At 39.1% G+C, this 72,089-nt stretch overlaps 1 protein-coding gene across 2 annotated transcripts; it reads left to right on the top strand.

The window, feature by feature from the left end:
- The first annotated feature begins 17,053 nt into the window (after nucleotides 1-17,053).
- Nucleotides 17,054-53,079, top strand: LOC124254316 (homeobox protein caupolican-like). Of its 2 annotated transcripts, none has more exons than XM_046688237.1 (5): nucleotides 17,054-17,935; nucleotides 28,858-29,094; nucleotides 38,954-39,063; nucleotides 41,407-41,753; nucleotides 51,122-53,079. In XM_046688237.1, the coding sequence occupies exons 1-5, from the start codon at nucleotides 17,873-17,875 to the stop codon at nucleotides 51,718-51,720; spliced, it is 1,356 nt and encodes a 451-aa protein (XP_046544193.1). In that variant the 5' UTR covers nucleotides 17,054-17,872; the 3' UTR covers nucleotides 51,721-53,079. The 2 variants fall into 2 exon arrangements, with proteins under 2 accessions (XP_046544193.1, XP_046544192.1); XM_046688236.1 differs by having other exon boundaries at nucleotides 28,855-29,094.
- The last annotated feature ends 19,010 nt before the right edge of the window (nucleotides 53,080-72,089 follow it).

Genomic DNA, 72,089 nt, shown 5'->3' with positions numbered 1-72,089 from the left:
AGTCTGTGACCCTATACAGATTCTCTCAAGCATGGACGCTGCAAAGACAATGGCACGTCAACCATGACGTGAGGAAGGCGCGGCCCTTAAAACGTGGCAGTGCTGAAACGTGGTTGTCATATAAACACGAAGAGCGAGTCGAAGCGTGACGCTTTCTAATTCCGCCCACTGCTGCTTGTCTTTAAAATTCATGAAAATATTTAACATTTAGGCACAATGAACGATATCTAAACCCACGCAATGTGCCGTCATGGTTACTTTGACGGCCGACGTCAAACAGGGTGACACACGTCAATCACTTAATGAACAGTTAAAAATGCTGTATGAAGCTCTGATTTTTAACGCTTGCGAAATGACAGTTATTGTTATTGTTACGAGAATGTCATAAGTATCATACGCATGTCCAAATATGGGCCTAGGTGAAACTAAATGACGTAAACTGAAGCCGACGCTACATAAGGTCACAGTATTCAATAAATTGTCGTTACGATTGATTATATCCATTTGTTAAACTTCATAGATCAACTGGGAGTCTGTTATAAACTGTCGCAACATATACTACCAATCAAACGTTTAGACTCACTTAAAGCATTCACTATATGTCGTGGATATATATGTGGTTACATCCCCTAACTTCGGGGAACCAACTGCAAACCTAATGCAGATGAATTGCACGAGGATCATGCATCAAATTGCTGAAAAAGCATGTGCAAATATCGTGCATGTGAACAGCTGCGTTTTGGTGTAAAGTTTTGTTAAGAATTAAGAATTGATGAGTTTCATCATTTATTGAACTCATCACAATAATCTTTTCAATGTTATGAATTTGTTTTACAATACATCAGTTCATGTGTAAACAGTACCTTTAAACAGTATGGAATATTTTGCAAAATCTAGTTGAGAACAGTTGACTGAAGTAAGTGGCTACATTTACACTAGTGAGTCTAAACTTTTGATGGGTAGTATAATAATGCTTGAACTTGAACACTGGATGTGACTGACGTTACTCGGCTGAATGGTCGTCACAACACTGTAAGTGTAAGCCTGGAACACAACTATGATACGTATGAAATACGCCAACCTCTCAGAAAGTTTCTTGTTGGTTTCAGGTTTAGCCCCAACCCCCACCCCCACCCCAAAAAACAAAACAAAACAAAACAAAAACAACAACAAACAAACAAACAAAATAACATGGTGTAAAGTGTCTTTTGTCCAGCAGTGTAGTTCTATACAATGACCGTGGAATACTGCACTTAAGTTTATCCCAACTATTGTGAATGAAAATGTCGTTGTTAGATGGGTGTAAAAAAGGTCAGCATGAGACAATGATATTTTAGAAGAATGAAATGTGTTGCGCAATAAATGATTTAATTGACTAGATATGTTTTTAAAAATACTTTCCTTTAATAATTTATCATTTTGTCATTGTGCAGTATACCACCATGCCACGACAGATTTACTATAATCATCAGACAGAAGTCGGTTGGTCCTTAGCTTCTACTGAATAGTATCCAGGACACACGCAATAATATGACACGTGGTGAAAATGATGTTACCATGGTGACATAAGGAGACAAATTGTAAGGGGCAGAAAAGTTTTTTCACATGGCTTACAGGGAAAACTAGAACTATCTCTTCCTTGGATGCATTTTCTATGACGATCTTATTCATAGACGAATCATGTTCCTTCAATGAGAAAATAAGATCGACTATAGCAGAATATACAACACCGCGGATATACGGATCTAATCAGTGAGGCAATTAGACAAAATTGGATTAAATATCATAGTGATCAAATGTGCTTGTAATTCGTTCTCTGGTCCGGCAACGTCGGCATCAAATTGAAATATGCCACGCCAATATTTCAGTTATCCGGACATCGATAGTATGGGCGAATTCACTACCAACCGTAGAGTACGGATTAACGGGGTTTCATTCTATACCTGAAAGGTATTAGACTGAAAGGCGAGGATTCCGAACTACGAGGGTTGTATTTGTATGGATATGCTCTTTTCGCAGTCTCCATCTCCTCCTCCACAACCACAACCACCACCACCACCATCACCATCATCAACCTCATCATATAAAGATGTTAAAATCAAAACATGCAGGATGAAAAGCTGAAACGCATCATGTCCGATCTCCAAAATCAATACAATCTATTGATTACGGCAGTGGCGTTGTACATTCAACAACGATCGATCCCTGGTAACGGTGGCGGATTATTCCTTACATTTCACTTCCGTGCTTGTATATTCTAATGGACACACCTTTCCATGTGAATGAATTTTCCTTTCTCTGCGCCAGGTACAAACCAATTAGTTTTTTGCTATGCACAAGTGCACCACTGTCGGAGGGCGTCTTGCGCTCTTTGTCTATTGCACTGGCAACTTGTCCAAACTATTTTAAAATCTTACGACGTCTCTTATGTGATAATGAAGAGGTCGCGATGCCGGCGTGGGTGAAGTCACTTCAGAAGTCATTCACTGATTATTGTGACAGGCAGATTTCATATTCAGTAATACACGGTAACCGGCCCTTAATACATTTCAAAAGATTTTTATGCCATGCTTCCAGAAAGCAGCAGATACGCTATTCTTGCAAATGATCTGCAATATTGTGCTCAAAATGATGAACATATTATGTTTTGCACTTCTATAGCACCTGAGACACAATTTATGTCGTCACAAACCATTAATCTAATTAACAGATCGAACGGTTTGAAGAAATAGAAGAAAACAGGTAAGACATCACAAACTTAGTTTAACTGTACGCGTGATGTTTGTAGTTCGTACCGTTGTTTCTCTCCTACTGAAACCATTTCCAAATTGAAACAATACGTTAATCTAGAAACCAATACGCAAAACAATCTAGTGTGAAACTAACAATCAACACATAAATGCATAATTAATATTTTTATGATTAACTTATCTAAGTACAATAGTCAGAGGCAGTAAAATTGCAATGGAAAGGAACATGGTATCTCGTCATCTCATTGTGACTTGTTAAGGACAAAAGAAAGATGACGGATGTTTAAGTAATTTCATATTGTACACTGGTTTCAAAACAGTGAATATATGACAATCACAATACATGAAATCTGGAAACAGATAACCTCGGGTACGTATACTGTACAAAAGAAGTTACGAAGATCACACATGACAGATTAACTATACTCATGTGAAAATCATGTGTGTTTTTTCTTCTTGAGCAGTGCAAATTGTTTCGTTTTTAACTGCTACATTAAGTTAACTAGTAATGTGTTCGTGAGTATTCTTATCCCTGGATGATTGTATCAGTCAGATCAGAGCCTGGCCGCGAATAATGAAGGAAGGCCCGAGATAGACATTTACCTCGCTGGTGAAACTCACCGGCAGGGTAACGGTGTTCTTCTGTTCTCTAACAGATCTGAGAACATCAGAGGATATCGCCCGGCATGGCAGATACATTCGCGTGGTATGTTAGACACTGGAATCTAAACATTCGAATTCACAAAAAAATGAGTGAGTGAGTTTCAGCAACATTCCAGCTATATGGTGGCGGTCTGTAAATAATCGAGTCTGAACCAGACAATCCAGTGATCAACAGCAAGAGCATCGATCTAGGCAACTGGGATATGATGACATGTGTCAACCAAGTCAGCGAGCCGAGCCTGACCACCCGATCCCGTTAGTCGCCTCTTACGATAAACATGGGTTACTGAAGATCAATTCTAACCCGGATCTTCACTTGTCCGGGGAACAAAAGAAAGTATACTCTTGAAAATTCGATTTGACCGAACAATGACGTAACTAGCGTGATAATCACGGCACAAACTACAAACATTGTATTAGATATTTGCGATTGACTTTGACCATTTATCAAATTGTATGGGTTTGAGAGGGAGGGGTTAGTGTTTGTTTTGTTTTTGTATGTTTTTATGTGAGCACTAGTTGGTTGTGTGCTATTATAAGCGACCTAAAAGGCCAAGTTCCATACGAAATGTACCTAAGGCTCTGACGTTTGGGTAAAATTTGGTTTAGGAGTGTTTGTAGAGCTAGGTGTGTGTTCGTGGCCAGGGAACTGGTGTTCCAGTTAACAATGCTTCAATTCATTTAGTGTTGGGTATTGTCTTTGACTCTTAAAGATGATAAGATGTCAATTTCAATTTGACATTTGACAAACTGAGTTCACACCAAAGCAGTGGTCTGTCATGTTGGTGTTTTGATATGATCGCGTTGTCGGTGAAGATGTTTTGGATGACCCCCATGACGTCCACTGGTGACCGATCCGTGTCAGTTTTTCACCTTGACCACCACCACGCTACGTTACGCACTGGCCATCTCAGAACAGTGGACATCGCTATTAGTGTCCGAGGGGCCCATGTTCTCTCACGTAACGTTTCCAGTGCATCCACGCACCTGGTCAACTGACCACCTGACCTCTCGTGATACTGACATGCACTTCGGGCACCTGCAGTGGACACGGGTCAGTAGCAGCCTTGAACGTGAGCGGGAGACGTGGACGAGAATACCAATAAGGAACTTAACACTTGTGACAGGAACCATTGCTGACAATATCGCGATTATAATACCAGGGTATAAATGGTGATGCATTTCAATTGAAATTGACAATATCTGTATCAACATAATGACAGCTGTCAACAAGACTTTGAATGACAATACTCAAATCAACACTTTTGACCCTTAATTGACGAGATAACACAGGATAGGGTTACCAGGAAGACTAGGGGGACGAACTTACACTGACATTGTGTCTGTTGACAAGATCATATAGACCGGTGACTATTTATATGAATAGAATCAACAGATATTTACATATTCGCCCGATTAGATCGTGCGTACGTGATGTTATAACAAGAGGAATGATTTATGCCGTGAAATCAGTATCATCGTTTATTTCACACCGGACATCTCATTTCAATACCGAATGTTTAACCAGCAACGGATGGTCCGACTGTTGACACACGAGTGTTCCTTTGTTGGGCTGTTGTCAGTATCAGTGTTGGAAATAACATTACACAGTCAACAACGTGTCCACTAAACTTTATAACAGGAAAGTGTTTTCATGAACTGTGTTTATCAGTCATTTAGCTAAGCATACAGATGAGCTGATTTGAAATGTCACCATCGAATGGCACATACACTCATATTGCCTCCTTGGATGCCCTGGTGAGTGAGTGAGTGAGTGAGCGAGCTAGTTTAGCGTCGCTTTGAACGACATTTTGATAAGATTACGGAGTGTCAGAGAATAACTAGTCTCGATTGTCCAATACTACCCTCCAATCGCAAAACCGTATAAATTTGTTTTTGCTGCCCTAAGGTTCCAGCTTCAGTGACACGTTGGGACACCAGAGGAAATAACCTGTATTTCATATTTGTGACGTAGAACTCCTGAATCCCCCAGCCTTTCTTTGTATTAATACAGTCCTGTCCTCTTGGATCCTCTAACACGACTGCTCCAAAGCCTCTCCCATCATCTTAAAAGAGCGTTTCTTCTTATCATATTGCGTTGAAATCTGTTGTTTCAATGTCGTCCACGTGGGTATTTCTTTTACAGAAATACAAATATATAGATCAGTGATCAATCTTGGGTTGGTATCAACACCAGTATAAACAAGGCGTTTCTGCTTAACCTAGAAAAAGCAACAGAAAATTGAAATTTACACGTTTCATCACTATTCCAGAGAAACCGCCATATAAAAAGGTAAAAATCGTTTTAGGGTGAATGTTTTGGGCAATTATTAATAAAGAAATGTGAATGTACTGTGTTACAGTAACCCTTGACACCAACGCACTTGATTTCGGTTAAAGAAAAGCATTCTTGCATTCTCAAACACGACTGCACCGAATCCACCAGTCATCACCTTAAAAAGGCCTTTCTTTAACGGCTTGCTTCCACTCATATTGTGCCAATAAAATCTGTCGTTTCAATGCTGTCAGTTTCAAACATCACTTAATACAAACATTACACATGAGCATATTACAATTAACGTAATCAGTTATAAACAATAAAACATCGACCGTTACGTTGGGAAGCGAAATGGTCTTCGGGTTTCAGGCTGTGCTAATTACACTGAAGCAAAGGCCAACGAGGGAATGTAGCATTTAACTATTTGTCACAAAATCTTAAAATCTTTAATAGGTTACGTTTTGGTGAATGATGACACGCGACCCAAGACTGCTTCATACAATCGACCCGAGATAGCCAATATATTTCACGATTTGCACGTGAATAACGAAAACGTTCAACCGTATAGTGAAACTAACCAATCGGGTGCAATTTTGGGGTACAAAAAAATTATTTCGATTACTTCGAAAGAAGTGTCAATGTTAGTTATAACGATATCGTCTTTGTGCCATAAAATAGAGTGAACAATATTTTACACCGCAGTCGCAAATTGCTATTGCCTGAAAAAATCCCAGTCTTGCCAAATCAAACCAGAGGATAATAGCATGAGCATCAGCCCATGCAATGACATGCACTCAAGCAGATCACACATTGTAACGTCTCGATCATCATAAATCGGCTTATGCACCAAGGTTTTTGGGATAGTTCTCCCGTTCCGGATCCTCCACTAACATAAGTCTTCTTATACAAATATTTTAAAATCGGGATCTAAATTAAACTAGATGACACATTGTTAAACGCCTAACAATCAATCATTGATACCGGAAACAAACATCGCTTTCATTTCCTCCATGAGAACATTTACAGCAACCAACACTCTCCGCATCCATCTTGGGAAACTACCCCTCACATCGTCACCCCGCACAATTACGACCTCCCCACACAGACCCAGCATTATGTTCACCTACAGTAAGGTGCCCCACTTAACCCATTAATTACCACACACCGAGACGCGCCACTGTGAGAAACCCATGACGTCATCCTTACGCCACATTGTCTTAAGCGTGAGAACCAATGGTCACCGTGTCCGTGACGCAACGATGACCGTAGGCGAGATGTTGTTGCATTGTTCGGAAGGAGCTTCTTGACCACTAGCTATGGTTCAGTATGAGGCCAACATGTTGTTGTCGTCAATATGTCAGCTTATGTCAACATAATACGATAATCCCCTTCACTAATATGCGCTCGTACATAACTCGTGAGAAATGATGACGTTCCTTAATAATGGCGTACTGATGACTGGGAAGTGATGGATCTATGAAGTACGACCGTTGTAATAGTATGTATGTAAGCGGTATACATGTTGACGGTTGATGCCAAGCAACGGTAAAATACATGAAACGTATGTTTTACATCTACAGAGATTAGCTACACACGGGCATTAATCTTGTGGATTAACTAGTACATGTTAATTGGTTTTATTGGTAGCGATTTATTTCGATAGCGATGCACATTTATCGAGTCAGCCCCATCTGAACGTCTTGTAGGTGTAAGATCTACACATTGTCTCCCCCTCTATGTTTCGTTCCAGTTACACGTGTGTATACTTGAGATCGTGTGTCCGACCATTTGCGTCTTTGACAATACAACGTGTTCAAACCAATCAAAGGTTTTAGTCGATGTTTTGGTCTGTTCATGTTGGTGTTGTCTGGCTCCCTTCCGCTCAGCCCTTTCTGGAATGTAATGTTTCCTAAATGAAGTAATTCCAGATTTCCTCGGGTTCTGAATCTCCTATCTCAATGGGACTCCTTTTTAATTTATAAGGAATTATTTGCTTTTATAAAAATTATATGTATTCAGAAACCAAGCTTAGGTCGCATGTTGGTGGACCCGTGAAGATCCGGGGTAGAATAGGTCTTCCGCAACCCATGCTTGCCACAAAAGGCGACTATGCTTGTCGTAAGAGGCGACTAACGGGATCGGGTGGTCAGGCTCGCTGACTTGGTTGACACATGTCATCGGTTCCCAATTGCGCAGATCGATGCTCATGCTGTTGATCACTGGATCGTCTGGTCCAGACTCGATTATTTACAGACCGCCGCCATATAGCTGGAATATTGCTGAGTGCGGCGTAAAACTAAACTCACTCACTCGCACGTTGGTGTGATTTCGGAGACAGAGGTTTGTTCTGAGGCCTGGTTGAATGTTAAACTGAGAGGAAGTAAACTGGTTTTGGACTGATTGTGTTGGTGTGATTTCGGAGTCCGGGAATTGGTCTGAAAGGTGGGTCGTGTGTTTGACGGAGAGGGGGAAGACACTTTAGGCTGGTTGTGGTGTGATTTCGGAAATCGAGAATGATTCTAATGTTCTGGTCAGGGCTTTGATGGATAAAACCTTTAACTGCATCTGCTGCTTGTTTCGTAGTCAGCTTTTACTGAAGTCAGAATCTGGCCATTCTAGAGTCAGCTAATCAGCCCAATGTCACTGATAAAGAGTCAGAAAAGCTTCCAGAGATTGGGTGTTCCGGGATAGGGTGGGGTGTTCCGGGATAGGGTTGGGTGTTCCGGGATAGGTGGGGTGTTCCGGGATAGGGTGGGGTGTTCCGGGATAGGGTGGGGTGTTCCGGGATAGGGTGGGGTGTTCTGAGATAGGGTGGGGTGTTCCGGGATAGGGTGGGTGTTCCGGGACAGGGTGGGGTGTTTTCTGAGATAGGGTGGGGTGTTCCGGGATAGGGTGGGGTGTTCCGAGATAGGGTGGGGTGTTCCGGGATAGGGTGGGGTGTTCCGGGATAGGGTGATGTGTTCCGGGGTGTTCCGGGACAGGGTGGGGTATTCAGTTTAAAATGGCTACCCCACCCAGGCACCTTTTATTCACTTCACAGTGGAGTCTGTGGGTCCTTGATTTACTTTCGTCTTATTGCCGAGCGACAGCCTGGGTAACATCTTCTAATGTTTTGTTTCATTGATGAAGAGACAGCTAATTAATATGGGTTAACTGGTGAAGATGGAGATAATCAGTTGAGTGTACATGACGAAGTTGAGATAATCAGTCTGATGGAATTGATGAAGAGTGAGATGATGGGTCCAGTGTTAATGATGAAAAGTGAAGAAATCCCTTCAATGTAGCCGATGAACTGTGAGATAATCAGTTCAGTCTAACCGATGAAGCTTGAGATAAACAGTCTAGTGTAACCAATGAACTGTGAGATATTCAGTCTATTCTAACCATTGAACTGTGAGACAATCAGTCCAATTAGGACTGATTATCTCACAGTTCACTGGTTAAAATAGAGATGAACTGTTATATAATCATTCCAGTGTTACCGATGAAGTATGAAATAATCAATCTATTCTAACTGATGAACTGTGAGATATGCAGTCTATTCTAACTGATGAACTATGAGATATTTAGTCTCTTCTAACTGATGAACTGTGATATATGCAGTCTATTCTAACTGATGAACTATGAGATATGCAGTCTCTTCTAACTGATGAACTGTGAGATATGCAGTCTCTTCTAACCGATGAACTGTGAGATATTCAGTCTCTTCTAACTGATGAACTGTGAGATATTCAGTCTATTCTAACCGATGAACTGTGAGATATTCAGTCTATTCTAACTGATGAACTGAGAGATATGCAGTCTAATCTAACCTATGAAGAACGGCACAACCAATCCTAATACAGAAGTCCCACGGCCGTGGTTCTATGTTCAACTGGCCATCACACGAACAATGTCTTCGTAATGACCACTAATGAAGAGTTATCAGTACCGTCATCATCTATCATCATATCGTGGACATCATAACGAAGCCAATAATAATTCCGATGTCCAATGCAACTGTTCTTTGTGTTCGTCTAAATAGAGATGTTTTAACGGTCTTGTCAACGTCGGCCAAAATGTAGTCTCACCAATTCTTGAACCATTATGCTAACCTCATTATTAATAATTCATAATCATAATCATGGTGAGTCATAGTCAAGAGGACACGATCTACCTGAAGAGAACCTGGCTCTTTGGCAACTTTTCAAGACAGAAAAATTAACATGGCTGCAAGAAAAAAACATAATTTAATTAGCTGGCAATTTTAGTTGCTTAGTCTCGTTTTCGACATTTTGATAGTAGGGTAAACATGCCAGGCCTACGTAATATACATAAAAGTGACTTTGCCAATTTCTTCCAGTATCTTGGTCGGAAGTAACTTTTTTCCCCCTGTAATATTTTTCTTTTGCGTTTATTAATCTGATGACTGATGTGCTTGGCATAAACTACAGTGTGATTTAGATTATACAGGTCTTTGAAACTTTGGTTCTGTGTAATTGGAATTGGGAACTTACGATCATGTAATATCGAGCTAATTGTCCAACGAAGTGATATTCCCAGGAAAAAGCAAGGCGTTGCCAAGAATGGAAATGAGATAATTAATGACCAAGATCTTGCTAATTTGTCAACGTTCTCCGAGTTTAACCGAACGTACCCGATGTGTCCCGAGATGTTGACGGAGTTAACTCGACTATTCCCAAACTTGAGTAACGAAGGATAGGCAGTTTGAACAATGACCCGAATAATCCCGAAACATGTGCCGGAAATGGGCGAATGCGCTTCGGCTGTTTCCGACATTGTCTCACGACAGGTCTCCGTCTCGGCATTCCCAAGGTGTCCTCGTTAATGTAATTGATCGCCGCTAGAGGGCTCTGTTGGCACCTGCCATTGCTATGTCATATCAACCGGTATGCAGGTAACATGGAACCTGACGATGATGTATGGGTACCCCCTGAAGGGGAGGGGTTGAGAGGTAGGGGGAGGGGGGGAGACAGCGAGGGGATCGTACCTAGATCCCTGTAACTTTGTTCTACAAATGAGGGCGTCAGGTGGCAGATATGAATATTCATTTTTCGTCACAGTTTGTAATGAACATGCAATGTGATTTAAAGCGGTGTCCATATACCTGGATAAAGAAATGAGCACTTAAGCCAGTTATGAAATTCAAAAATTGAAAAATAATCGTGCAAAATACATAGAATATGACTAGATTTTATATAATATATTTCACAAGCTTCACAAAGACATCTTTCACTCACAGTACTTTCCATGAATTTCGATTCATGCGAATTTTAAAAAAAATAATTATCACTTGGAAATTATCAAATTCATTACAGTTCTATTATGTTCATCAACAGAGTCATTTACTCGCGGGAAAGACTGAATATCAAATGATTAAATGTGATCTACTGATTTCGATGGATCAATAATTCCATAAATGATCACAATAACAACAAACTTCAAAATCGACTGTGTAACTGGAATGAAATTTGACAAATAAGAGTCAAAATGTAATTATTGTTTTAAACGCTTACAGCGAAGACGCTGAAAGTAATCATCACAGCTTAAAGGATTTTCAGCTTTATCTGAATGTCCCTTTATCCATATGCGTAGAAGTATTTCTTTATTGAAAGGAATCAACTCCATATCAAATTTCAACAAGGACATGTGTCATGCATGTTTACAAGGCTGGGATACCACCGTCGTCTGAACGCCAGCTTTTTAATTTGTAAGACACCTGCATAAATAATCTTTTCATCGGAAATGTTACGTTTTAAAAAATGACTTTCTATTGAATACATTCAGCTATTTAAGAAGCACAGAAGCAGCAGCAATCTAGTGCGTTGTATTTGAAACAAATACTGTACAAATAACACGTTCTTTACAAAGTCTAAAATATCCAGTTTTGAAACAGAATTTGTCAGAAAAAATGACACAAATATCGGATATATAATTGATCAACATGAATTTGTAACTGGGCAGGATTTGAATTTGCGGTATTTTATATTGATCCGACTGAGAGTGTGTACGGGTTTTACGCATGTACACGAATACCCTTGTTGTATATACTCTATGATTTCATCGACCAATCGTTTTGTTCACAGATCGATATATCCTACTCAAAAGAAATTAAACCACGTTCCATTGTTTTCATAAGACTATAGATAACCTTTCCTGGCATGGTGGATTAGCTGTAGTCACATGTAAAAATCTCGTGTTATTTTCCTTCTTTTTCGGAGTATATTCAATGTTTCGTTGTATGATTCGTTGTGGTGAAGTGGGTGGTGTGGGTTTATCATCGCTTGCACAGATATTCCAACAATAACGTTGAGAAAACACCATAGGAATCAATGTATGCTGAGGTTTTAAGCTGAATGTATGTTGAGGTTGTAAGCTGCAACTTATCGATCGGACAAACCCAATTCACAAAACGTTGTTCGTTCTATTTTTATATTGTTTGCATATATTTTTTCACATCATTCAAAAATTAAAGACAAGGAATAAATGTTATTCTCTGATTGCACAGTCAGGAAAACTGCCGACCAGAATCAGATATACACTCAGCATGCATTATAAACGACAATGCAACGTTACTTTATTGAAAACAGCCGCCGCGACACTGCAATCTGGAGACCCCAAACACATCAATGATAACAATACCAAATCCATCAACATTGAATAACCATGTCTTGTTTGTTTCATGTATGTCTCCATCATACAGGAGTGTATACTTCCGTTTTTGTTCAGCTTTTAAAGTGAAGTTGATCGATCGGACAAACGCTTGTTCATAACATGTTGTGCATTATATTAAGGTATTTATTCAGGTTTGCATATATTTCGCGTAATATTTGAGACAAAATTGTAGATTAAAATGAATGGCATTATTCTCTGAATGCGACATTTATGTACAATAAAGACTGAAATAAAACAAAATCCTGAACTTTTTCATGTATGTTTTCTTGATCAAGATGTGAATTTACCGTAAACGGGTTTAGTATTTCTAATTTACTATGCACCTCTACTAAACAGCTGTACGGATACTGTTAGTCTGTCGTACAGACCCTGAAGCAAATATATCCGAGAAAGCCCATGCAAGTCTAGAAAATGTGGCAAGTCTAGATTTCCTCAGTTTCTGAAAATGAAGAAAGTCTTAGGGCTCCTTTTCATTATATATTTTTTTTTTTACTATGAACTTTTTTCAGTAAGATATGTTCATTTCACAGACTAGTTGTTAGTCTAGGATAATATATGATGTCATTGACATGTACTTGTGTTTGACTTGAAATTATTGAGGAATAAGACAACAATCAATTTCTCAATTTCCTTCTAGGAAATGATTCATTACACTGAACGTGGATTGCTTGTACATTTCAATGTTGATGTACATTTCTCTTGTGTATATCATTAATGAATCTATGGCCTCACGATGTGAACTCCGGTTAATGTAGCGTATGTACACGACCATCGGTCATTTCAATGAAACTTGACTACGTTTCTCGACATGCCGTGAATATTTCTTCAAAATAAATGTCATTGAACAGTTGAAATTGCATCCTTCATATTTACAAATACAACACTATGGCATATTTTGAGAGGAATTCTGTGAGAATTGACATGGAGTTTGGTGTTAAATAATCAAGAACATGTCCACAGCACGGTAGGTACGTCATTATCTTGATGTGAAATGTACAATAGGTAAACTGAAATTGACACCACAATTAATCAAGAGGTAATTATCGGGGAGTTATCAACAACTCACTACATTTAAACAATAATACACACCTGTAATGATTTGAGAATATCAAAAGTTTAATATTTTATGTGGATAAGGCACTGATAATGACAACCCTGAGAGTTTTCAATTTCTCTCAACACGTGTATTCCCTACATATCTATTGTAGTAATAAGTACATCAGTGTATGCTACAATATTTATGCCATCACAGTAGTGTGAAATGTGTAATTGACCAGGTTCTGTGTAATATGTATGATAGAAATTTAATGTCAGCACTCACAAACTTAAACTAAAACTCGAAGAACCAACAGTGGACTAAACAGACAAGGAACGTGCACCCAGTCTGTTGTGGAACATGAACACGATAATATATGACATGTAACGACATACAACAATGAGTATTTAACGCGTTATTTGGTATTAGGCTGCTTCGTTTTGTTGATTTAAAAAACATTAACAGCAAACCATCATTTAACACATTCAAGTAGTTGCTTGTCGGTGTCTTATCACCGTGGACTTCCCATGATATGCTTGATTGTGGATAATGCACGTGTTATCCCTTATAAAAGCATGTAGCAAATGTGGTATGTTGGAATGATTCGTCGTCTCTCAAATTTTCAAATATTTCTGATATCCCGTGTCTGTTGTCATATATACTCCATCCATGTTAGTTCGGTATTATATACATCAAGTCCATGTTAGTTCGGTATTATATACATCAAGTCCATGTTAGTTCGGTATTATATACATCAAGTCCATGTTAGTTCGGTATTATATATATCAAGTCCATGTTAGTTCGGTATTATATATATCAAGTCCATGTTAGTTCGGTATTATATACATCAAGTCTATGTTAGTTCGGTATTATATACATCAAGTCCATGTTAGTTCGGTATTTTATACATCAAGTCCATGTTAGTTTGGTATTATATATATCAAGTCCATGTAGTTTGGTACTATATACATCAAGTCCATGTTAGTTTGGTATTATATACATCAAGTCCATGTTAGTTCGGTATTATATACATCAAGTCCATGTTAGTTCGGTATTTTATACATCAAGTCCATGTTAGTTTGGTATTATATATATCAAGTCTATGTTAGTTCGGTACTATATACATCAAGTCCATGTTAGTTCGGTATTATATATATCAAGTCCATATTAGTTCGGTATTATATACATCAAGTCCATGTTAGTTCGGTATTATATACATCAAGTCCATGTTAGTTCGGTATTATATATATCAAGTCCATGTTAGTTCGGTATTATATACATCAAGTCCATGTTAGTTCGGTATTATATATATCAAGTACATGTTAGTTCGGTATTATATGCACCCAGTCCATGTTAGTTCGGTATTATATATAGCAAGTCCATGTTAGTTCGGTAGTATATACATCAAGTCCATGTTAGGTCGGTATATATATATCAAGTCCATGTTAGTTCGGTATTATATACATCAAGTCCATGTTAGGTCGGTATTATATATATCAAGTCCATGTAAGTTCGGTATTATATATATCAAGTCCATGTTAGTTCGGTATTATATACATCAAGTACATGTTAGTTCGGTATTATATGCACCCAGTCCATGTTAGTTCGGTATTATATATATCAAGTCCATGTTAGTTCGGTAGTATATACATCAAGTCCATGTTAGGTCGGTATTATGTACATCCAGTCCATGTTAGTTCGGTATTGTATATATCAAGTCCATGTTAGTTCGGTATTATATACATCAAGTCCATGTTAGTTCGGTATTGTATATATCCAGTCCATGTTGGTTCGGTATAATATACATTAAGTCCATGTTAGTTCGGTAGTATATACATCAAGTCCATGTTAGTTCGGTATTATATGCATCAAGTCCATGTTAGTTTGGTATTATGCATATCTAGTCCATGTTAGTTCGGTATCATAAACATCCAGGGGATGAACATTTCATTCTTTATCGCATCCAACAGTCAAAGAAATCTTTATTACTTGCGCACGATAACTGCCGAATAGGTCAACCGGTACAGTGTGACTTTTAAACAACAAATGATATATATCCACCACGAGTTTGTGAATGTTCCACGTCATATATGCATTGTGATCATACACTGTTATTTCTACTACAACATCGACCAATGGGTGTGACGCTTTGGTGTCGTGACGTCATAACTCTACATGGAAACTATAATACTGAAATTTCAGGTGTCATTTTAAGATAAATTGAATGGAATCTGTTCATATATGATTCATGGTATGGTTAGGTATAAAGAAGTGTCGCCACTAAACAAAATCCTCATAAATATCCAAAATATGTATATACTTTTAACTTTGAGTATACATCGAATCATTGTGTTTTGCACGTGAATATTTCAGATCAGAATAATATAGATTAGTTAATTAAACTACCAATCACCATTATCGATTTTCCAAAACCATTCTCATCGATTTGTTAAGTAAATATTAACTAAGACATTTCATGCTCATTCGTTTAAAACAGTGAAATGAAGTCAAACATCAAACATAAAAGATTAGAGTATTGAAATGTTTGCAATAATTACACAACCAATTCGTTTTCAGAAATGTTTTGTTTGAATAAGAAAAACACTCAAATAAAATGCATTTGACTATTTGTTCCAGAACGGTATGCAATTGTTATTAACATCGTATTAAAATCGTCCACTGTTTCAGAACTGAAAATGCACTGCTTACTACAAGCTACGAACAATAAACACGCTGGTTCAACAACAATATAATTGTGAGTACTTGACTGTCGTATATTGAAATAGGCATGCGACTTACAACTGTTTAATTAAAAGTAAATCTTCCATGTTGTCACATATAATTCGTGGCTATGTTTACGCTGTGTGTACTGTTTGCTTTGATTTCCAGTCAAGAGCGTCACAAAGCCTTTCTATGTCTATAGTTTCGTTGATACCCGAAAATAATGAAATTCGCTGATAAAAGGCTTTATTTTCTGCGATCACTACCATTGTGAGTGCTATTCACGACAAATGTTCCTACCAAATTGAACACAGGGGCATTGCTTGATCACTGGAAGAGCAAAGTCGTTTTATAACAATTGAATCGTGGTGATAAAAAAGTCGATCCCAATTATTTTCGACAATACCCAGGAGACTTGTAATATTTAACAATAACTCGTTTCTACTTTGCCATGCGAATGTAACTCAGTTGGGTGCTGTCTATGCATTAAACAACCTCGCTGAAAATATGACGCTAGTGCTCATATTTCATTTCTCTGTATCTAAATATTATTGAAAATGACCACTATTGTTTGGACACTGTTATGCTGCAATGACAATGCCTTTGTGAAATGGATTAGGCTTGAATTGCAATCCCTACACACCTAGAGAACGATTAAGTTAGCTAAAACGAGTGTTACACACCTTCTGTTTACTGAATCCGCGCATTACATTCACACACGGGCCAGAAATACAAAGTCAATACTAAAAATCGATTGAAGGCACTTAACCGAGCGACAATGCAATATTTTTACAGGTAATTTCATCAGCGACGGCTAGTTTGTTCAAATGAGCGTGGGCATTGCGTGAAACGATGGGTTTTCTTTTGCAGAGAGTCAGTTGGATGATGAAAGTCAACACGGACGCCGCACTGCAATGATTTTCTAGTCTGCATTCTTGCTCAGCGGACGGTTAATTTTTCGTGTGGAGAGAAAAATCTATTCGCATGTTTGATAACTACTTGAGAGAAATGAGACCGAAGGGTTTGTCTACTTAGACGAGATAATGAAACAATGGGCGATTCGGCGCAGATGAATATTTATCCTCAAAATGCCCTGAAAATTCAATTTACTTTTCCAAACGCGAGTGAATTACCTGTACCCAACGCACAAAATAAATGTGTAAAAATTGCCGTTCCTAAGTACTCTCCGTTTTAGCTGTAAAACGCAAAGGAAATTATTTCATCAAGTAATGAGTTGGAAGATCGGACGGGAGATGAGATGAAATGACTATCGCGGCTGTCAATCAAACGTAAGGGGCGGAGCTTGGTCTCCCTACGCGTAGAGCTATTCTCGTCGAACTTAGACGCTCGTTTTCGCCCAAAGCTTCGGGGGATTCTGAGTGTAGCCAATCCGTGGGCTTGTACTATCCGCTGCTTAGACAAGCAAGAGACATGATGACAGCCAAGCTGGTCACTAAACGCACGGGAAACGGTTATGTCTTGTCCTAGCGTATAGAGAACGCATGATAAGAATTATCCGCTCTTGGCCTCTAAACCAAAGGTCTCAAACTGGACAGTGAACGGACGGAGTGACCATAGGGGTCCACCCCGAGATAGCCAGTGGTCAGCTGATGAGCACGACAGGTGGTAAATGACTTACCTGAGGTTCTAAGACAATCACACACCTGTGATTCAAGAGCGGCTTGGAAAGGATTGTTTATTTATGCGGACTGTTTATCAGTAAACTACGTACCTCGTTGACTGTTGACAATGTCCTTACCTCAGTTCGGTTATAGCTACCCATCGACAGCTTCATCGCTATCATCATCACAGGTAAATATGCGTGCATATATCCAGTAGATATCCGTGCATTCCTACAGAGTAACTGGTGTTTATTTCAGAACATGCCATGTCAATTTCATGCACAGCATGTTGATAGCAACATGGAGTTTTTTACTGTGTAATTCAGCCATTATATCATGTTTATGATTCTCCCTCACGTTTAATATGTATATTCATTTATGTATGCAATATGAAATTATATGAAACATAAATTAATGTCATTACGCATTGTAATGTAGACCAACCTTTTGCTCTTCAGTGGGTATTCATTGTTTTCAAATAAGTACTGATAAAACTGGAGATATTTGCTTCTGGACGTGTGTATATTGGTATCAGGGTAATGCATTATGTCAAGGTATGCAGTCATTGTTTGTCTAGCCCTGAAAGCATATGACGAGAATGATACACGTGTTTTTTCTGTATCCATGAGTGCCTATGAAATATGATTAACCGCTTCTGTTGTGACACATGGACACCTCGAAATAATTCTTTAAAAGCTGTCTGGGGCTGACAAACACTGGTCTGAAATATAGTTCATTAAAACGGCTGCCTACGACGTTTTGATTGCTAATAATTCTTCTCAGGTTTCATACGCGACATAATTATTATACTGATTTATGTAATCCGATTTGTTTTTAATATTTTACATCTTTTGTTACATTAAATCTTAAAACAATTATCAGGTGGGTGTTTCTTTTGTTACATTAAATCTTAAAACAATTATCAGGTGGGTGTTTCATTTTAATGTTATGTTAAAGTTTAGTCAAAACTAATTCATACATTTTCAAACTGTTTGTTTAGAAACGATATTTGGGTCTAAAGTACTTTTCATTTTGTAAATTTCGTGTTTATATTTGTGCTTACTTGGCAACGATATTATTATTGATTATTGCATTCACGCTGTACTTCTAATTACATTAATCAATCTCATTCAGCATGAAAACGACAACATGTAGCGGTACATACACACAATTGTAACTACATCAAAAAGTTATATTTACCTTGTCAATTGCATAATAAACATTGGACAGAGCATGTGTTTACCCATCTGATAATTAAGTCAGAAATGAGCTGCAGAAGCTTTGATGAGGCAAGCACCTGCTCGATATACTCAATCACATCACTGATTAATAACTGTAACAATTAAGCATTTAATTTGCTCATAGCATGCTGATTTCCTTTAGATTTCAGCTGAAATCGACAAGCTTTGTTTGCTTTATTTATTATGGCGCTATCGGAATGACATCTGAATAAACATGAGTCGATTTCATGATTGGTGAAACCTACACGTGTCTTTACATGACCAGCGAGTAGATAGCATCAATAGCAAATAAATACGTCAGGATGCTGAACATAGAAACAACTGACACGTGATGTACATTTCAACAGATATGGTGTGCATTTCATGTACTACACATAGTCGTTGTATCTGTTGATTGCTGAAGTTGATGTATAGGAACGCGGATCTAAAATGCAAATCAGAAACAATGAAATTAATCTAAACTAATGATAATTTCCCTGTCGATTGCATATGAAATGGACATTTTGCAACCCACACGTGTAACGCGCATGTGGTCGTAATAAAAAGCATGTGTATACATAAATATGATCCATTAACACGCACATTAACATTAAACAGTGTATAAGGATGCCGAGACAACACGTGTGTGTATGAAAACACAAACATAAGTGTATTTTTGTAACTGGATAGACAGAAGAACTGCTGAACGAATGAATAACCAGTTTGAGATACAGTTTGTTGAACAGCTGGTTTTCTCGTTAGCATGTCTTAATATACACACACTGCATTATATACACGATGTCTGTATACACAATGGTTTGGCAGCTTGTGTATAAACGACACTGTGTATGAGTTAAAACAGTTACGTAAATAGATCCGAAAAAGGAAGGAAGGTAGAAGAAATGAACTGAATCAAAGATGGAGGGATAACTAGATATGTAGATACAGTGAAATACAAAGGTAGATATGTAGGTACATACATAGGTACATGGACAAGTGAAATATCCTTTCATTAAACCGCGATGCGAATGAGCATAATCTCGGAATGCATAAGACAGAAGCATTTTTGAAAGAACGTAATAACCAGAACGAAACAAAAGCAGATTGATAAACCATTCATAGTTTGAGCTAGAATTACCATGCAGCGCCATGTCGCTATTTAGGGAAGTATCCTAGGAATGGGGAAACTCGGATCAAGTGATATCAGCCCTGGACCGCTTCTGCTGGTAATAATCTCCCTACTGGAAACAACAACCTCGCCTCCCTGTACTGCCGTACAGATGTAAAGTATCGTCAGAGTGTCAAAATCGTTCTTCTGACATTGACATATCACTAGTCTGGCTGCCCTTGGCTTTGATTTCGTCCTTTTTTGTATTTTTTCCCTTTTCCCTACTTTTTGGTCATAAGAAAAGCTTGTAGTCTAGATGCTAGGAATAAGCACTGTAGCGGTAGTTGGATTACGTGTCATGTAGTCTTCGTGTATGTGATTACGTTTGGTTCAGTTATATTTGAAAGGACATAACCTTCCTAGCAATGTTGATATTGTTTTGTTTGAGATGTAGACGTGGATATCTTTACGCAACAGAAATACGTTTCATCTGTTGTCTGGTCTTTAATATGTATATTCAAATATTCTTCTCAAATTGACGTTTCTAATTGTATCCATGTCTGTCAATTTCATAAAGAAATATTCATTTAGCTCAGACATTTTAAACCGCTCACATTCAACATCGATATACCAATTGAGGAACGCATATTTAATCCTGAATAGGTTAAAAATTCAATATTTCTGACTCACAAAAAACAGTGTGTACAATATGTAGAAGAAACGGAACATATCCAACTGACAACGTGTTCATGTCATCGATGCTGATTTCCCGACCTTGTCAATTTCAAGATTCTGTAATACGTTCCCAATGCCCGGTGAATGGCGTAGCTTAACAGAAATGAAATTGACAGTGTGAAATCCGATATGTTATCGATCTTCGCCTAAAGTTAGCCATAACATCACCATTCCAAGCAAGTAGTCTCACTGAAATAGACAAGCAAGTGGAGAGCGACAGAAATGCACATCATAGCTCGATGGGAATCTGGAACAGACATTGAACATTTCACTGACACAGACTTGAAAAAAGATGCAATCAACAAGATAAAGTTTTAATATGACATACATACACCACGTAAGAGACTGAAATCAACTCCGTAATGTCAATGATATCAAGGAAAGATGAACAGAAGCAGGTATCTTCTGACTTTGTGTTGAAGTTTGGAGTATGTAAACCCATGAAAGCATGTCTAAAGTTTTAATGCTGTCCAATATACAATGAATTAAAACTGAGTTCGATCAAATTTAAATTTTTGATTTCTGCTGATTCACAATGGAAAACACTATTAGAATTTAAACATAATAATGTGACAAAAATGTTGTTATTTCCTAAAACCTACATTGCCTCAAATATGAATTTAATAATTCATTGTCTTGTATATGCATGTAAATAATATACGGCAGAGAATAATCGGTTTCGAAAAACTGTTGGTTTGAGATGATGTTGTAAAACATTTTAACAAATGTCATCGTTGGTTTTTAATTCTCGGTCTTTGTTGGAAATTTTGAAATGTTAACAGAAAAATAACTAAATAAACGAAGTATTCTAACACTGAAAAAATAGATTTACAATGAGCGTTGTGAAAACAGTCGCAGTCATCATTAAAAATTAAATTCGTTTTGACAGCTCACAAGATGCAGATAAAATCAAAAGAAATATGAAACCGTTCCTCCTTAACAATTAGTCAAATCGTCCTAACCCGCAAATTGGGATTGTTGTGTCTTCAGAGGAACAAGTTAACCTCACCTCCACACAATAAAAACTCCCGCGTTGAAGTAACTCTCTGCGATGTGATCAATTGTACCCTTTATTCTCTTGATTAAATTAATTTGGTGTCCGTGAATTGTTTTTGTCGGCCCAGTTATCGGTGTTAATTGAAAGACCCGTGCAGGTTAATTCAATCTTTACCCCAATGTCGTTATCACTGCAGATGATTGACAGCAAGACGAGTCAATTTCATATTGCTAATCAATATTGAACGCTGGTGTCACGTGACCATTGCTAACATCTGATAGCGATTAGGAAAATTAGCCGTTTTCAAAGGCTGTCAGCGAAATTACCGGAAGCCCGTTTGAGCTTCTCACAACTTTACTCCTTGCTGAGGTTAGATTTAAATATTTTTTTAAAAGTTGATTTGGAAAATAAACAGCGCTGACCTAGATAGAAATAGTCAACCCGTAAAAACCTGTTTTTACAACAATCAATTTAAATATTTTGCCCAAAAAATCTTGTGGACCTAGCTTTTATGACTCGAGGATGTTTAATTAATCAGATGTTGAATCTGTCAAAAAACTTTTCAGCAACGAATAAATCTTTTGCAAAACATACTTATGTTTGTGTTGTACAAGTTTTTATAGTGTGTTTATGTTTTTCAATGTATTTTGACCAGCTGGGAACATCCACCAAAACGGATGGGATATGTTCTTATGAAGATAATAATTATCATATTCGTATTGTTCATTATTTCATTTCATATATTATAACGCTCACATTTGATACTGTTTGCTTGGTTGAGGATTCACGCTGCTATTTATGGAAATCCATATTCTTGGATAAGTGAAAACTCTCTTTACACATACATCATTTTGCCAACTTTGACAACGGGCTCACGTTTACATCGTAAGCGAAGTAAGTAATATAGCATATGTTGTAAATAACGTGTCGATTTCAAATTACGTAACAACATGTCAGTTTCGAATGTTTGAGATACTGGAGAGGAAAACAAAATAGTAATTACAAAATATTAAAAACAGAATAAAAATGACACATGCTTTGTAAAATTAGACATTGAAAAACAATGAAACGAATAAGAATTCTGAATTAGTATTCTACATTCCACAACCTGAAAAAAGCTCCCGATTTTCAGCCACAGACTAGAATATTTCGGGAAGCTGAAAAAACGTGGATGCCTTTACCATACGGCCCTCCACACCTGCTGAAATATATCTTTCAAAAGTTGAAACTAAAAACGAACGCAAGCATCGTAATTAAGCCTTAATTCACGAGTCCTAATGGTGGCTTGACTTCGTGTTAATGTCAATGGGCTAATCTATCGCAGTCGGTGAAAAGCCAGATACTTTCGCTTTTAGATAACGTTTAAACGTTTCGCATTTACGCGGATTAAATTATGATTTATGCACCATTAGTCCCGCGGCCGATATATTGAAAAATACGGTGTCTTCTTATACTCTCCTCGACGTACACTCTGCTGCTGTTAGCCGAAGTGTTCGGGCTCGAGTAAGTAATATTACATGGATATAGTTTTACAATTACGATTTGGTTGTCTTGTCGTACTTGAGTTAATTTGATCTTGTACCAACCAGGCACTGTTTGAGTATGTACATTTATGTTTGTATTGTATAGTTTTCACTCTGCTTGAAGCAAGTTACTCACCAAACTTTCTCTATATGCTAATTATCATTGTGTGTACATGACTTGTACGCTTATTCTTAATACCAAGAAGCCGCAAATAGTAAAGCTTAGATTTATGATTACCGAGGGTACATGTGCACATGCGGGTGTATATTTAACTCTGTCTGTCTGTGTGTTTGTGTGTGAGAGCATATGTCAATGACCCCGAGATATGCAAACTCATTTTCTTTCAAATCTCAATACATTGAACTTGTCCAATTTGCATAAAGATTTAATATTTCCATTTTACCGTTCGCCCGAGTCAAAGACGTGTAGTTATACATATATTCCAATACCGAGAACACACGTGTATGAGAATAATTATTTCAGTCTATCAAGACGATTGAGGGCATATTGGTAATCCTCAAGTCAAGACAGTGCACCGTTTCGCCTAAGGGCTGCTAAATCTTCTCGAATAAGCTCTTGAAATGTGTCTTTTTCTAAATCGACAAATTCTCTAATTTTCATGGGCAAATCATTCTATGGCTTTTGGTTTAGCAGACACAGCAATAAACGTTCTGTGTTAAAAAAACATAACCTCGTTCTCGAATGTCCGAACATAGGTATCTTTGGACGTTTCGACAGTACATCGGTGCAACGAGAGGAACTTAATTACATATGTAGAGTGCCCATGATGTTCCACCCATCAGTATCGAGTCATCATCTTCTCTGACGTTGATGACAAACCGAAACAATGATAAGCATGGCTGGAAGAACTAGGCGTTTACTTTCATTTCAACCTTAGCAGAACATAGATGAGTGTGAGGATAGACCACTTTATTTTGCCCACCAACAGGTTTAATGTATGTAAATATGTAGATATAGATCTGCGCTTGTAGCTGGATTCGAGTAAGTGAGTGAGTGATCGATTGGTGGAAATAGCGAGATCATCACTGCAGGATAGACAGAACGAAAGAAAAAGCTAGATAAATACCCGAGACGCATGATTTGTTTCTAGTAACTAGAAGCCTGAATAATTTGTCTCTGTTTACTGAATAAAGAGGGGACCGATTTCTCTTGGAAAGTATGTAACTAGAGAGGTTCACACATGGATAGATGATGTGAACACCCTTTAATCCGGACAGTATTTCCAATAAAATAGTCCGGACTATGAAATGTACGGACTAAGGACGTTTACATGGCCTTCCCCTATATATGGACTCCCAGTAACGGTGGTTTTAAACTAACGGTATCTGGACTAACGGGTTTCACTGCCGAGGGAAGGTAAAGAAATATGTCTTTACAGCCATGGTTGTAGATATACATAGGATAGTATGTAAGGAGTGTAAAGGCAACACCAACACGAATTTTGCCATCCATGCAGCCTCGTCTCAGTCACAGCTTTTTACATCCTGGAATATATCTTGTGAATATTTTAAAAGTAAAGTTTTTAGTACCAACCACACATGTTCTCAAAACGGGTTCTTTGATCTTCCAAGGGTGTCAACGTGTCTTTCATATGTCAAGACGCTTGTTGTTTCATTCTACTCTGCTACTGCCTCGAAGATACACATGTCTGCTTTCAACGCTCTGCGGTCTAGTTTGTGTGTTTTACGACCCTGAAGTTTTTAGCAAATTCAGTGTTATCATATCATTGTAGATACGTTGTATGATATGTTTTCACGTGTTTCGTATAATATTTATCATCAGTTATCATATAGTGGCGCATATTTAACGAATACAGTAGCAAACATATATTTATTTAATGTGGCCAGGTAAAAGCATATTTATAAAATAAGTGTCGTATACTATCTGTCACAACATATTACGAAATAATTGTATGATTATAATATGATGAGTGTTGATGTATATCATATATGTTTAATACGTGTTTAACTTATAAATAATCGATGCTTTGTGAGAATTAGGTAAAGCTCCATGGATGAATGCATGTTGTTTAACGACGCAATGCTCCTTCTCAGTCGAAGCGGTCTGAAACTATGACGTCGAGATCATACAAACCTGTGACTGAAGGCAAGAGCGAATCTGTGGATAACTGAGGGGACGTCCACTCCTAATTAGTCTAGTCATAGAGAGTGACGACCTTGATCCACTTGGTTGAATGGTCTCTTTGGTCTGTTGGGCAATTTCGCGGTATACGTTTTAAGATAATAGAGTCATATGACTGTTAGATCAATATCAGTCGATTGGTCTGATGGGTGACTTCGAGGTAACATTTTCCGATAAAAGACTCATATGACTGTAACATATATTCCAGTTGACATGTCTGTTGGTGACGTTGGTCTACTTCGAATTAAACAACATGACTCTTAGCTACGTATTAGTTGATTAGCCTATTGGGCTACTTCGAGTTGACCATAGTTTCGAAATATAGACCTCATATAACTCTTAGCTATGCATTAATCGATTACATTGTTGTGTCTGTCAAGGGTAAACAAGGGTAAACAATTCGAGACAAAGGCCTCACACGACTCTAAGATTAATTTCAGCCGACTTGGAGAGTAACAACATTTGGAGATAAAGGACTGATATGACTCTAAGATAGAGCTGTGCCTCGAGATGAACATATTTCGACGTGTTCGACTTAACGAATGTTTGGGTAGACAGGGACCAGACAGACTGCCTTCGTCGACAGTCGAGACACGTCCACATTTAATTACAATGTCCAACATGTGCGGTTGAGTGAGAATGCTTACAGGCAATCCTGCTGCGAATGGATGACAATGATAGAGATTAATTATGCGTCGTTGTTAATGTTTATGTCGTTGTAAATGTTATTTATAGCATTGTGTTAGAAACTGTTGGGATAATTTATGGTCGCATGTTGCATGCGATTCTTCCATCTCCATGAAGATCCATGTCAGTTTTAAGATGCGACTAACGGGATCGGATGGTCAGGCTCGCTGGCATGGTTGATGCATGGCATCCCCACTGTACAGAACGGTGCTCATGTAGTCAATCACTGGATTGTCTGGTCCAGGCTCGATTATTTACAGACAGACGCCATATAGCTGGAATATTGCTGAGTGTATGAAACAAAAAATAAGAACACAAACAATATTTGTGATAGGTTTCTGTCTGCATGATATTGTTAGATTGTTGTCTATAACCAACTCACTCACACACCGTCTGTGGGTATTCACTGGGTTAATGACTTTTCGGGTTTGCAAACTACGGGATATTTCCGACGTGTGGTGTGAATGACTCCCGTGATGATTATATTAATTTATGATGATAACACATATTTACAACTAATATATTCGAGCATTAATATATCATCAGGGTTGAAAATAAAAGGAGGGTGTCTTTTGCCATGGTTACCAGTGATGGGAGTAATTCTTTACGCATGGCATACTTCTGTTTGTTTGTTGTTTAACGCCGAATTCTGCAATATTCCAGCTATATGGCGGTCTGTAAATAATCTAGTCCAGTGATCAACATCATGAGCATCGATCTAATAGTAACTGGTATTTTTCTGTTCGTCGTCACTGTTGCCGTTTTCTCTGTAGTCTAAGAAACCTTCATTCCCTGTGCAGATTTGTGGGAGCTATAGACGTCCTATCGTAGGTTCGAATCCCAACGCGTAATGATTATGTTTCTAGTTTGTCAGCAAGCCTCGATGTTTGTTTCACCAATTGGTAAACGTCCTAAGTCTACGTCATATAGGATAGACCCGCTTTGATGTAACTGCAGTACCGTATATAACATCGACATAAATATGTCAACAATATACAATATAGACGTATCTACATCGCAAGGGATGTCAACAGCATAGATATATATATGTTAACAACGTCGAAGTAAAGATGTCAACAGCATAGAAATATAGATGTTAACAACGTCGAAGTAAAGATGTCAACAGCATAGAAATATAGATGTTAACAACGTCGAAGTAAAGATGTCAACAGCATAGAAATATAGATGTTAACAACGTCGAAGTAAAGATGTCAACAGCATAGAAATATAGATGTTAACAACGTCGAAGTAAAGATGTCAACAGCATAGAAATATAGATGTTAACAACGTCCAAGTAAAAATTTCACTTGCATAGAAATATAGATGTTAACAACATTAAAGTACAGATGTCAACAGCATAGAAATATAGATGTTAACAACGTCCAAGTAAAGATGTCACTTGCATAGCAATATAGATGTTAACAACATCGAAGTAAAGATGTCAACAGCATAGAAATATAGATGTTATCAGTATAGAAATATAGATGTTAACGTCGAAGTAAACATGCCAACAGCATAGAAGCACAGATATTAACAACCTTGCAACAAAAATGTCAACAGCATATAGATAAAGGTTCTAACAACAACTTAACAACAGAAAAATGTTCTTGACATCGTAGTTACATGAGAGAAACAATGATGTTAACACACAGTAAGATGGAAATAGATCATGATATATGCCCAGGCACGTACCCTTGGTGTATATTGCAGATGTATGTACCTTTGATGTATGTACCTTTGACATGGATAAACCTGACTATATCGTGTTCGGGACGTCCATGTACGTGTGTGTGTGTGTGTGTGTGTGTGTGTGTGTGTGTGTGTGTGTGTGTGTCTCTCTCTCTCTCTCTCTCTCTCTCTCTCTCTCTCTCTCTCTCTCTCTCTCTCTCTCTCTCTCTCTCTCTCTCTCTCTCTTTCTGTGTGCGTGTGTTTGTACTAGTCCGATCTCCGAGTCCGAGTCCAGTCCTTGTTCCATTCCCATCGTGCCAAACGAAGGTAGGGAAACAAGTGACATCTATTAAGACGCGGCCATGGGATCGAACCAGTAACTTTCCACTCCACGGGCAGACAATCTTCCCACTGGACCATTTAGGCGAGCTAGGAAAATATCGTTATAACTAAAGTATCGATATAACTAAATTTGCACTGATGCAGAAATGGCACCAAACATCGTGGTCCTGAAGTAGCAAGCTGTGGCTATATCTATACTGAGGACCAAATGAAATTGTGCCTTTCAGTTCATTTTATCATGTGTTCAGTTTTCAATAAAATATCTTAAGTTATGTTATATACTTAAATCTTAACTGTATTCACGCTTAGTCAGCACTCAAAGAATTCTTCTACGTAGTTATGGTTTTACAATATTCTAAAAATTAAAAATAATCGCACAATAAATAATTGATAATGGGTACTTGGGCATATATCTTTGTAAAGAAATACATTTGGACTTTCTTTACTCAGTCCACTCTTTAATGAATCAACGTTTGCGCAAAATTAACCAGCCACAGATTACTTTTTACTGTCTTTGCCAGGAATGTGTACTGTCTTTTCCAGGAATGAGACATAATTTTTAACATCAGTGTTTTCAATTTTAAGTCACATAAAACAAACTCGGCATACTTTCTTTTGTCCCTCAGTATATACGAATGACGTCACTGATCGTTGTTTATTTCCAGCAGATCCTCATGTCCAGCAGTCCGCCCACGACGACGTCCAACTCGTGCTGCGAGAATGGCCGGACCCTAGTGACCAACCCCCACACTGGTCAGAGCGTCTGTTCCTGCCAGTACACCCCATCCCTCCTCTCCTACTCCCGCGTGGCCGGCCTCGCCGACAGCGTCTACCCCACAACGCCATACGCCACACAGGGCTATGTGCCGCTGGGCACCGACCCATCCGCGTTTTACCCTCCTTTGGTGAGTACAAGCTGACCTGTGACCTCGAGATCACAAATGACGTCACTAAGGGCGCTTTAAAACCCGAATTTGTTCCTTTTATGTCTTTCAATAAAAATAGGTTATACCTAATGTTCTGTAATTTCGGACAGTCGTTGATGGAGATTGTTGATCAACGAAATAATTTGCTTATGGCAACAGTACCATTTCCTACGGTTTTTGTATTCTGTCTCAGTTAATGGGCGAAACACTTTTCGTGGTCTCGTTATGACAGAAGAGTCAAGTCTACAGGAGTGAATCGCTCCATCCTTCTGGATCAGGTGAAAGCTATCAAGTATTTGTCACTATAAAAAGCAATAGTTCTTGTGTCCAAATCCTTCAATCTCAATCAACAAGGCTACCAATCTCTCCAGTGACAGATGGGCTGAGTGTCCAGTGCATCTTAAATCCGTTGTGTGCTTCATTTACATAATATCATACTGTTGTATTCTTGTGGATATGAGACAGCACATCGGTATAATTAAACCAATATAATGACTGTTTTAGAATTTGATTGGAGATTAGCATGGTGACTGTCTTTACATTAGACAGGAGTCTAGACACAGATACCATACGACGGACCTACAGACATGAGATATAGATACCAAGCATCAGATTTACAGTCATGATACAGATACCATACGACACACATGAGACACAGATACCATACTTACAGACATGACACACATACCATGCACCAGACTTACAGTCAACACCGATACCAGACTTGCAGACATGACACAGAGACACAACAGACCTACTGCTCTACACAGGTATCACACAACAGACCTACTGCTCTACACGGGTATCACACAACAGACCTACAGACATGACACAGACAACAGCCATCAGACTTACAGACACGACACAGACAGCAGCCATCAGACTTACAGACACGAAACAGATATCAGCCATCAGACTTACAGACACGACACAGACAGCAGCCATCAGACTTACAGAGACACACGAAACAGATATCAGCCATCAGACTTACAGACACGACACAGACAGCAGCCATCAGACTTACAGACACGAAACAGATATCAGCCATCAGACTTACAGACACGACACAGACAGCAGCCATCAGACTTACAGACACGAAACAGATATCAGCCATCAGACTTACAGACACGACACAGACAGCAGCCATCAGACTTACAGACACGAAACAGATATCAGCCATCAGACTTACAGACACGACACAGACAGCAGCCATCAGACTTACAGACACGAAACAGATATCAGCCATCAGACTTACAGACACGACACAGACAGCAGCCATCAGACTTACAGACACGAAACAGATATCAGCCATCAGACTTACAGACACGACACAGACAGCAGCCATCAGACTTACAGACACGAAACAGATATCAGCCATCAGACTTACAGACATGACACAGACAGCAGCCATCAGACTTACAGACACGACACAGATATCAGCCATCAGACTTACAGACATGACACAGACAGCAGCCATCAGATCTGGAAGGTCAGTGAACCACGTGGATTGCATGCACGCCTTTGTTCCTTCGTGCAGTTTATGCCCGCTAATGCTTGAAACTGTCATGTTACCTCCATGCAAATATCCAATGGCAGGAACATTAAGGTAAATTTACATTAACAACTTGTCATAACTGTTCGCCCTGGAGTAATCGGTATAAATTATGGACGAGGAACTTGTACCATTTGTTTTCACCTTTTAACGAGACATATACAACCTAACCCTTTTTCTACAAATGTGAACGGCTTTTAACCCCCCTTACAGACCAATAAATACAGTAAGTGTTCCAATAACGTACTTGTAGTTTTATCCTCTTTCTCAATCTGAACCTTGTCACTCTATTTTTAACAATTTCTAAAAACGAATCTAGGTCTACTGTCCCCTCACCAATGCCAAATGAACGCCTGTTAAACGCGAATTATATATATGTTCCTGTGACTTCTTTAGAATTTGGGCATCTTAGAATCATATTTATTGAACACAACATACATGAAATGACGACATAGAAATGCTATACTAATATTAATGGACAAGAGAGACTAAGCCAACTATGTGATTTAAATACTGTCGAGGATGAGTACTATTTCCTTCTTGTTTGTCCGCTGTACTCAGATCTTAGAAGAAAATATTTACCAAATCGTTTTTATAGATATCCAAACGTTATTAAATATATTTCAGTACTAACAAGTATACACAGTTTAGTACTTCAGAATGTATAAATGATTATACCCCATGCAACATTACAAAGAAAAAAATATATATTTGAAAAAATACTAGGATACAATTCGGGCGAATATAAATGTATGTATGTTTAATGCACTGTAGGCATGTGGCCTCTTCTGTGCGGAATAAAGGTTGATTGACATAGAAATGTACACTTCTCTGGATGAGGTAAAAAAATAACGTTAAGGACAGAAACTAACCAGTCTCCATTATCGGGGGAGATTGCTTCCTCTGGGGTTATTAGGCAAAACAATGTTGAAATATATCTGCATGGACACATGTATTAAATTTATAAACAGTACGAAGCGGCGTGTTGTCATAAGTCTCAGAAAATATGTGTACATAAGATGCAGAGGTTGTGTTGTAAAACATCTGATCTTAGGGATGTATGTTGCATCACTGAAGAAAGTACGTTCTGACACCGGGAACACAGTCTGTACACGTAGCTATCCCCGTGGATTTCAAGCTGTGAATACTGTCTCCGTCTTCTTCTAAGCAAATGCTATGACATGTCAATCATGCAGCTATAAAGGTGTCAATTTCACTCAATAACCCAAGACAACATATTTTAATATCGTCACAGATGCTATCCTTCTATTGTCAGTTTCTCTCAGTGATGACAAATCAATTTCTACACCACAGTCACGATTATAACTTAAACTGGAATCTTTAGGGCTTTTTACATACTGCAAGAACATCGATTGTTATTAACAATCAGGTTTAATTTCAATCCAACTGTCTCCCATGCTATAAATAGAATCAGTCTCTTTGTCACGCCACATTGTAAAGCATGGCTTGAAACGTAGGCTCTAACAGATGTTTTCATAAACTTTGTGATTAAATTACCCCCGTTCTACTGGCGTCGTCAAATGTTGAAATATACAACGGCTTTCAATCCATCAATTTCTTTAAAAACTTTTAGGTAAGTGAAATAAGCAAGACTTGCTGGTCGATACCCATTTCTTCCTCTATTCTGTGTTGAAATCGATTACATTTTGAAATACACCATAGACGTTGAAATTCGCTTTTCTGTCGCAGTAGGCAAACCGAAAGGGTTCTGAAATCGATGATTTTACTGCAGACGCGTATAGAGCAGGACCGGTGTCAGTATATCGATGTCCGCTCGGGGAGCTGGTGCCTGGCTTGTAATGCATGTTTGTCTATTTCAGTAGCGACACAAACATGTATGTTAGCGGGCCAGTTAGATGAATGAACATTATGGAAAATGTAGGTGTGTGTGTATATGTATTGGAATCATGATTTTTTTTTATAAACACAAGAAATACTTTTGTAGCAAAAGCACGCCTGATTTACTATAATCTGATGGTGATTGTAGAGATGGCTACGATGGATGAATGGGTAGATTGGTGGTTAGATGGAAGGATGGATGGGTCTGCAGACTTGTGTAACTGTGAATAGACGGATGGGTCAGTTGGTTGATGGATGGATGGATGGATGGATGAGTCTGCGGGTGGGTGGACGTATGTATCTGTGAATAGGTTCAAGGGGCAGTTGGTGGATGGATGGATTGGTGGATATATGGAAATGTGGATTTATGTAACCGTGGATAGTTGGATGGGTCAGTTGGTAGATGGATGGATGGGTGGATTAATGGGTGGGTGGATTTATATAACTCTGAATAGATGGATAGTTCAGTTGGTAGATGGATGGAAGTGTGTATGTGTAGCAGTGAATAGATGGATGGGTCTGTGGTTGGACTGTGAAAAGTTGGATGGGTCATTTTATAGATGAATGGATGGGTCACTTGATAGATGGATGGGTCTGTGGATGGTTGGACTTATGTAAAAGTTGGTTGGACTGTGAAAAGTTGGATGGGTCATTTTGTAGATGAATGGATGGGTCACTTGGTAGATGGATGGGTGGATGGTCTGCGGGTGGACTTATGAATCTGTGACTAGATAAATGGGTAAGTTGACAGACAGACAGATCCTTCCAATGCGTGTTTGAGCTTTCTACATAAATGTTATCTAATAACTAATCAAATACCACGAACAGTTGTAACCTGAACGGCGACGGATAAAACTGCATCGTCGGTTGAAAGGAAGATCAACCGTCTACTGTATCTCTGAGGCAGTAATTGAATTATCACATACACAGAAAGGCACAGCAAATATCGCATGTCAAGAACCCAGTTAACGGGATTAAGTGTAAGTCCCAACTCATCTCTCGAGGTTCAGGTGAAGATCTACCTGCCTCTATTCGCACAGGTAAATATGCCGACAGGATGATGGATGCCCACTCGAGTGGTCATCTGTGGTCACTGTACGTTCCTGGCCCGGAGTGTTAACTGTTGCGCGTGTCAATATCGACGATGATTGACGGGCTCACTTGATTGATTGAGTCAATAGCCGCCATTACTCCTGGTGTGGTTCACACGCTGCCTGTGTATGAGGAGAGCAGATTAATGTATAATGTTAGAAACCGGAGAGTCAGTCCTACACACATCCCTGGTACCTGTAGCACAGAGCCATATCTGACTTTGTACATTCTGTGAGCTTGTACGTTACCATGTCGCTGTGTCAGTGTGTGTCAAACCGTGCTGGTTTAGGGTTTCTCTGCATATTGTTCAACACCGCACTATCCCAGGTATATGCTAAATAATCCAGTCTGTGCCTCACCATCAGCACCGACCTAAGACAGGTATACGATTGCATCAACGAAGTCAGCGAGCCTGACCACCCGATGCCTTTGGTGGTTTCTTATGACTGGGTAATTTTAAATGGATCTTCACGGGAATGTATTTCCTACCTGAACAATACCGAAAGACGATGTAGTTGTATGAGAGGTAGTGGTGGTAGTAATATTGCCGTTGTTACCACTAATAGTAGAAGTGATAGCAGTCATAGCTGCAGTGATAGTAGTAGCAGTAGTAGTAGCAGAAACAGAGGTAGAAGTAGTAGTAACAGCAGCAACAATGTTGGCAGTAACGGCAGCAACAGCAGCAGCAACAACAGTAATGGTAGTAGTAGCAGCAGCAGCAGCAGCAATGTTGGTAGTAACGGCGGCAACAACAGCAGCAACAACAGTAATGGTAGTAGTAACAGTAGTAGTAGCAGCAGCAATGTAGTAGCAGCAAGCAGCAGCAGCAATGTTGGTAGTAACGGCAGCAACAGCAGCAGCAACAACAGTAATGGTAGTAGTAGCAGCAGCAGCAGCAGCAATGTTGGTAGTAACGGCAGCAACAACAGTAATGGTAGTAGTTGAGGTTGAAGTAGTAGCAGCAGCAACAACATTGATGGTAGTAACGGCAGCAGCAGCAACAACAGTAATGATAATAGCATCAGAAGTAGAAGTAGTAGTCAGGGTTGTTGCATCAACATTGACAGCATTAGCAGCAGCAGTACTGACAGTAGAAACAGTAGTTACTGTCGCAATAGCAACAGCACCATAACGCCATCGTCATCAGTGGCTGTGTGTCTCCTGTACGCTATGGCCTGGTATCCGGCCTCTAATTTTTCCGGCAAGGGAACATGACTTCTACAGTAACATATATTTGTTGTCTCGTGGAGTTAAATATATACCTTAAACACATGAGAATATCCCCCTTGGCTATCTTCCTAAAGAGATTCCATTTGGGTAAACTGCAAAATAAAACAAAAGTATATGAATGTAAACACTGTATTAATTGATTTCTCCTCAAACATTTACAGGACTAAGTCACAATATTCACAAATCAATTTCACGATCAACCATCAAAAGAAATGTAACTTCTTTATAGTTTGGACTGTTTAGGATGAAAGGTGCATCTTTTTCGCAAGTGCACATAAGAAAAATAAATATACAAAAACAAATATAGACACATGTTTGACTGACTAATAATAAAACAAACATTAAACTATTACTCAGTGGGGATGAATTGGATACGGGTATTTTGGTTGTGTTCGCAGTGTTTCAGCAGAGCAACGTTTTCATAACGTTTGTATATTTTTTGCCTATTTTCTCAATCTTTTCTCCATTAGTTCACTAACATGAAGTATTTTGTGTAAGGATCGAAATCTGAACAAATAAGATTGTACCGTAAATTAATAATGGAACCATCGTTGTTGTACACGAGTGATACAATAATATAATTCGATCCATTTCCAAACTTACAGAATGTATTTCTTCATATTTGTAAAAACGGTGTATGATAAGTAACAGATGTATCCAGCGTAACGGAAGGCGACCAACCGGCGGCGGTTGTCTCTTGTCTATATCAGGCAGGTTTATATCAGGAAAAAAAACAATTTGTAAATTAACGCAATCTTGACCGCATCTGCTTCCAATAAAATTAATTAATGTATCTATCTGCAAATAAAATGAATTTATTCATCATCCGATGCCCTCAAAGCAAGTTCCTCTTAATTTCTAAAACTGCCACAATAAATTGCCGAGTGTGTGTATAATTAAGCGAGAGCAGTTCTTATGAAATATCCCAGAGCGTCATGCCACTTTTAAATTGGGTTCTCAGAATTTCTTCAGATGGCTATTTAAACGAAATTAAGCTAAGAGGGTCTTCTTGAAATAATTAAGGGGAGATAAGAATGCCGCGACGGCGCCTAAATCGGCGTTCGGGGTCCCTGATTAATGCAAAATATTCAATCTATAGTTTAAACACAATTTGATCAAGTCAAGATAATAATGAACTTGTATAACATCACTTCGCACAAGCATACCTCTTCCGAGCGTGAATCTAACTGTTGTAGATTAATGTTGCCGCGCATCAAACGACGAAATATAATAGCATCCTTATCAGCTGATTTCATAAAATTGGATTCCTCTGCCGAACTCGCAACTGAATTATTCTGTTATCAACACGTTGCATAAATAGGGTCTGGGGCGTTCTGCTTGGATTTGAGCATCCCTCAGATCAGTGTCTCTTGTGTTGGTTATTCATTACAGCAAACAATTAGATGTGTCTTAGTGTCTTTAATGTTGTAGCATTTACATCCTTTATTTAATCGTATACATACATAATAAAAAATGCAATTTACACAAATGTTTCAACAATAAACACAATAATTTTTATATAACTGGCATGAACTTCTCTGAATGTTCGGCTGTGCTTCCATTCAACCAGACAATAATTCTACCATGCATGGTTGCTTATGATTATATTTTTACTTTTTCTCATGATGGGCGTGTTTTAACTGGTCCATGGGTATAATATTGATATTTATTTGCTATTTTCACTTGTACAATATGAGGTGCGGTGTTAATCACCCTGCAGCACATTTCATATGAGGAACATTTTAACTCGCGGTCTTTAAAATATATAACTTTAAAATTAATTTTTAAATACATTTACAAACAAAATTTGAAACTGCACATTTTAAACTCGAACTTTTAATTTCACAATTCAGTGTAGCATTCATCTTCAAGCGTATGAGGCACGCGTCGTGCTTCAAGAACAAAATGTTAAAAATTCAAAATAGTTGACGGAATCGGTTAACAAAGTAATTCATCTTGTGTCCGTCAGTACCTAAGGATTCCTCTTCCAGTACAGCATCCCCCACCGCCCAGGCCGACTAAGTGATTTAATGTTATTCAAATTGAACACAGTAGGGGGGTATCCTAGTAATTAAACTTAACAGGTTCTTAATTGTCGCCTTCTGGTTTGAATGAGACGGCTATGAGATGATAATAGAAGCAACTGCTACAGACTATTACGTGCTTGGCATGAGTTGGCTCGTGTCTGAGAGGGCTTGTTTTTGAAATGGGGATTTCAGAAATATATTTACGTTTATTGGGAGTGAAGAAGTATTTTGTGCGATCTTGAACATTAAGGAGTTTAAACATCGGGTGTTTCTTGGAATATTTAATTTTGTGTTCGTGGTAGATTTGAGTATGAACGCGTGTTTGATTATGTTTCAGTTAAAGTTCATCCCTTAATGCGAGTACTTGTTAGAATGTATGTGTCTAGATCCTTGATGTCACTGTCAAATATAACTCCGTATTAATGCGTGTATATAGCTCCGTACCCTGTCGTCAGTGGTACGGTCACACAAGGGATTTGGTTGTGAATTTCATGTTTGATTGATCATGTTCTTTATACACTGGTGTGTCATTAACCAAAATCCCTTGAAAATGAATCCAATAGTGACTATAATTACGCACTATTTTTATTTAATATTACTCAAAACGTGTATATGTTTATGTCAGCCATTGGCATACTTTTGTCTTGACAAAAAGTGATACACGTTTCGTAATTTACGCTGTTATTCTGGTTATTCAGTAATTCAGAATATTTAACAGAATATGATTTTTGTTTCATATGGCGAACGCTTTCATTCTTTTCGCCAAAATCTGGTGTAACATATTCAGAGATCCAGACATATATATTTTTATCGCGTTTTACGGCCATCGAATCTATTTCGTGGGTCACTCGAGACTATTCCCTGGTATTGACGACTTTTATATTTAGTGTTCCGATTAGCGGGGTGTACTCAGTAAGAAAACTGTTTACTGTGAAAGAGACAAAGCCATTGTAAAATGCAACTTAGTTTCACTTCATATACAGTTTATGTTACGAATACTCCGAATGTCAGTGAAATGGGGGAATAATAGTATCTTATATGAACCTGATATTTTTAAAAGATAAACACAAACGACAAAGCAATTATTTCTTTGTTGTTTCCTCATACAGAACAAAATCAAATCGCAAGACAGATTATGAAACAACAATAGAAGAAACTTGATTGACTGTAATAAACGCTTGTCGATTTCAAGTGATTAATTTCACTTTCCCGATGGAATATCCTCTTTCTTTTGATGTTACCGAAACGCTAAGGGGGAGTGACAGACAGGTGGATGGACAGAAAAACAAATAATGAAAAGTGACCGTTCGTATCTCCTGTCCGATATCAATAGTCTGATTGATAGGCACATGCGGCGTCTTTCATCTTTTGCAAGATGTTAATTTCAAAAAAGGGATTAGAGACACGGAGAGAAACGTGATATATGATGTTTTGTTCGCCTGATATATTACAAAATATATCACACTGAACATGTGATTAATGATTCGAGCAAATCCCACGATGAATAGTCTATTGTTTACGCATATAGATGATTATGTAGGGAATAAATTGTCCATTTGAATTTAATTTCGATTTACATGTTAAATTGTACAATGGTAAACGAATAAAATAGCATCAGAGGTATAATAAAGATTTGAACTAAAAACTATGAACCTTTTCGCATGTTGTAATATATCAGAGAAAAGAAGATTAAGCATATAACTTACAGAGACTTAACATACAATGGTTACATATTACATGCATGCAATATATAGCCTGGCGACAAGAGTGGTGTAATGATCACAAAAGTAGCGAAACAGTTATTTCTTCCATCATATCCACTAGCTAGTTTTCTGTTTTCGTAAGAACTATCAATCTCTCCAATGGATAATAGGGACCTGATATTTTAACACGAAATAGATTAGAGATCAGTACAATATTTAACCAGATATCCGAGATTCAGCGTTGTGTCTTTGAAGTTTAATCTGCCGCATGCTGTCTCCATTTCTCCATGTTCATCCGTGTGTCTGGATGCACATGTTGTTATCATGTTTGTTGATGTTTACTGAGAGTTTATTGTGATTGTTTATGTTTACAGAATACTCATTACGACATCAAAGAACCCGGCGAGACCTGGCGCGGGATAAGTCAGCCCACTGCCTGCTACCCTTACGACCCCACAGTGTCGGCCTATCCTTATGGCAATGCGTAAGTGTAGTTGTATAGGAACATCTAAATGTCGTGAAGCAAGCTGACCTTTAGCAATGGTTTGATTCTGTCAGAAGTAACAAAAGATGTTCGTTCTTCAAGCGTATTTGGAAAATATATTTATTTTTAAGATCAGTAAATTAAGCTGAATGTCGTAAGTAGATATATAATTAGATGTAAATTTTTTCAGTCGGATGGTTAAGTTACGCTTTAATAATATTGGATAGGTTAGAAGTTGATGATTGGCAAATATTGCTCAGACAATGCTTTCTTCTTGTGCTTAACAATTCTTTGCATGTTCTTTATCCGAATGCGTTTTCGTACTTCTGTCAGTTGAATATATATTGCAATTTCGTTGTATTGAGGTTGTTTTGTGTGTTCATGAGTATATGTCGTGTTAATTTCACACTTGACATTTTTAATAACGAACACCAAATTAAAACATAAACCAGCCTGGGACAAGGCTTGGTTTAGTGTTAACTGTGTGAATGTTACTGTGTTGAACTGTCGGTTTTAGAATACGATGAAAACACTTCATAGTGAATCTTAACTTACATTTAAATCGCAATTGGTTGATGCTAAAATGCATTGCCTCGTCTCTGACGTTACAACCATACTTACATACAATGCAGTCTTGATATATTTCCCTTTGATGAAATATACATGTTTCTTGTTGAAATCAACACTCCTGTCACGGATAACTGACTATACAAGAGTCATGAAATGTACAGCTGTATATTTCGTAGAAAAAAGTGCAAAAAATACATTGACCCTAAGACTGTGGAACTTGAGTTACGTGAGTGACCCCTGGCCCCCCGGGGCTAGGTTGTTGCCTCACCACCCCGATGCTTGAGGGGGTAGTGGGTTGAGCAGACACAGAGGCGGACTCCGGTATTTCCAGATAAGATATACCTGGCACGATAATTCGATTTCAAACAAACCGGCAGTACCCCACTCAACCGAGGTGTGACTGAACTACGCGCAATATGATTAATACACTTACGTTTGTTAAACGTCCCCATGACAGATTGAAGAGGCCTTAAATGACAGAAATTGACAGGTCTTCAAATGCCATTGACATGTGACATTCTCTAAAAGCAAATTCCGTTATAGCAGCTTATAGATAAAAGTAATAAACATATTAATGTTAATGTGACATTGCCAGATTAGCACGTGGGCTTAGAGATGGTTTAACAAATTTTGCAATTTTTAAAATAATTTATCAATTTTAATTTTTATTCAATATTGTCGTGTTGCTGCAAGTTATTTAATTTAATTGCCATGTTAGTTTTTATGCAAGCATTTTGATAACCGCCTATTAATATTATCATATTATTACATGTATATATATTATTTATTATTGCAGTCATTGCAAGAGTACTGTATGTAGACATAGGAAATAATAATAAATAGTTCTTTTAAAAGGACACTTATCTATATAGTAAGAACTACCCAACTGGTGTCCAGTTGGGACCAGTTGCATAAAAGAACCTTAGCACTAATGCAAGTCTCAGTTAATGTAAGGGACTGACCATTGTATCAGCACTAAGGTCATTGTCTGCAAGACGGTCCTGGTGTTAGGCAGATTTGATTGATTCTACCGTTACATGTAGTTATTAAACCTATTACGGTCACCATTTGAAATAGACAGCACGGAGTGACACTTTGACCTGTTGAATGTGCACTGATGGACGCTTGTCTGGTGTTCTCCTTTTGAATTATTGGAGATATATTATCAAATTACCCTATTTATCATCATGTTCACTATGCTATACACTTCAGGCTGGGTATATGCCATCTGTACCGGTAGTTGATGACTAATTCCAAGTACGCTTAATATACTGCTCGAAAGAAGTTCAGGATCACACAATGTTTTATATTACTGTAGGTAATATGTTAGAAACTGACATATTAACTATAGAGATATTAAAGAATCGAATGCCCTTAACTTCTTTTGAGCTGCATACTAATCAAGCCCCACTGCACTACAGCTTCAGAGGATGGAGTCTACCCCCTTTCAGAAATTTGAAGAACACTGCAACACGTCCTGTATTCGCAACATGTGTATATATTAGTGCGCCAACACCAATGTTTCAACACTCACTCTACCTGTGAATTTCAGGGTTAGAATTGGTCTTCAGCAACCCATGCTTGTCGCTGACACATGTCATCGTATCCCAATTGCGTAGATCGATGCTCATGCTGTTGATCACTGGATTGTCTGGTCCAGACTCGATTATTTACAGACCGCCGCCATATAGCTGGAATATTGCTGAATGCGGCATTAAACAACCAACCAACCAACACACGAGTCAATATTCAAGCAGCGCAATTTGTTTGCAGGTACGGAACAATGGATCTGAACAGTGCAGCAAGGCGCAAAAACGCAACAAGAGAAAATACGAACACCCTGAAAGCCTGGCTGTACGAACATAAAAAGAACCCCTACCCCACAAAGGGGGAGAAGATCATGCTGGCCATCATCACAAAGATGACCTTGACCCAAGTGTCCACGTGGTTTGCCAACGCCAGAAGGAGGCTAAAGAAAGAAAATAAAATGACGTGGTCTCCTCGGAACAGATCTGGCGATGGGGACGACGACGACAAATGTCACGACAGCGATGACGACGATGTAGACAAAGATGAAGACAATGACAAAGATGATAAGGATCAAGATAAAGAAACAATAGGTATGTTCAAAATTTGAGCATTGAATCATTGTCAGTTGAACGTTGAAATAAGTGAGTGAGTGAGTTAGTTAGTATGATTTTACGCCACTTTTAGCAACATTTCAGCAATATCAAGGCGGGGACACCAGAAATGGGCTTGCATGACACATTGTACCCATGTGTTGAAATAAGTATTAGGAGGGTGTTGGTTAGGATGTCAGAAAGGTCTGTCAAAAGACAAATAAATGGACAGAGAAAAACGCAAACTATCAGCAATGATAAGCACTATCACACCCAGTGACCCGTGAAGGTCCGGGTTAGAATATTGATCTTCAGTAACCCATGCTAGTCGTAAGAGATGCGACTAACGGGATCGGGTGGTCAGGCTCGCTGACTTGGTTGACACATATCATCGGTTCCCAATTGCGCAGACCGATGCTCATGCTGTTGATCACTGGATTGTCTGGTCCAGACTCGATTATTTACAGACCGCCCGATGGAATATTGCTGAGTGCGGCGTAAAACTAAACTTGCTCGCTCACTCACTATCACACCCAGTAAACATACAAGCCTGGGCCAGATTATCCGATGTTTGAAACAACCTCATTTCGGTGTACATGCATCTCCATAAAAATCATCATCACCCCCCCTAGCCATAAATTATGAACGGTCCCTAAGCAACCCAATCGTACAAATTGTAACTCTGCGACAAGATGGGGGTGTTCTCGGATGGGATGCATAAGAGATCCCGGGGGAAATACCAGGTGGCACAGTAGATAATGTGGTGGTATCGCCGGGAGATCTGGTTTCAAGTTTAGCTTGTACAAAACTTCAAAGAGTCACGGCTAGGAAAAAATCAGTCTCAAATACCCGCCGAAACAGTTTCCGTTGCCCGAAAGCCAAAACAATGGGAAAAAAATATGAATGGGTCCCCAAAATGAGTGAAACCCTCGTGAAACAGTGAAAGATGTCCTGCTGTACCGGTAGCGCCTGCCACTCACATACTTCTCACAGGGACATTAGTGCCAGTGAATACGAGGTGTGAAAACTCCATTTATGGGTCATAACATAGGATAAAGTCGTGCATCAGGTTGGCAAGCGGCATGTCATATCAAATAAATTAACCTTTAAGTCTACAATAAATTTCTGTAATAATTTAACAGTCCTGTGAAAAAATAATTGAGAAGCTTACTTATTAAAAATGTCTTTCCGTAAATAAATGAAATGAATGCACATACTCTGACGTAACCGATCCATGTACGTTTTAAGAACTTTGTCTGCCTAATGCGGCGTAAAACCATAGTCACTCGCTCACGATCGTGGGAACCCGTAAAGATATACTGTTACTTATCTGGCGCTCATTAGTCTATGACAGGTTAAGTGTCCGCTAATTGACGCTTATCCGATCGAAGTGTATGTCACGGTGTCCTGGGAAATCTATAATACGTCACGTGATTGATTGACAGCTGAAACGTATATCCAAAGCACGTGACACAAGTCACGCCAAAATGGCTTCAGGTGGTAGCTTCCTTAAACTGTCAGTGATTGATAAAGGTTGCTTAATCGGGAAAATTGATCGTATACTGAAACACAAATATAACGCAACACCCCAAAGACTTGTGGTATAGGGCGTGTGAAAATGCCCACAGGTTCCTCATGTCAAAGTCTTCTTAATGACCACTGAATGGATTTGTTTACAGAGCAACATATAGCGAGGGAATTGGATATCGTCTTATTATTGTATATTTAATATGGTTTTTGCTTAAAGGCATTCACAATTATTCCGGTATGCAAATAGTCGTTTGGACTAGACAATCCAGTGACTGCCATTATTCGAATCAATACACGTGAATGGTACATGAGACAAGCCTCAAACAGTCGTTTGGATCAGACAATCCAGTGACTGACAGCATTAGAATCAACGCTCGTAAATGGTAGCATCACCCAAGCCACGGATCCTGTCCTCCATCCCCTTCGTCGCCATATACGAACAGCATCGGTTGCTAAGGAACAATATTCAAATCAGGAATCCCATGCACCAATTAATATGACACGTAGGTTGATAACTCGGTTGTTCAAATTGTAACCCCCCATACGTCAACCAATTTCGATAATATGCACACTGTTACCAATGCATTCCGTTAATCATGAACGCTGTGGGAAAGGTGTTAGCTCATCAGCCATCGTGAAGTTCGAGGTTCGATTCCCAAATGGTGTGGTGTTTAAACCTGCCAAACACTATTTACATGCTCACTCCTGGCAAACCAAGGCGAACAGTTGTTTCAAATTGAGCGACAGCGACCTTCTGTTGTGATAAACACATTCACATCACAGATTTGTTTGGGAAGCGACATCACCGACTCAAATCTGAAATCCCTCAAAGTTTCACTCGAGTTTAAAATGACACGACTGCTAGTTGTACGTCATGTTTTTTTTAATTCGGCTAAAAGTCTACGTCAGGGAAGGAAGGGGCCAGAGTATTAACGAAACAAAATGAAAACCTAATACTCTGCATAATCTAGATTGTTCAGTGAGGTAATGAGATCGGGTCCTGTTTCATTAATTGTTCTTGAAGTCCGAGATTCTCGTGGTTGTCGGACAATCCTGGCTGCCCCAGGCACACGACATGGTTTACACAAAACTTTATAAGGACATTTAATTGCAGATTTGTCAGTTTCATATCCAGTAGACGTTTTACAGTCTCGGCGTTGTAATAGGCGTCTACAAGTCTTGTCACAGATTGCAATGAAAGTGAAATAAATACTTCATGTTGATGACATGCTTCGGCATTGTCTGCTGTTAAGATGCAAGTGTTGTCATGCTGAAACAGTGCTCTTATGCTGAAACAGTGCTGTCATGATGAAACTTTGTTGTCATGCTGAAACTGTGTTGTCATGGTGAAAGAGTGTTGTCATACCTAAACAGTGTTGCTGTGCTGAAAGTGTCATACACCGAGCCTGACCATCACATCCATCTAGTCGCGTCTTCCAAAAGGGAGTGAGTGAGTTTAGTTTTACGCCACCTTTAGCATTATGTCAGCAATATCACGACGGGGGACACCAGAAATGGGTTTCACACATTTTAACCATGTGGGGAATCGAACCTGGGTCTTCGGTGTAACGCCCAGGAGCACCAGGCAGGGTGACATTAAGTACCGTCTTTTGACGTCTGTTGACATACACAAGTGGCATAGTTCATTGTTCATGCCTTCAATCACTCGTTTGTCGTCAATTTTATCAGAATATTTCGTACAGCTTAACAAATATATTTTGATTCTGACATTGGAAATTCTACTGGGATGTGATGTCATCTGTTAGACTGACCTCAATTGTTTTAATGTTCTTTTTTCATTTATTTAAAGTATGCAATACAATTTCTTGTTTCGCATTAACATTTCAAATTTGAAATTCCCCGAACATGTTAACTAAGGCTTAGTCCTGAAAATTTTGATAGAAACAAAGAACCTCATCTAAATTGAAGGTGCCCAAGTGAGATGGGTGATTCAGAAACAGCATTGCTTCATTTAGAGTTTTTGCACACAGTTAGGGCTGGGTGGAGTGAGTGAGTGAGTTTGGTTTTACGCCGCTTTCAGCAATATTCCAGCAATATCACGGCGGGGGACACCAGAAATGGGCTTCACACATTGTACCCATGTGGGGATTCGAACCCGGGTCTTCGGCGTGACGAGCCAACGCACTAGGCTACCCCACCGCCCCTCATCTGTTAGAGAATTTGAAATATAATTAGTTCAATATGTTCAATGTAAATATTTCATTTCCATAGGGGTAGGTAATTATATGGCTTCGCGACAGTTTCAGAGCCAAATAGGGAATGTTGTTGTCGCCTGTCTCCAAGCTCAAACTAGGGGCGGTGGGGTAGCCTAGTAGATAAAGCGTTCGCTCACACCAAAGACCGGGTTCGATTCTCCACATGGGTACAATGTATGAAGCCCATTGCTGAAACATTGCTAAAAGCGGCGTAAAAGTAAACTCACTCAAACACAAACTGAAAAGTCAGTGACCCACTGCTTAGCTAATCTAACATTTGTTTATTGTATAATTGTCTGTGCGGGCAGTTCATTTTGAAGTAATATTTCCATATAATTACCGTCATTCAATCGTAACTCATATACAAAATTATATTAATGTTATTTGGATGAGAATTTGATATTTCCACAATGCTTATTGCCCCGCTTCATTCTTTCATAAATTTAACACCCGTATTATAATTTAAATATAACTTCAATAAATAACAGTGAGGTATTTCAGTCTTAATCCTCGCCTGCGGAGCCAGGTATAATAGCATCATTATGTCGTTATTGCCGACTCTACTCTACTGGAAATAGAAGTAATTTCTACTTGATTACACCATGCATAAATCGTGTTGAGAAGCGAGGGTAACAGGTGGGGGGTTGGGGAATTCGGGCTGAGACGGTGGGTTGGGAGATGTGGAGTAGAGGGGTGAGGGCAAGGGTTAGGGGTGTGGGGTGTGTGCACAGGTGCAAGGGAGAATATGAAAGCTAATCGTGTTTATTTCAGTTTTTAGGCCATCGGTCAGTGTACATTGCAGTCCATCATAATACCTAGTACAGGATAGCAGCTTAAAGCGACAATAGCCACCTGCGACTGAAGGGAATATTTGTGAATATGGAGGTGGAGGAAGAAGAGTGAATATAAAGGTTGGGAGAATATACGTGAATATAAACATGGCGGAAATATAAGTTAATTTATATATACGAGAAGAATATTTGTGAATATGGAGCTGGAGAGGAAGAGTGAATATAAAGGTGGGGAGATTATACGTGAATATAAACATGGCGGGAATATATGTTAATATATAAATACGAGAAGAATATTTCTGAATATGGAGGTGGATAGTAACAGTGAATCTAAAGGTGGGGAGAATATATGTGAATATAAACATGGCGGGAATATATGTTAATATATCTACGAGGAGAATATTTCTGAATATGGAGGTGTATAGTAACAGTGAATATAAAGGTGGGGAGAATATAAGTGAATATAAACATGGCGGGAATATATGTTAATATATCTACGAGGAGAATATTTCTGAATGTGGAGGTGAAGGATAAGAGATAATGTAAAGGCGAGGAGAATATGTTTGAATATATACATGGAGAGAATATAACTTAACATAAAGAAGAATATTTGTGAATACACAGGATGGGAGAATATGATCGGGTGAATATGAAGGTGGGGAGTGGGTCGGTCTGTATAATGGAGGGTCTCTGGTGGAACTGTACATGTCGGATGAATCAATGCACACAAGTTGACTGGTCACCTGCAAGTGCAAAATAAGGTCTCGTTTCTTTCGTGCGAAATACAAAGTTGTCCGTCATCAAGTACAGCGCTCAGAAAACAACATGATTTTTTAATCTTCGTTGTTCTTTTTTATGCCAACACGTAGTTTTGAAGTCACATTCTAATGTCATACGACGTCAGATGCTTCAAAGATCATACGAAGTCAGATTCTTCAAATGCCACTCGACGTAAACGATCTGTTCAAAAGTCGCGTCAAAACGTTTGAGGTTTTTGTTTAAGGAATGACTGGGGATTCTGTTTGGTACCGGTTTCACCTATGCAACAGCTGTGAGGGTGCATAGATTTGGCACATGATTTTGGCTGCTGCATATTGCACTGGTATGGTTATGGTAATTTGTGATCAAATACAAAATTAGATTTTTAACTCCTCGGCGTCACAAACCCACTGCGAGATGGTAGTGTTGTAAATAACGATGAATTTCACGCAGGGAGTGCCATATGCAAACTCCCGGTGTCATCAGTAATATCTCGTGATCCTTTCATGTAATATTCACCCCCAGATTGTCTTATGTGCAATGGAACCTGTTTCGGCAGGTAGTTGGGGATTACTCCCTAGCGCTGGAACTTTTATTTAAGGGTCGTCTCTCTAACAGCTGGGGAAAAGTGAGAAGTGTGGTACATGGGAACACGGGGTGTATTTGGACGATAACAGAAACAATCCACTCGACACACGGGACATTAGATGTTAATGTCACAAAGGACATGCAAGACTCCTCACAGCTCATAAAGTATTCTACTTAGCCAGGATGATTGTTGTGGATGACTCGGCGATGATGATGGTGATGATGAAACAGATAATCTTCATCAGGTGTTGTAAATTGCAACAATGATAATTATAGGAGGCGCCCTGTTCGATTGAATATGAGGCTATGGGGTTAGTTTAGGCGAAGTAGAGCCTGAGGAAGGGTTAAGTTTGGGTGACAAAGGGTTGGGGAGGGGGTGCGGGTTTCGAAGGTGAGGGTTTTCATAGAAAGGTTCGAGTATTTATTTATTTATTTATTTATTTATTTATTTATTTATTTATTTATTTATTTATTTATTTATTTATTTATTTATTTATTTATTTATTTATTTATTTATTTATTTATTTATTTATTTATTTATTTGTATTCTAGAGCCAAATAAGAGGTTCTGATATTTAAGGAAGATCACAATATCATTGGAATTTTCAGACAGCAGTGGGTATAGGTAGTAATCCCAAGACGGATGTAGATATGGATTGTCTGTAGATGAGATCCACAGCCACTGGGAACATACGACAGATAAGGATTTAGAAATTGAAAGATATAATTTGTACCCTGCTTTACGTCAAGTACCAAGCCGCCAGTCTGGCGTAGGGTGACTGCTGACAGGTAGAATACCTGTGGGAGATAAGCCAGGCAACATTCAGGGAGCCATCCCCGCCTCATACATCTCCGTGCTGCTGGCGTCATCTCATCCCCTTCCCCTCATTAATTACCCCCGTGCCCCCGGGGGGAGCTGCCCCAAATAAATACCGCCGCCTCTGTCATTCGAAATATGGAGGAAAATCCGAGAAATATTATGAGATATTCTTTTCAATATTTCACTGTCAGTGGGTTGTCTTTGTTAGGTAAACATGGAATTGTTTTGCCATGCTTGCGTTGCCTGTGTGATCAAACATGCGTCGGTGGTGGTTTGTCTACGACGTTGTTTATTTGTTACGGTAACTATATATGTAAGCAGAATCTATTTTAGTGCAACATACTTGAGAACACTGATGATTTAGAGACACGTGTTTTAACATTTTGTGATTTTCTTGAGCACAGTCTAAAATGTATAATAGATGATAGTATATATACCTCGTTGTATCGAACTCGTGGTGACGTGGGGAAACGTTCGAGTTTTCCGGATTTTGAGACATTCAAAGCAGTAAGGTTCCGTAAGGGATACATATATTGAGAAATTATGTGTAACCATCGTTCATACCACGCTCCGACGTCGAGAACCATATTGTAACAACTAATATAATTGACTGTAAAAAGCTATAATAGCAGTCTAAGTAAACTTAGGCTCAGTATTATGGTGGCTCGTAGTCCTGTGGTCAAAGCTCAGGTCACAATCGGTGAAGTTAAGCAGCGTCGAGCTCGGAGAGTCTTTGGATGAGTGACCGTGTTTGGCAGCTTGACTCCTGAGAGTTTCTAGGACTTGAGTCCTGCCCCACAACGAAGCACATGTGACACATGTGGTCTCACCTTAGGCAAGTGAGTTTGTTCAAAATTGTCTCTGTTCACCCAGCAGGAAATGGGTACCCGGTGGAAAAAGTCATATGACTATAACCTTCTAGCGCCTAACAGGCAGCTTGGGTTATCCGGGGTAATAATGTGCTGTGCCTTGATTGTTAGCGCTATGAGCATACCTAGTGTGGAGTTTGGCGCTATATAAATGGACATTATTATTAAGTTTACTGAGACTGCTATAATACTGACGATGAGGAAAGATAATGATGGTGAAGGTAATTGATGATGGTGATGGTTAAAAGATGATGATGTGATGGTTGAAATGATGATGATGATGATGATGCAAAAGATGATCGTGTTGACTATGATAACACAGACACAGCCAGAGCCATAACCATATTTTCAAAACGCACTTTTGTCAAGTGATGTTATCGCTCGTAAATATCACAACAGCTTTCATTCGGGACTGCCACACACCGTCAACCACACACAGACAATCACGCACCTAAAACCAGCCAGTTTTGTTTGCACGTCTAAATGATAAATTTCAGAAAAATATTCTAAAAAAGGAATCTGGAAATGGTATCGAGGAGGTAGCCATTACCTCGCGGTTCCACGAGCTTTTAATGTGTTGATCCAACGTTTGACCCATTCGACTCATCACAATTATTTCGAGGCATGGTCATTAAGACAGTGGGTATTTACACAGGCAATATAAAGCTTCCAAACTCCATTTCAGTGATACCATTGATTCCTAGCCTATGATCCCGTGTTTGAAAGTGTAGTCATTTCTCATCAACTCTTTTTACGGGATTTATCAACGAGAGGGGATCTTGGGGCCAGTGCGCCGGCACACACAGGAAACGGGAGTCGCTGAGGGATCAATTCTGTTAGAAACGGGTCGTCCCTATGGGACCTGCTCTAAATGGACGAAGAGGAGTTGGTTGTCCCCCGTGTGTTGCGCAGTAATTGTTTCTGAGAGATTCGAAATCTGATTTTCACACACTATTAAACCGAAGCTCCCTTTTCTGACATAGAATGACAATTTTACAATGGAAATATCGTCCTGAAAGTCAAAGTGCAAATGAATACAGCTATTTTGCTTGGGAATGACAGCCAGCGAGCATGGCCTCTGCGATAGCAGAGATGCGACGATAAGGAGCGTACGCATTGCCGTTGGACTACAGACCTCATATCGCGTTTTGTCTATAATGAACGAATTCCCCGTCAAGATATAAAATCCATAACGCATTTGCTTACACTTTTGTTTATTGATTTGCAAAAGTGTTACCAGTATGTGTTAATGTGGCTACACTACGCGAGATTTAATTTGATAAAGCGCTGTTCTTTGACTCATTTTTTTGCCCCAAACTAGACTCATTTATACGTTCTTGATAACGAGTTGAGTGCATTGGCGTGAAATACGGACAAAACGCAGTGTGGTGGAGTTTTAGCAGATTTAGATAATGTGAATTAGCTAGGAAACCCGTTTCTACAAATAACTCTCTGCGATTATTTGGTCATTAGCGTTGGATAGGCTTATCTGTTTATGATTAGTTTCCCCGATCCTAAATATTAATTTCCTTTCAAATATGCGACCAGCGTGTATTTTCCATTCCATTTTGCTAAATTCAAGACATTAGGGCATTTGATAAGCATCTCGTTACACTTGAGAATAATAAAACTAGCTACTTATCTAACACGTTGTTTCCGAAAGGGTGATACGTGTGTGTTTAACTTATATGTTGTATATGTAAATATGTACACAGATATATCTCGTGTCTTTCAGATAAACTTGATGTTTAATTTTTTCATGTCCCAGACGTAAAACGTGTCTTCTTTTTTTCAGACATGAGCAAAGACCCTCTGGCAGGCTTTGACAACGTCAGTCAAACATCACATTTCCAGAGCGAGGCTGATAAGGCTGTGATTGACAGACCACTAGGGGAGACAACCCATCTCTCTGTAGCTTCACCCCCCGGGCAAATGAACGTAGTAAACGGCCCCTCCCCCCACGAACACAAACGCCCCGACTCTCTCTGCTCCAACAGCAATGATTCAGGTTTAAGTGACGTCAACTGCAGTTTTGCTGACGTAGGAAACAATGGTGAACAAAATGGACTCCGACCAAAGATTTGGTCTTTGGCGCGAGTGGCAACGTCGGACAATTCGTACCTTAACGGAGTGGGCATGCGTCCCTTCCCCGAATCCTCTCGTGTCATGGAGGACAAGACCCCTCTACCTTCAGCTAGTCAACCGTGGGAGAGCGCTCTCTCCACCAGCGCCCCCTACACCGGAAGTTCTCTGAGTCTAGGCGGACACAAGAACTCTGGGACAGCGAATCTTGGTCCCTCTCTAGGCGGCCTTTCTGCCAACATGAGCGCTAGTAGTTTGGCATACTCACAACTTTCTTCATTCTGTGCTAATTCCAAATTATCGCTCGACTGAAAGTATGACCCACTTCAGTGCTTTTTCATCAACGCTACGCAACTATGTGTACCTCAGTCACCTAGGAGGAGTTATCTCCCTTTCTTTGCACCTAAATTCTGGACAGGCGAAACGAAACGAAAAACGATAGCTGGCGAAGATCACACTGAAAGGAACACTTTCAAGGGCTCGACGTCACAAGATGTTTGTTACTGATAATTGATAAACAGATTTTTTTCTAAAGATTTATCTTCAATCGAGTTTACATTTGAAGTTCAATGACCACATACAGACAAAGCCTTGTTATTGTTTTTGGGTTTTTTGTAAAGTACCAAGCATAGTTGGACTTATTCAGCTGCTTCATCGTCATGACACCGTTGATGAACTTACATTGCCCATGAACCAGGGGCGATAACTAGTGTGCATCACACTTTGCAATATTTGAAGATGGAGTATTGCTTATTCATGGTCATCGTGTATAAATGTTTCAATTGCACAATTTGTGAATGTTTTCTTAGTGTACTTGTTGCCAGTAGACTCCGACCACGCCTTTGACGTGGTTTTGAAAGTTTTAGAAGGCAAATGCGTTTTTGTTTTGTAATTTTATTTGCCTAACTGATGCAGTCAGGCAGGTTGGATGAATGTTTCTTGTATGAGATGCATTTGCAGTAAACACGGGAAACGATTAGTTTCTTAAAAATAACACATGTTTAAAGTCATCAGTTAAATTATGATTCATATATAATCAAATGTCATAATCCCATGACAAAGGTACTGTAATCAATAAATGAACACAAAAATGTAAATGTTTACTCAATCGTCAAAAACACTTTATTTGTAGTGTCGCATGGGGCACGAAAACAATAGTGTCTATTCAGTTTTGTCATGTAGTGCATCATAAATATCGAACTTTAGCACAAAAATGTAAGCATAAAATATTCATTGCAAGAAAACATATTGAAAATTATGAAAATAATATCTGCAGGAGCAGGGTCAGAAAAATAGACATGTAAGTATGAAAAACATAATTTCCACTTTTAATAAACTTGTAAAACAATCATCTCTTATTATTTCCACACTTAAATTAGAATCTATTTATATTTGTAGTTTGAATTCAGCTTAATATCACGCTGTTTGTCAATTTAAAAAAATGTTTGAATTATTTATTTAAATTTGTAAATTTTTCCTGTACATTTGACGGCTGTAGGTATTTTGTATAGATCATTTCATCCTGTAGTGCTATGTATTTAATGTACCGTCGGGAATATGAGGGGGATTTTATCGAACATTTATTATCGCAAGTTATGTCTTCATATACACAGTCTATCTCGGCTCTGTCAATATGTTAATCAGAGCTACATAAATAAACTTTTCTTGTTATCTTTTGTGTTGACTTATTTTTTTCAATTTTCATGTTATCTTGCTGCCATGTATTCATTGGGCAGGAACGTCCAAATCGTCTAAGGCGTTACAATACACGGTTAAGTCCCTTTGGTGTGACAGTATCCTATGGATGTGGGTTCGATTCCCGATTCACCCTGATTATATTTCTAGGTTTGTCAGTCACGTGCGGGGTACACCAGACGGGTAAACGTATCGGATCTAAATCACTGTAGGTTTCCTCTCATGCCGTGATTTGACTCAAATGCTGTTCAAAGGGACTTAAACCACACTCACTCACTCACTCAGGTGTTGTGTACACGGGTCATACAAACGCCAGCTTCGTCATGTGGCAGATGTATCATAAGTACAAGTGATGTCATAACATTGGGTTTCTACGTTATCGAAGTTACATATTGAAGGTAAATCTGAAGGGGTTTTAAAATGTTATTAAAGACATGGTTTTAAGCACACATACAAATAAGTACAGAAGGTTCACATTGTATTTGCTGATCAGTCACATAGAAAAATGAAAGATGTTATTTCAAATATCATTGCACATTTTCTCTGAACAAAACCTAATATTTGAAAAATAAATAAACAAAGACGATGTTCCATTATCTTCCTATTTTGAAACACACAGGTGTGGATCGGGAGATTAACATGCAGACCGTCCTTTTGGGATCACTGACTACAATGGTTTGTATAACACATGAGATGGAGAAGAACGAGGCGCTCTCTCACCACTCTCTCACCACTCTGGCACCACTCCATAAGGTTATTACCCTCACTTAGCACACTCATACATAACACTGAAGGGCGAGCCTTAAACCCGCTCGCGTTTTTGGTTACAGGGAAGGAGACTGCACAATTTGTCTTTCCACTTAATTTTTGTCTAATATTCGCCATGTCGGAGACCGGTGGTAGCAAATATCACTTGACTTCTGATACAATTCCTAAAATGGCCCCGGTACCGTTTTAAAAGATTCCGTTGAAATCCGCTTTTCAGTCTCAACGGTCTCATAGCGGTTCTTTCAGAGATGAAGATGTCTATAAACCCGGAACTCGGGCTGCGGTCACTTCATTATCCGTCTGTTGGGGCGATGCTAAAGACCAGTTCAATGTCCTGTAAAATGTGTGTGCTTACGATCCCCGAATTTAATCCTTTCCAAGTGGCCAGAGCCTTTGTTAAACACAAAGTTGTTGATTTCATTTATTAAGGAGACCTGTCAGTCACATCAACGGACAATCTTTAAACACCCTCTCCTTTATTGATCAATTTCAGGATTCAGACAGAGCCGCGATGCTGCGGCACTTATTCAATGGATTAATTATTTGCTCTGTCAATCACGCAAGTCATCACCTGTCAATCTGCGTGCACGGCGTGTCCATTTCAGGTATATTAACTCCACCGTCCAAGTTGAGAAAGAGCGTTATTCTTGGAGACAAACACTCCGTCTTCTTGGAAACAAATGCGCAGAAATTCAGTTCGAGTGTTTTGCGTTGTTTCATTTACAACCGCGAGCTGGTTATATTTTAATGCATTAGCATCCCTGAGGCGGTGTAAAGACACGATTATGCTTATTTAAAGGACAAATATATTTATGTAAAAAGCCTAGTCCGTTGTAGTTTATGCACGTATTTTACAATATACGTCAACGCGCAAACCTTTGCATATGATTCATAATTCATATAAACAATAAACCTTTTAGGGACGTGTTAGTGTGAATCTTGTGTTGATGGATGAATCCTGTTCTTCTCAAGAATACCTTTAAATAACATCCTTAAAACTGTTCACAATAATGTTTCAGTATAATACATCAAATAGCGCACCGCCTGTTTTCGAATTAACGAGAGACAAAACCAAACCGCGTGATGCTAATTTTAATACATAAAAAACACTGTTTGATTTACAAAGAGTATCTTTTCATATGGCGGGCACGGCTGTCATGCGCAGTCGTGATTAATGAAATGTACGTGAAGCACGCTGAAATCAACAAGCAATAGACAACACACTCCATTACTATCACCTGAGTGACTACGAGCAGCATTGTGATATACAGGTGTACACGGCATACAGCACACGACATATGTACTATCTGACCTTATAATTCTCGGAAATATGTAGCGAATTTGTACCGCATCCGTGAGCCAAACCCACCCACATTCAACGTGTTTGTTTCAAGTTGTCAATATCGCTGTATGTGTGTAAGTATCAAGACAACAAATGGCCGAAACAAATGGGAAAGCAATGAACACGTGTATTTGCAGCCACGTGACTCCTCACTAATGAGGTCTACGTCTTGTGTTATCTACATGCTCCACACAATGCAGAGCAGGCTAGATCAAAGAGGCAAATAAACCACAATATCCCTGGAATGCAATAAGCTTGTAAATAGCAATCAATATACTATGACGGGCCGGGCTGCAGTACTACACACACGCCGATATCACATTGTGAAGGATGTAGATTTCACCATGCTTGGGATACATTGCACGGACGGTATTTTAAAGTAGCCAATGTGAGAGTATGTTTAATTCTACTCACACTTTGACAAGAATAGGATGAAGCGTATGTTGAGGGAATGTTTATCAATACGATTGTGTGTGTGAGTGTGTGTCTGAGAGAGAGAGAGAGAGAGAGAGAGAGAGAGAGAGAGAGAGAGAGAGAGAGAGAGAGAGAGAGAGAGAGAGAGAGAGAGAGAGAGAGAGAGAGAGAGAGAGAGAGAGAGAGGAGAGAGGAGGGTAAGAGTGTCTTTGTAAATAATAAATACAACAACTTTTTTAATGTACATCCACGTACCTACCTGAGGTCTATGGACAGGCACCAATTAAAACATTAAAACACATCCATGCTAAAATTAACAGTCTGGTTCTTTTTCATTTGCACAAATCAGCTAAATTTCAAAACATTGTCAGAAATATACAGACGAAGATTCACTAATGTCATGTGTTCACTCTGACATCGAATATCGGATATCTCGAACTGATCCCTCCACGGTTCCCGAAGCAGGTTACATCCGCTGCCTGACCGCGGCATGAACATATAGGTTTGGATAGTACAGTGGTTTACGCCCTCGCTTATCACGTTCAAAACCGGTGTCTCATTACAAACATTGGTACGACGTGGAAAGGCTATTCTTGGATTTCTCACATATCACTGGAATATTGCAAAAACTTAAACGTAAACCCACTTACTCCCCAAAGTGATAGCACTAATATCAATGTTAGGTGAATTTCCCAGGGTAGCCTTGTGGTATAAGCGTTCGCTCGCCATACCAAAGGCCCGGGTTCGATTCCCAGTATTACGTTTACATGTATGATGTGTTGTGCCGAGATTTTGCTGGAACATTGCCAGAAGCGGCGTAAAACTATACTCATTCACTATCTGACTGATAAGCCTGTTTAGTATGAGCATTTCGATTTTGCGTAGAATCAAATCGCTCTAGGTGAATGACCAACCAAAGTTTCAAATACAAATAAAAATGTAATAATTTCACATATGTCATATTGTGCTTGTCTTTCCATGTTGTGGGTGATATCCCGTTAGATGACCGTCTCACAGAAGAAGTTTTCACGTGTTTATTTCCAAACCGGTAATATTTAAGAGTTATTTATGCACCCTCTGAAAGATACTAAAAAAATAGATACTAAAAACTCTCAATATATTTGACTAAGGGCTGTTGTCGGCCTTGTATTGTGACAAATTGGAAATGTTTATAGTTGAAAACGACGGCTGATTTGGACATCTCTCGTGTTGTTTTTGTCTGGTGAATCAAGATGCTCTATGTGCCATATAACTCTCACACAACCACTGTTACAACGATAGGAGACCTTTCCCTGTCTGTAAAATGACGTATGTGAATGTGAGCCACAGACAGGATTTTGCAATAAACTCCACAGACAAGAACCTCGTTCAACCGGACACATTTACTAAAGTGGAAAAGAATGCCACTTGTGGCCCGAATGTAGAGCTGTTCGGATTCACAGGGAGGATTCAGGAATTGTGTCTCTCAGTGTCAGTTTGTTAACAATTCATCTTAAAAGTTTGATTCAAATATCGTTTGCATGTCATTTCTCAATAAAATTATCAGTCACAGAAATTCTGATATTCCATTTTAGGACTATTGCATAAATATAAGTTTCAAACTATGCTCATTTTATGATACAATTAGCTACATTTCGTCATTATATAAAATTCATTATTTGTTTACATTTACCTTTCATACAATTAACCTTAAATGTCTCCACTGGGGATAAACTAGCGCGTTCCATAATCATACCAAATATTCCCATGCGTTGAATATGGACAATATTGTCAAGAAAATAATCATACAATTTTATTAACACCAAAAGCATATGCTATCATGTGATTATATGTTATGTCATGTCTCATGGCACCAGTATAGGAATGGAAAAGTTGAAATTGACAATGGGTGGTATGAAATTGACACACCAAGTGTGTCTTTTAACTCTGGCATGTTGCGTGTTGATCATACCAAATACTCCAGTTCGTTGACTATTGACAATATGGACAAGATAATATTAATAAGAAAATATTCACAACAAAAGCATATGCTGACATGTGGTCATATGTCACGTCACGTCTCACAGCGCCTGTACAGGAATGGAATAGTTCATGAACATTAACACGTGGTGGCATGAAATTGACAACACCTTCAAGGAAATGCACACGAAGGGTGTATTTTAACTGTGGCATTTGATCGATCATGGGGAAAAAGTAAATAATTCCAGTGTTACTAATTAATGATTTAAAACATTCTAAGTTCTCGTCAATCCGATTATACTATCACGTTATGAGAGTTGATGCATTCCCTTACACATGAAATCCTCGTCAAACAAGCTCATGGGACATTTCTCACAATACTTTCCCCCGGACTGTCAATCAATCAGATGAAATCGAACCCGTCTACAGTGGAATGGGCCACATTGGAAATCGCACGGATTCACCTTACGCTTTTCTTAAAGAGAGTTAATTAATTCTTTTCACAGAAGAGCCATAGAGTTGTCTAATTCCTCGACGTATTGTTCACCCCTCGTAGTCGTATGGCCGTTACACTTGTGGCCACGAGATAAAAGCTTTATAAACAGATGTCTTTGGTAGATAGAGTTACCGAAATAAGCCTATTAGGTCGACTTAAATTGATATTGTGATTGAAACGTAATGCACGGGATAATGGCCAGTGGTGAGAATGAACGGAGCCCCACGGAGACCTTTGTGGGTCGGGAGGGAAGACGCTGGGGTGGAGCGGTCACTTTTGGGGGTAGGTTGTATGGGACAGGTTCAACGTTGTTGAAAAGCCAGCGAAAAGGTTAAGGTCGAGTCTTTATTGTCAAAGGGAGAATGTCCGACAATGATCGAAATGAATCCTTTCCAAGCAGCGTAACATTCGTAGTAATCAATGGCATCAGTCTATTGACTTCTGACAAGATGTCGAGACCCACAATGAAATGAACAATGACGCATGCCAATCAATGGGATTACTGGAACGGGATATCGCCATTTACTTGAAACCCATCTGCGACTCGTGAGAGACTGTTGAAATGGTTGTTAACCACAGTGTCTTCTCTCAAAGCCTTCGTCAGCTATAGATCCATTTGACTTGGCAAAGGTTTAACTCTGTTACAAGAATATCAGATTTTATTAGAAAATTACCAAGCTTAGTTTTCGTGCAATAAACACTTGATGCTCATTGTCTTCTTCGCAGTCCCCAAACTGTTCACATTTTAGTAATATTATCATTGCAACTATACACATGTACACTTAAACAGACTCCATGTATATGAGTTGAATTAAGGTTTTCTCTTGAAATACAAAAATCCAACGTTTTAGTTTGGTCAAACCTTCGTTATTGACAAATTAATGGGGAACGTATTTAGTGCAAAACAAATTGTTCTTTTCACTATAGTGAGGGTCACAACTTTGCTTTATGCATAAAAAACAAAAACAAGCAACTCGCGTTTGCAAAAACGACAATAAACTTGAAGCGTTCTTCTGTCTGACAATTATGTGACAAACTGTATATGAAACAACAACGGGACGTTATTCTGGAAGCTTTTGTTTTATTGAGGACGGAAATGACCTTAACTTCTTATTAGCTAAAACCGAAATGTCGAATGTATCACAAAGGCAAAAATAGAGTGAATTTAATAATCGCTTACCTTTTGAGTATTTGGCAATTTTTCAGCTTTTAATTTTACTGCCTGTATTTTAACAAATCAATTAACTTTCAAGTTGATCCATCAGTATATAAGTAGTAAGTAATATTGTGTTGTGAATACATGTTTAATATTATTGAGGTGGTTTAATGCATTTATTAAAAATATTAATTTCAATTTGTTTAAATAATGCTGAGAGATAAATGAATTTAGATGCCAATATCAACCAAATCGTCGATGCAGAAGCCAATATATCATAATTCTGATATCATATCTAATCCCTCGTTATTAAATTGCTCATATCAATACAGTGTGATACGATGTATAATTCCATATAACGCGGTGGATAATTATAGACAGATTTGTTTAATGTGCACACATTCATGTCTATGTATAGTACCACTAGTCAATAGGCGTCAACCCTTTGATCTGAAGGAATGCATTGAAGTTACATTGATTAGGAAAGGACTTGTTCACTTAAATACGGTTTATGAACCAACATGGCCGTGTCATTAGGTGCGACAGTAACGTCATCTGATCACGTGGTAATCTATTTATAGAAAGTGCCAATTTTAACCGTAATATGTCTACACATGGATGATAAGAAAATAGTCAGTTTAGGAATATGTAGCATGAAATGATTTTCAATACCGGAAACGAAAATAACATTATGCTTGTGTGCTGTTGTTGGACCATGAGAGACATGTTGGTAGGTGATGAATTACATCGTCCACCTTTTCATCGCTGAGGCTATTATTCAGTCCACACAGTGTGAGAAATAATTTCCAAATTTTGCTAGCCAGTCGGGCTAGCTATGCCTGAAAGTTACTAGCCCAAAAAATAATTCACTAGCCCGAAATTTGAATGTAGAAGCTAAGCAAAAGATTAAAATAGTAAATGAGAATAGGATATTGTTTCATCATTAAGCTGCTAATATGAAGAACATTTTTATCAGGCCATAATCTTGCATGATTTAAAAGTGTATTATAACTTAACAAGTCAGAGAGATTGATCTATTTACAAAATGACCTCATGAAAATTCACTAGCCAGTCGGCCCAGTGATTGTGGAGATTCACTGGCCCCGACTGGATTTTTACTAGCCACGGGCTAGCAGGCCAGTGGCTATTTCGCACACTGAGTACACATAAAGTTTCAGAACAGAGACACACTGAACGTTAATGCAAAGATTGCTCGAATAGTAAGTACGTTGCTATTGTCTCGGGTAAGTCTAAAGTTACACATAAAACATTGACATGGACACCACACAAGACCATCGATAGTTCGATAAACGTTATAAAATAATCATTATCAGCACCAATAATAATTACTCATTCGATTTAGCCAATATATACCTTTGAATACAAGTGCTTTACTATCTATACATATCTCGGAGAAGATCTCGGGTTCGAATATTGTTCCTATCCAGCATTGCTAGCTGTAGGAACAGACTAAATGGATTGTGACATCCTTTAGTTTTTCAACGTTCCCAGAATACCTGGATCGTTTCTCTTAATATCAATCACTGGTTTGTTATCATCATCGACACCATCACCACCACCACCATAATCATCATCATCAGCAGCAGCAGCAGTAGCAATAGCAGCAGAGCTTGTGTATATCATACCATTCATAATTCAAAGCAGTCATCGCTATCGGAAACATCTATTCACATTAACAGGAACTAATTCTAATAAAGCCATTTATAAAAATTGCAAACATTGTTTTCTCGCCTTCAGCGTGTCATGCTGCAGTTTGACAGATAAATTAGTGTCATTCCAACATTTTGTGGTTATACCTGAATACTAACAAGCCAGATTAATGGTTCACCGACACAAAACCAAGCAATGCAACATTTATCAAACCAACAAATGTTATTGCCGCATAAATAAAACACTTAACAACCCAAGTGATGGCAAAACGTTTTCAAGTGCTGCAAGGCAATTTTCGCAGATGCTGTTTATGTTAGTCCACGACTGACACTAGGATGCAGGAGCGTAATGTATACACGGTCAAGGAAACAATTTCCTCTACATCTGCCCAAATGACTGCTCCCGGGTCACGAGACTCACGGCGCGTGCGCACAACATGCCCTCAACTGGCCGCCATCTTACACACGAGACTACCTACTTTTGTAGCTATTGTTAATCTCCTAATTGTCTTAATGTTATTCCGTGTGCCACCTGGGTTGGATTTCTGGATTCTTCGCAAAATATCTCCCTTTTCTTCGTCAGAGGTCGTAAAAGTCGTTTTCGAAAGTCCTTTACGGAGCTGTATTGATTCCACTTGCAATAAATTTCTACTTCTTCTCAACGACGCACTTGCAACAAAGAATAGCTAATTTATGCGTAAACACGTTTTCATGAATAATTTGTCACCATAAATGAAAATGTTTGCTTAAAATATGAATAACAATATCTCATCCTTACCCCCCTATACTCCGCCAATGCCGCATTCTTTTCCCTTCTGTGTTTCTCTATTTGACTAATGTGCAACATCTTTCTTCTACGACATTGAAATAAATTTGGGGATAAAACGTTACTTTTGTTGATTAAAACATGCGCGTTTCCTTTGTCCCGCTTGCCATACAAATGTATAATATGATCCTAATATGTGAACCTGTTTCCCCTTTGTTAGCGAGAATTGAGACGTTTTATCGAGTTATATTCACTCTCACATTAGAAACCCATTCGCATGTTTTGAAATTAATTTGAACACGAATAACACTTTTAACAGGGCAGGTGAAAATTGTTACGATGTATTGATCGTAACGTTACTTCCCGGGAACTTGTGTTCTTGAAGCACTAACACATTACAGCTGGCAGTTAACCTTATAGCACGGATTTACTAAACGTAGTTTTCTTTTCTACAATTAATGACTCCCATGACTACTGATGTTAAAATATTACTGCTGCTTCTTCAGGTTTAGCTTCTACTATCCCTACTGATATTTCACTGCTACTGTGGCAGCTGTTACAGCTACTATTATGCCTCTATAACTGTTTATAGCACTTGCTACACTGTTACACTTTAACTCCTGTTACAGTTTAACTCCTGTTACAGTTTAACTCCTGTTACAGTTTAACTCCTGTTACAGTTTAACTCCTGTTACAGTTTAACTCCTGTTACACTTTAACTCCTGTTACAGTTTAACTCCTGTTACAGTTTAACTCCTGTTACAGTTTAACTGTTACTCCTGTTACAGTTTAACTCCTGTTACAGTTTAACTCCTGTTACAGTTTAACTCCTGTTACAGTTTAACTCCTGTTACACTTTAACTCCTGTTACAGTTTAACTCCTGTTACAGTTTAACTCCTGTTACAGTTTAACTTACTGATTCTTTTCTTCTATAACTTCTGATAGTATTGCTACTCTACCGCTACAGCTAACAACGGCTGATGTTGTCACTCTATAAGACTAATGCTTAGTCTCTGAATATATATAATTTTGGTAGTAACAAACAAGCCCATTTAAATTCAAAAGGAGCCCAAGGGAGACCAGAGATTCAGAACCTGAGGAAATCTAGACTTGCGTTATTTAGGGCTTTAGCACTGCAGAGAGGGATAGGCAGTAGGGAAAATAATGTGGTTCAGGGACTGTGAGACAGACTATCACTCTACTGATGTAGCCACCACTATGCCTGATGATATTACTCCTGCTATGCCTGATGATATTACTCCTGCTATGCCTGATGATGTTACTTCTGCTATGCCTGATGATGTTACTCCTACTATGCCTGATGATGTTACTTCTGCTATGCCTGATGATGTTACTTCCTGCTATGCCTGATGATGTTACTCCTGCTATGCCTGATGATGTTACTACTATGTCTGCTATGCCTGATGATGTTACTCTCTGCTATGCCTGATGATGATGATGCCTACTTCTGCTATGTCTGATGATGTTACTTCTGCTATGCCTGATGATGTTATTACTGCTATGCCTGATGATGCTGTCTGATGATGTTACTATTCTGCTATCCTGATGATGTTACTCCTGCTATGCCTGATGATGTTACCCTGCTATGCCTGATGATGTTACTATGCCTGATGATGTTACTCTGCTATGCCTGATGTTACTCCTGCTATGTCTGATGATGTTGCTACTGCTATGCCTGATGATGTTACTCCTGCTATGTTACTCCTATTCCTGCTATGATGATGTTACTTCTGCTATGCCTGATGATGTTACTCCTGCTATGCCTGATGATGTTACTTCTGCTATGTCTGATGATGTTACTTCTGCTATGACCTGATGATGTTACTTCTGCTATGTCTGATGATGTTACTCCTGCTATGCCTGATGATGTTACTCTGCTGCTGCTATGTCTGATGATGATGATGTTACTTCTGCTATATGTCTGATCATGTTACTCCTGCTATGTCTGATGATGTTACTCCTGCTATGTCTGATGATGATGTTACTTCTGCTATGCCTGATGATACCTGATGATGTTACTCCTGCTATGCTGATGATGTTACTTCTGCTATGCCTGATGATGTTACTTCTGCTATGCCTGATGATGTTACTTCTGCTATGTCTGATGATGTTACTCCTGCTATGCCTGATGATGTTACTTCTGCTATGCCTGATGATGTTACTTCTGCTATGCCTGATGATGTTACTTCTGCTATGCCTGATGATGTTACTCCTGCTATTCCTGATGATGTTACTCCTGCTATGCCTGATGATGTTACTCCTGCTACTCCTGCTATGCCTGATGATGTTACTTCTGCTATGCCTGATGATGTTACTTCTGCTATGTCTGATGATGTTACTTCTGCTCTGATGATGTTACTCCTGCTATGTCTGATGATGTTACTCCTGCTATTCCTGATGATGGTACTTCTACTCTCTGTTACTGCTATTCCTGATGATGTTACTCTATGCCTGATACCTGCTATGTCTGATGATGTTACTCCTGCTATGCCTGATGATGATGTGTTACTTCTGCTATGCCTGATGATGTTACTCCTGCTATGTCTGATGATGATGATGTTACTCCTGCTATGTCTGATCTGCTACTCCTGATGATGTTACTCCTGCTATGCCTGATGATGTTACTTCTGCTATCCTGATGATTTGATGATGTTACTCCTGCTATGCCTGATGATGTTACTTCTCCTGATGATGTTACTTCTGCTGCCTGATGATGCCTGATGATGTTACTTCTGCTATGCCTGATGATGTTACTCCTGCTATGATGTTACTCCTGCTATTCCTGATGATGATTACTTCTGCTGCTACTCCTGCTATGTCTGATGATGTTACTGCTGCTATGCCTGATGATGTTACTCCTGCTATGCCTGATGATGTTACTCCTGCTATGCCCGATGATATTACCCCTATGTCTCTACTATGATGGTACTTTTGCTCTGATGATGTTACTTCTACTTATTCCTGATGATGTTACTTCTGCTACTGATGATGTTACTCCTACTGCTATTACTGATGATATTACTTCTGCTATTCCTGATGATGTTACTCCTGCTATTCCTGATGACTGCTGCTATACTGATATGTTACTCCTGCTATGCCTGATGATGTTACTCCTGCTATGCCTGATGATGTTACTCCTACTATGCCTGATGATGTTACTCCTGCCTGATGATGTTACTCCTGCTATGCCTGATGATGTTACTTCTGCTATGCCTGATGATGTTACTCCTGCTATGCCTGATGATGTTACTTCTGCTATGCCTGATGATGTTACTCCTGCTATGCCTGATGATGTTACTCCTGCTATGCCTGATGATATTACTCCTGCTATTCCTGATGATATTGCTGCTACTATCACCAGTAATATTAGTGTTTCTATCACCACCTCTATTACTGACACTACTGATCTCATTGCTACTCGACTGCACTGCCGCCACTAAATATATTACTGACTGCTAGACTGTTGCTGTGCTGCCTACACTACTGATATCGCTACTGTTACTAAGGATATCTGCTCACTACTGCTGCTACTGTTACTGCACTTGCTTACTCTCCTGCCAAAACCATATGACTGATATATTACTGATATGACTGCTACTGTTACTACAGACATCGTTGCTACTCTCCTGCCAACACTACTGATATGACTGCTACTGTTACTAAGGATATCGTTGCTACTCTCCTGCCAACACTACTGATATGACTGCTACTGTTACTACAGACATCGTTGCTGCTCTCCTGCCAACACTACTGATATGACTGCTACTGTTACTAAGGATATCGTTGCTACTCTCTTGCCAACACTACTGATATGACTGCTACTGTTACTAAGGATATCGTTGCTACTCTCCTGCCAACACTACTGATATGACTGCTACTGTCACTAAGGATATCATTGCTACTCTCCTGCCAACACTACTGATATGACTGCTACTGTCATTAAGGATATCGTTGCTACTCTCCTAGTCTGTCTCACAGTCCCTGAACCACATTATTTTCCCTACTGCCAAGCCCTCTCTGCAGTGCTAAAGCCCTAAATAAAGCAAGTCTAGATTTCCTCAGGTTCAGGATCTGTTAACATCTGAATCTCTGGTCTCCCTGGGGCTCCTTTTCAATTTAAATAGGCTTGTTTGTTACTATCAAAATTATATATACTCTCCCAAAAAAGAAACGCATATAGGAATTTCAACTGTATTTTTATGTTTATTTTGAAACATCTTGTAGGCTTTATGAGTCAATGAAATATAGATAGCGAAATTGCACACTGGGAATGCAGACTTATCCGTCTTTGGCACCAACTCGAGGAAAGTCAGTTTGAGTGTCACATGGAGACGTGTGGTGGCGCTGAAGTCAATACCTCATGTGACCACCGTGGGCATCCAGAACTGCACGGCATCGCCTCGGCATCGAACGAATAAATCTCAGAATCTCGTGTTGCCCAATCGCAGCCCACTCTGCCTGTAGTGCCTGTGCGAGTTGCTGAAGTGTCTGGGGCTGAGGGTTAAGGCGTTGCACCCGTCTGTCGAGGGCATCCCACAGATGCTCGATCGGGTTTAAGTCCGGTGATCTTGAGGGCCAGGGGAGCACATTGATGTTGTGGTTCTGGAGGAAGTCTCTAGTGTGACGTGCTGTGTGGGGCCTGGCATTGTCCTGTTGAAACAACTCCCTCTGGCGATCAATGCACACACACTATTGAGAAAAGGGGAGTGCACACTTCATTTTTCAATGGTCATTGAACAAACTTTCAGGACAAAAGAGGGGGTGCGCACCCCTGCACCCCCACCCCCCGCCCTGGATCCGCCGCCTATGCAAAGGGGACTGCTGCACTGCTACTGCTACTACTGCTACTACTGCTACTGCTGCTGCTGCTGCTGCTGCTACTGCTGCTGCTGCTACTGCTACTACTACTGCTACTGCTACTGCTACTACTGCTACTGCTACTACTGCTACTGCTACTGCTGCTACTGCTACTGCTACTACTGCTACTACTTACTACTACTACTGCTACTGCTACTACTACTGCTACTACTGCTACTGCTACTGCTACTGCTACTACTGCTACTGCTACCACTGCTACTACTACTGCTACTACTGCTGCTACTGCTACTACTACTACTACTGCTGCTGCTTACTGCTACTGCTGCTACTGCTACTGCTGCTACTACTCTACTCACCACTGCTGCTGCTACTACTACCACTGCTACTGCTGCTGCTACTACTGCTACTGCTACTGCTGCTACTGCTACTACTGCTACTGCTACTGCTACTGCTGCTACTGCTACTACTACTGCTACTGCTACTACTACTACTACTACTACTACTGCTACTACTACTACTACTACTGCTGCTACTACTACTACTACTGCTACTGCTGCTACTGCTACTGCTACTGCTACTGCTGCTGCTGCTGCTACTACTACTACTACTGCTACTACTACTACTACTACTACTGCTACTACTACTACTGCTACTACTACTACTACTACTACTACTGCTACTACTACTACTTCTACTACTACTAGCTATCACTATTATACATGCCCTGCTACCCGCCTTCTGCCACTGTCAGGCCTGTCTATAAACAATCACCATGATCCCTCAAGATCACGCTACCCTGCCAAAAGCAAACCTGTCATCACTCATTAATTTAAATAGAAATGCATGTTATAAACCCAACAAAAAGTTCATTTTCTAACACCATACCAAAAAAACCCGCCATAACTGACACGCGTCATACATCGTGATGATATCCCAGAGTTCCCATTCATCTCAACAACGGAACCCAAATTTGACACATCTCTGCAAACCTGTAGATGACTGATACAGCCGTGTTTGACACATACAAGATGCATTTCTTTTCAAGATTCCTAACTAAAGAGCTGAGCTGTTTAACACACAATAATCTCTGGTTTTAGCAACACAATATCCACTAGGTATTTATTTAACAACGGCCTTTGTAATGTTGCCGCGCACCTCGCCGTTATCTGCTTTCATTCAAAACAAAGATGGCTGCCGACGAAAACCGGATACGGTTCGGTGACACTTGAATTGTGGGAAAGATTATACCATCTGGTTAAGAAAAAAATGCGTTGAGTGGAAGAACAAACATATCATTCACACTTTAAGGATCCAGTAGTTTGTGGTTCGTGAGAATGGGTATGATAGCTTAACAATGCGCGTATATTGTATTGACAATGATGTGTAGGAACATCCATGTGAAAAGACTTGGGTCCAAAACGGTTGGGAAAAAGGAAAACCAATTCTTAAAATTTAAACAGATCTTTCACACTTTAAGGATCCAGTAGTTTATGGTTCGTGAGAATGAGAACGATAGCTCTAACAATACGCGTATGTTGCCATTGACAGTTTATGTGTAGGAACATTCATGTGACCTTGGACCAAAATGGTTGGAAAAAGGAAAATCAATTTTTTGAAATTTTGAATTGTCCATCCGTTCAAACGTGAACAGTGAAACATCCTTAGTCCATCCCGTTAAGTCCGGAAAGCGATCTTCTGGAGGACATAGGGAATCTGGTATATATAATCACTAACTATATATCAATAACTCTTTAAACCGGTTGAGTGTTACTCCGGATCATTTCACGTGCGTCGGAACCGTTCCTGTTGTTGTGCATTATTCTGAGTACTCCAGTCCAACAGTGACCCTATTGATATTTATCATACTTACAACTTTGGTAGAGGTAGCTCGTGAGAAATGCCCAAACGGATCACCAGTTAAGACGAACCGATTTGGGGGCACTTGTTTGAGTTGAATCTGGGATAAGTTGCTGTTTTATACTAGTACCCCCCATCAAAAGTTCAGACTCACTAGTGTAAATGTTGCCATTTACTTAAGTCAACTGTTCTAAAACAAATTTTGCAAAACTTTTCATACTGTTTAAAGATACTGTTTATACACATGAACTGATGTATTGTAAAACAAGTTTGTAACTTTGAAAATATTATTGTTATGAGTTCAATAAATGATGAAACTCTGTGAAAATTGACGAATTCGTAACAAAACTTTACACCAAAACGCAGCTGTTAACATGCTTTACAGCAATTAGATACAAGATCCTCGTGCATAAGGTTTTCCAGTTGGTTCCCCCAAGTTAGTGGAGAAATCAATCTTCGATGTAACCATATATATATACATAACATATAGTGAGTACTTTAGTGAGTCTAAACTTTTGATAGGTAGTATATATAAATACGTTGTTAGCTGGAATTGAGATACTAACGGGATGTTGTTTGCCTTACTTAGAATACATTCAAGGTATCCGAGACACAATGAAAGATTTCTCAACTGAAGCGAACATGCCTGTCATTTCAAAAGAAATTTATCTATACCATATCTATGGGTCTCTGTCTTTCAGTGTGTCTCTTCTTCGATCTCAACCTATTTTCTGGCATCGCTAATTAAATCTGTCCAAAATTGAAAAAGGATTCCCTAACTGTTCGAATCAGGACACCGCTTCCATTCCCAACTCATTCGATATTTATCTGCTTGTTCGTATAATCAGTCTCTCTGTTCTGCATGTCTCGTTGTGCCTCACGGTATGTGAGACTCTGTGTCATGCATGTCTCATTTTGACGCTCTGTCCTGTCGTTCTGTCTCCGATTCCTGTTTGTCTCACCCATTCTCTGTTCTGTCCATCACGTTCTGTTTCCGTTTCCCGCTTCCTGTTTGTCTCACCTTTCTCTCTTCTGTCCATCACGTTCTGTTTCCGATTCCTGTTTGTCTCACCCTTTCTCTCTTCTGTCCATCACGTTCTGTTTCCGCTTCCTGTTTGTCTCACCCTTTCTCTCTTCTGTCTGTTTCCGCTTCCTGTTTGTCTCACCCTTTCTCTCTTCTGTCCATCACGTTCTGTTTCCGATTCCTGTTTGTCTCACCCTTTCTCTCTTCTGTCCATCACGTTGTGTTTCCGCTTCCTGTTTGTCTCACCCTTTCTCTCTTCTGTCCATCACGTTCTGTTTCCGATTCCTGTTTGTCTCACCCTTTCTCTCTTCTGTCCATCACGTTCTGTTTCCGCTTCCTGTTTGTCTCACCCTTTCTCTCTTCTGCCCATCACGTTCTGTTTCCGATTCCTGTTTGTCTCACCCTTTCTCTCTTCTGTCCATCACGTTCTGTTTCCGATTCCTGTTTGTCTCACCCTTTCAGGATAAGCAAAAAGGTAAGCTTATCCTGTTCCATCAGTGGCTAACGTCAACAAATACATGAAGAGGGAAGTCAGTTGGTCACAAGAGATACAAGTACAAGCCAAGACATCATCAGAACGGCATTACACATTTTTGTGACCGACACGTCAAATTTGGAAATGTCCTCCATTTGTCCACCCTAAAAAATTGAAAGTTTCTCTATTGCTTTAATGATGAAACCTTAATCAAGAGCTTTTGAGCGTTACGTGATGCTCTTCGAAATCTACGTAGAAAGAGTTTGCCAGATTGTACCCCGAGAGATTGTGGAAAGAAGACACCAAAAGAAGGAGCTGTTGGAACATTATTGATGGGAACGTTGAGTCATCCCTCTTACCAAGCTTTCGTCACTTTGATTATTAATGAATACATGTACATCTGAAACAAATGAGTTGGTTCCCATGGACTTTTCACACTTCAACCGAAGAGGGGTGGGGGGATGGGGGGTGGATGAATCTGTATGAGGAAACTGACTATTTTCCCATTACTGAACATCCCATTACAGATCATTAATATACCTGAAGCTTAAGTTAATATACCTGATTTTGCCATTTCGAGAAGATAAGAAAAACAGTTCATCGGGGGTGGGAGCACACTTGTTGTCCTTGGGGACGCCTGTCTTGGCTTTACGGTCTTATCTATAAAAACGTTGACGTCCAGTATTTCACAAATAGTTTTCTCAGTAAAGTACATTGGCTTTTTTACTTGAACTTTGAAATTATAAATGTAACGTTATCGATAGTCACCGTTTTGTGAGACGGATGCTTAGCGGGTGAAAGAATGATTTTTTCCCTAAAATGTGTCAAGTGAGATAGTGGTATATCAAGTTGTCTAAAATACGCACTGTGATGATAAAGAATTCCATTTTCCTTACTCATTAAGTATTACGGTTAATCTTTGAGACAAGATTGGTGCATCCATAGCTTTTTTAGGTTAGATCGCTGAATTTATGTTCTTCGGTGCCTGACTCTGAGAGTGTGGTATCGAATCACGGAATCATCTGTTCGTTACTCTCCCTCCCTCTCTCTCTCTCTCTCTCTCTCTCTCTCTCTCTCTCTCTCTCTCTCTCTCTCTCTCTCTCTCTCTCTCTCTCTCTCTCTCTCTCTCTCTTACTACCCCATTTAAATAATTTACCCCATACAGAGGCGATATACCATTATTTGCCCTGTCTCCACTTACTGTCAGCCCATTGCCGTAAGATTGTATATAAACTTGTGCCTGTGAGTTTAACATCTACAAAAAATATGCTTACAGCGTCACAATTCCCTGAAATATTATCACAGTATTATCAAGCTGCCAAAGTGAGCCCAAACAATGAGTCTCGGTGTCGAGTCAACAGTGTGTTTATTACCTTGTTTAGCGCGTGTCTCTCATTAAATCAAAGGGTTAAGTAAACTGTTTAGCGAGGGTTATCGTGTGTCAAGGGTCTACTTTAGACACGAGTATACAAACTGCAAACAGTTGGGTATTGATAGCCTACTTTTGCAATGTTCAGCTTATGCAACACCCACCCACAGTCGTATGTTCATTACTCACATGATTACGTCACATAATTCACGCAAAATTGTCTGTGTGTTATCATATATTCATACATAATGTTGAGTGTCCGACAGTCCATGAATTGCCCAAACGTTGCTTTCAGCGTGCATCTAATAAGAGTGAGTGAGTGAGTGAGTTTAGTTTTACTCCGCATTTAGCAATATACATCAACATCACGGCATCAACATCCAGACACTGTACCCATGTGGGGAATCGAACCATGGTTTACAGCGTGACGAGCGGATACTTTAACCATTGGGCTACCGCATCTAATAACATTCAAGTAGAGATATTGTAAATGTGTACTCTGTCCGTCTCACAGTCCCTGAACCACATTATATTCCGTTCCACCCAGCCCTAACTGTGTGCAAAAACTCTAAATGAAGCAATGCTAGATTTACCTCTGTTTCTGAATCACCCATCTCACTTGGGCACCTTCAATTTAGATGAGGTTCTTTGTTTCTATCAAAATTAAATATTTTCAGAGACTAAGCCTTAGTTAACATGTTACGGGAATTTCAAAATTTGAAATGTTAATGCAAAACAAGAAATTGCATTGCATACTTTAAATAAACGAAAACAGAACATTAAAACAATTGAGGTTCATAAGTAAACACCAAATTCGTCAAAAGTTTCCTAAGCATGTACGACCACACAC

This window comes from Haliotis rubra, unplaced genomic scaffold (assembly GCF_003918875.1).
Source record: "Haliotis rubra isolate DU_JTF1 unplaced genomic scaffold, ASM391887v1 Scf57, whole genome shotgun sequence".
Classification (NCBI taxonomy): Eukaryota; Metazoa; Mollusca; class Gastropoda; order Lepetellida; family Haliotidae; genus Haliotis; species Haliotis rubra.
The sequence above is the reverse complement of the archived record's forward strand: the minus strand, read 5'-3'. Positions and strand labels throughout refer to the sequence as shown.

Excerpts from the sequence above, each read along its gene's own strand:
- LOC124254316 (XM_046688236.1), top strand. The coding sequence starts at position 17,873 with ATGTCCTTACCTCAGTTCGGTTATAGCTACCCATCGACAGCTTCATCG. Across the intron at positions 17,936-28,854 it reads CATCGCTATCATCATCACAG|CAGATCCTCATGTCCAGCAG; the intron begins GTAAATATGCGT and ends GTTTATTTCCAG. Across the intron at positions 41,754-51,121 it reads TCAAGATAAAGAAACAATAG|ACATGAGCAAAGACCCTCTG; the intron begins GTATGTTCAAAA and ends TCTTTTTTTCAG.